The sequence below is a fragment of the Leucoraja erinacea genome, chromosome 6, assembly GCF_028641065.1.
Source record: "Leucoraja erinacea ecotype New England chromosome 6, Leri_hhj_1, whole genome shotgun sequence".
NCBI lineage: Eukaryota > Metazoa > Chordata > Chondrichthyes > Rajiformes > Rajidae > Leucoraja > Leucoraja erinaceus.
Window position 1 is genome coordinate 42515371 of NC_073382.1, and position 70209 is coordinate 42585579.

The following is a 70209-nucleotide window of genomic DNA, read 5'->3' on the forward strand; positions in this document are numbered from 1 at the left end:
TTTCGCATATCAGTAGAAGCTTTTACGTTTTGTTTACTTGCTGAATTACTCTTAAATTCTACTTTTCCTTTCCTTATCAATGTCTTGGTCTTTATTTGCTAAATTGTTAATATATTTTGCTATCCACTTTTGTTGTTTGTTTTTAGTCTGAAAGGGATATATATTTATTGTACAGTTTGGATTAATTCTTTAAATGCCATGATTGCTTGTCTCTTTTCAAAGCCGAAATCGCTTTGCCATCATGCCTCTGTAATTGTGATATTGCATCGTATCCGTTCTTTCACTCGACCAATTTGTTGTCGAACGATCTTTTACCGGCACGCCTGCCTGCATTTATCCAAACCATCATTTCCAGAAAGTATCGCTAGTGATCGAAACATTAAAAATAAAAAAGGACGCAGAGTGCTGGAGTAACTCAGCGGGTCATACAGCATCTCTGGAGAACATGAATAGGAGACGTTTCGGGTAGGGACCCTTCTCAGGAGTCTGAAGAAGGATCCTGACTCGAAACGTCGCCAGACTTTTAAAATGTTCGCCTATTTCTGTTTGTTTCGAGAATGTAGCAATACATCACTGTTAATTTAGCTTGGATGCAGTATTTTGCTGTAATAACAAGCCCTTTGGAATATGTTGTGATTGCTGTTATCCTAGTTTTCTTTCGAGCATTGTTCTAAATTTGTAGATCTCAGGAAGACGAGGTACTCACCATGTTTAAAGGTGTTGAACAGAGGCTGTCTGTGCGATGACGTAAGGTAATTGTCCTGTGCCCAGATTTCAACTTTTCAGCAAATGTTACATTCATTCATTCCTAAAGACACAGGTCCTACCACACGCAGCCTCCTGAGAAGCAAAAGAAAAACAGGTCGATTTTACTATTATTTCCTCTAAGCGTCGAAAATTGAGAGATTCAAATAGAGATAATCGACGGAAAAGGGAACACAAGCGTACAGGTGTTAAACTGTTAAACGGTTTAATAAGCCTAAAAATGACGAAGATGACCATTGAAATCGTTGCCTTCGTGATATCGGTGTCTGGATTTATTTTGATATCTTCCACGTTACCCACGGACTACTGGAAAGTGTCTAGCATCGACGGTACTGTTATCACCACTGCCACATTTTGGGCCAATCTCTGGAAAACCTGTGTGACAGATTCCACCGGCGTCTCCAACTGCAAAGACTTCCCATCCATGCTCGCACTCGATGGTTCGTAATTTTTAATGAATTCTTTCAATCGTCTGTTTTTGTACTTCGAACCCTGCCATTCCCCTCGCTGTACTCGCTGCAAGCATAAAGTATCGGGCACAATCCATTCCTTTACTCTATGTTATTCAGAATGTATTTGTCAAGAATTTACAGCCTCGGTGTGATGATAATACAATGCCAGAGCCTAATTTGGGGGATTTTAGAAATGGACTTTACCTAAAAATTCATGTTTAATCTTTAAAAGCATATTTCCTATTGCCATCTGAATTAAAAAAGATGCTTAATCATTTCAGACTGACCTCTATCCCTTAATTTAGTTCTAGATTTCAAATTTATCACAATTTATATAGTTATTAACAATATAATAATCTGGTTTTATGTACTTTTTATCAGTTATCCTGTTATCCAGCAGGCATCAAGTGTATTTTTTATTCAGAACCATTGTTCTGATGAACATAGACGCTGCCTGGCTTGCTGGGTGTTTTCAGCATTTTCTGTTTTTGTTTCAGATTATTAGGATCTGCATTTTTTGCTTTTCATTCCCTTTCGAGTTTTTTTTCATCATCTCCATTATACTTATCATTTGGTTCATATTTCTGAGGTACAATCTAACAACTGCTGATTGTGGCCATTCCCACAAGTACTGGGTAGAAAAACTAGAAATGCAAAGTTATTTCCTTCTCTGTTGTCGTGCTAAAGATCACTATTTTTCACAGCATGTAATCTCTTGGCCAATATTATATTGCTGAAATACAAGCAATAATGAGAAGATCAATGTGTTTATTGATTTAAAAAATCCATACTACAGTAGAAAAGCTAGTAACGGTTGAGTTCTGCACACCTTCCGTGGGCCACTTCTTGCTCCAAAATTTCATTTGCACCTATCTGAAATTAATTGTGTTTTGGATGCTTTGCCTTTCTCATGGACCTCTATATTAAATGCTAGGACATTCTGTTCAGCCACTCTTGAAGATAGCGGAGTCAGGGGATATGGGGAGAAGGCAGGAACAGGGATGATCAGCCATGATCACATTGAATGTTGGTGCTGGTCCGAAGGGCCGAATGGCTTACTCCAGCACCTATTGTCTATTGTCTATTTTCTATTGTCTATTGGCACTCAACCTGCAGCGACTGTAAATCCTTTCGTGCAGGTGTAAGTACTTTGCAAGAATTAACCTACTTAATCTTTCCTGCTGGGTTTCATGACTGTTGTTCAGCTTTCTATCTAAAGGAAAGGAATCAAAAGAATCATGAATCTTGCCTGGCAGCACAACATTCTATTTCCAAGTAGAACAACATGTGGAATATAGATAGCTTTGTACTTTGAAACAAAATAATTTTGATATCAATACCTAGGTTATTCTAATCCCCACAGAAATAGGAAAATACATTTCCCATGACACATTTGCTGCATGTTGCTTTCCATGTACATGCAACCTCCGGATAACAAATTGGTTGTTTACGAACTTCTATAGTTCGATTTTGTCCTTAAGTCAAAGATTGATTTGAAATTGTAATCATACCCTTCACAGTATTGCAATGAATAGCATAAAAACACATAAAACAAAAACACATAAATTGGGGTCTATTGCTCCAACCCTCGTCGTCACTTTCGACAGCCTGATAATCTGTAGGTGATGCTCCTGCCAGCAAACAGACAGAGATTGAAAAGCAAGGCACAAATTGAAAGCAATACAGCAGTAGTGTGAGGAGACAGAGGGTTTATTTCAACCTAAACTTAAACCTAAACCTACACTTGAATCAATAGGCTTCCACATGTTCAAGACCACTTCAGTTGTCAATGGAAAATAGCTTGACAACTACATTTTGACAATGACAGTTGGGGTCTCTCCTAACCAGAAATGTTGAATGAAAAGGGAGATTCACTGTCTGCTAAAGACCAGATCAAATCAAGAAGAATTATCCCACACTGTACATGATGGCCAAGTATAATCTCCGCAAGGCTTGCAGGGAAGCGTAGAGAAACTTCCAAACAAGCTGGAGGCTCAATTAGAAACATAGATAGAAACATAGAAAATAGGTGCAGGAGGAGGCCATTCGGCCCTTCGAGCCAGCACGCCATTCAATGTGATCATGGCTGATCGACCCCAATCAATAGCCTGTGTCTGCCTTCTCCCCATATCCTTTGATTCCACTAGCTCCTAGAGCTCTATCTAACTCTCTCTTAAATCTATCCAGCGATTGGCCTCCACTGCCCTTGGTGGCAGGGAATTCCACAAATTCACAACTCTCTGGGTGAAAAAGTTTTTTTCTTAAGTGGCCTCCCCTTTATTCTAAGACTGTGGCCCCTGGTTCTGGACTCGCCCAACATTGGGAACATTTTTCCTGCGTCTAGCTGGTCCAGTCCTTTTATAATTTTATATGTTTCTATAAGATACCCCCTCATCCTTCTAAACTCCAGTGAATACAAGCCTATCTTTTCACCTCTTTATCTTGAAATCCTCATAAGCCAACACATTAGTACCTGCACGCTTTCATCCCACCCTGGTCTTGGATCAATCTGCCCCCTTGTTTTTGCGCCAAAGTGGAGAACCTCACTCGCCCACTCACTCAACCTGTCCAAGTCACCCTGTCTAATATTAGTCACCAAATCATTAATATGTATGGTAAACAGTTACGGCCCCAACACCGAGCCTTGCGGCACTCCACTCGCCACTGCCTGTCATTCTGAAAAGGACCCATTCACTCCTACTCTTTGCTTCCTGTCTGTCAACCAATTTTCTATCCATGTCAACTCCCTACCCCCAATACCATGTGCTCTAATATTAGTCACCAGTCTCCCGTGTTAGACCTTATCAAAGGCTTTCTGAAAGTCTAGATACACTACATCCACTGGCTTCCCTTGATCTATTTTACTTGTCACATCATCAAAAAACCCAGAAGATTAGTCAAGCATGATTTCCCTTTCATAAATCCATGCTGACTTGGACTAATCATTTTACTGCTATCCAAATGCCCCATTATTACCTCTTTAATAATTGACTCCAGCATCCTTCCCATCACTTGTCAGGCTAACTGGTCTGTAATTCCCCGTTTTCTTCTCTTGCTCCTTTCTTGAAAAGTGGGATAACATTAGCTATCCTCCAATCCACAGGAACTGGTCCTGAATCTATTGAACATTGGAAAATGATCACCAATGCGTCCACTATTTCCAGAGCCACCTCCTTGAGGATCCTGGGATGCAGACCATCAGGCCCAGGGGATTTATCATCCTTCAGTCCCATTAGCCTACCCAATACTATTTCTCGCCTAATGAAAATTTATTTCAGTTCCTCTACCCCCTTAGATCCTCTGTCCTCCAATACATCTGGGAGATTGTTTGTGTCTTCCTTAGTGAGGACAGATCCGAAGTACCTGTTCAACTCTTCTGCCATTTCCTTGTTGCCCATAATAATTTCACCCGTGTCTGCCTTCAAGGGACCCACATTTGACTTTGCTATTCTTTTTCCCTTAACATATCTAAAGAAGCTTTTACTGTCCTTCTTTATATTCCTGGCCAGCTTCCCCTCGTACTTCATCTTTTCAGCCCTTATTGCCTGTTTTATTTCCTGTTGTCCTATGAAAGTTTCCCAATCCTCTGGCTTCTGGCTACTCTTTGCTGTGTTATACATCTTTTCTTTTAGTTTTATTCTATCCCTAACTTCTCTTGTCAGCCACGGTTGCCTCCTACTCCCCTTAGAATCTTTCTTCCTTTTTGGAATGAAATGATCCTGCGCCTTCCGGATTATGCCCAGAAATTCCCGCCATTGCTGTTCCACCGTCATTCCTGCTAGGATCCCTTTCCAGTCTACCTTGGCCAGCTCCCCTCTCATGCCTTCATAGTCCCCTTTGTTCAACTGCATCACTGGCACTTCCGATTTAACCTTCTCCTTCTCAAATTGCAGATTAAAACTAATCATATTATGATAACTACCTCCAAGCAGTTCCTTTACCTCTAGTTCTCTTATCAAATCTGGTTCATTGGACAACACTAAATCCAGAATTGCTTTTTCTCTTGTCAGCTCCATTACAAGCTGCTCTAAGAATCCATCTCAGAGGCACTCTACAATCTCTCTTTCTTGGGATCATGAACCAACCTGATTTTCCCAGTCTACCTGCATATTGAAATCCCCCATCACCACAGTGGCATTACCTTTGTTGCATGCCAGTTTTAACTCCTGCTGCAACTTACACCCTACATCCGGGCTACTAGTTGGGGGTCTGTAGATAACACCAATTAGTGTCTTCTTGCCTTTGTAATTCCTCAACTCAATCCACAGTGACTCTACCTCGTCAGTCCCTTTGTCTTCCCTCACAAGGGTCTGAATTCCATCCCTCACCACCACCCTCTCCTCTGCCCACCTGCCTGTCCTTTCTATAGGATGTATAACCCTGAATATTAAGTTCCCATCCCCGATCCTCCTGCAGCCATGTCTCAGTAATCCCCACAATGTCATAACTACCAACCTCTAACTGAGCCTCAAGCTCATCTACTTTACTTCTTATACTTCGTGCATTCATATACAATATGTTTTATTCCTTACGCATCTCACCTTTCACATCGATCCCTATTACACTTGGCCATACTCTCCTATCCCTTTGTGAGCTTTCTTTCCGGTTAATTCTGGGGTCATTAATTATCCCTTTACTCCCTTTCCCTTTAACTCCGTCCTTAACTATACCATTTGACAATCATGAATGCCAGGCAACTGTGGCATCTTTATGCATCAATGTCTTTTATGACTATTTTTCACAGACAAACAAAGTTCCATTCCTCCATCCCCTGGTGGCTCTGTGCCATACATCTTGGTGGCAAAAGTCAAATCTGCTTCATAGAAACATAGAAACATAGAAAATAGGTGTAGGACTAGGCCATTCGGCCCTTCGAGCCTGCACCGCCATTCAATATGATTATGGCTGATCATCCAACTCAGTATCATGTACCTGCTTTCTCTCCATACCCCCTGATCCCTTTAGCCACAAGGGCCACATCTAACTCACTCTTAAATATAGCCAATGAACTGGCCTCATCTACCTTCTGTGGCAGAGAATTCCAGAGATTCACCACTCTCTGTGTGAAAAATGTTTTTCTCATCTAGGTCCTAAAGGATTTCCCCTTTATCCTTAAACTGTGATCCCTTGTCCTGGACTTCCCCAACATCAGGAACAATCTTCCTGCATCTAGCCTGTCCAACCCCTTAAGAATTTTGTAAGTTTCTATAAGATCCCCCCTCAATCTTCTAAGTTCTAGCGAGTACAAGCCGAGTCTATCCAGTCTTTCATGAGGGTAAATCCTCAGAAAGTAGCTGGCCCTGTAAGATTCCCTGGAGGCAAAGAGAGACCACTAATGTTGGAATCTGAAGCAAAAAAAAACAAACTTCGAGAGGAACTCAATAGGTCAGGCTGCATCCATGGAGAGAGATGGACAGACAATGTTTCAGGTCAGGTCCAATCTTAAAGACTGATAATTAGTTAGAATTGGTCATAACATTTTCTCCACCCTGACCCTCAACATTGGTGCCTGTCAAGGTTGTTTTCTCAGTTTCTTACTCTACTCCCTGTACAGCCATAATTCTACGGCATGCACAAAGCCTGTTCAATCTGTAACATTGCCGATGCTGCCACTGAAGTCAGCTGGATCAACGACAATGATGAGATGGAGTACAGGAAAGATATTTAGAACCCTGCATCAAGTTGTCATGACAATAACATAGCCCTTAACATCAGCTCGTGAAAGGGTTGGTTGTTGACCTAAGGGAGTGAACGCAACCCTGTGTTCATCTATGAAGCTGTTGTAGAGATGCTAAACAGCATCAGGTTCCTTGGCATACATATCACCAGTAACCTAATGTACTCCCTTCATACTGATGTGGTGATCAAAAATGTGCATTGGTATATTTACTTTCTTAGGTGTCTTAGAAGATTCAACATACCCACAAGGATTCTGTTGAACTTCTACAAGTACACTTTAGAAAGTATTCTGATGGAATGCATCTCATGTAAAGTGACTGCTGTGCTTTTAACCATCTGCATATACAAAGAATGGTGAAAACAGCCCAGACTCACTGCTTCCTTCCCATCCAGTCCATCTTCACAGTATGTTGCATCAGGAAGGCTGGATTTATTGTCCAGGATGTCTGCACTCCTGATCATTCCTGTTTTCATCTTCCACCTTTTGGAAAAGATTCAGTTGCTTGAAAACTCGAATGTCCCAACTTAAGAACAGCTTCTTGTCCATTGATCCTGAAGATTAAGATGCATGGGATCCAAAGTAACTTGGAGAATTGGATTCAGAATGGGCTTACTCGTACAGGACAGAGTGTTATGGTCTAAGAGTGCTATTCTGGCTGGAGATCTATGACCAGTGTTCTTCAGGGATCAGTGCTGGGACTTCTGTTCTTTATTAGATATATACTGTAAGTGACGTGTGTAGATGAGATGGTTAATAATGTCTGCAGACTATGTCAAAATTGGTGGATTTGCAGACAATGATGAAGGCTGTCAAGGCTTACAGTGGAATATAGATCAGCTACTGAACTGGGAGGAGAAATGATGGATGCAGTTTAAACCAAGCAAGTGTGAAGTGTTACACTTAGGGAGGTAGACTACAAGGGGGGAAATTACAGTTAATGGCAAGACCCCAACAGTATTGATGTACAGAGGGATCCTGAGAGCCAAGTCCATAATTTTTGGAAAGTGATAGTACAAGTAGATAGTAAAGAAATAAAGAAGGCACATGTGAAAGACGAAACTGCAGATGCTGATTTCCACCGAAGATAGACACAAAATGCTGGAGTAACTCAGCGGGCCAGGCAGCATCCCTGGAGAAAAGGAATAGCTGATGTTTCAGATTGAGACCCTTCATCAGCCGATGAACATCACCAGAGATGTGTTTTGATATGTGTCTGCATACGATATAGGTAAAACTAACACATATTAGACAGAGAAAGATGGCTCCACACACACTTGTGTTGGGATCAAAAGCAAGAATAATTTATTTCCAGGTCAAAAGTCACTTACCTCATTTACATAATTATATACGCAAGTATGAGCATGCTCGAATATGTGCAGCTCCTATGCTCAAATTACACGGACAATGATACATCCTTTCCCTTTTGACATTTTGGGATTACATTTCCAAAGATCCAAAACAAAGCAAACCTAAACACTTTTTACAATAATACACACTAGTAATATGCTTTAACTTAACTGAATAAAACAACTGTTCTGTCTTATTTCACAATTTTAACCATAGCCAAACTTGTGACTCGTTTCAATAACAAAAAATAATGTTCACATGCTTTCTTCTCATAAGCATGTAGGTACATCACTACAAAACACATTACTTCTTGACCTACTCGCCGTATCTTTCTGACAACTCTTCCTGCCCTAATCTTTATGATGGTGTTTCCTTCAGAAGTGACTGCTGGTCAGGTCAGTCTGTCTACTTCCCAGAAATTAGATAGATAGTCAACTGTGATTAGATAATGTTTTCCCTCAAGTTCGAACAGATCGGTTCCCACTTTCTTCCATTGGCGATCTGTGAGGTCATGGGGCATCAGAGTTTCTTTCTGGTTCTGTTGTTCGTACGTCCTGCAGGCTTCACAGTTTGAAATGAACTGCTTCATATCGGAGTTAATTCCGGGCCATAAAATGCACTCTCTAGCACGTCTGAGGGTTCCTTCTACTCCTAGGTGAGAGGTGTGGAGTGTCTCCTTCATATCTTTGCGTAGAGTGATAGGGATTACAACTATCTCCTCTGAATATCAGGCCATCTTGCACACTCAACTTGTCTCTGACATTGAAGGACGATTGTGCTGCCTCTGGGACTTCTGCTTTGTGATCTGGCCATCCATTTTGGATTACTTTCTTAACGGTCCGTAGTGTTTCATCTTCCCTGGCATGGGCTTGGATGCGTTTGACCTTGTCCTCTCCCATGCTCAAAGACTCAACTACGTTGACATTAATGAATCTGGTCAATCCTGTGGAGGTATGGTCGTGAGAGCATATCTGCTAGATGCATGTCTTTTCCCTTTACCCATTTGACCTCGATGACTTCCAATGGCTTGTGGTCACTCTCAACAATCACTCTATGTCCGATGTAGTGATGAAAGCGCTCGAGGGAAAACGCTATTGCTAGTGCCTCCTTCTCAATCTGAGCATATCTCTGCTCGGTTGGCGTCAATGCTCGACTCACATAGGAGAGTGGTTGCACTTTCTGCATAAGTGTAGCAACCTAGACCGGCCTTGCTTGCATCACATTGCATGGTCAGCTGTTCATCTGGTGTGTAATATTCCAGGATAGGTGCCTTTGTCAACAGCTCCTTGATCTTTGACATGCCGTGTCATGTTCTGATGACCATTCCCACTCTGCTTCCTTGTGGGTCAATCTCCTCAAAGGCTCAAATGTGTCCGACAACATTGGCAGGAATCTTGCCAAGTAGTTTACACTGCCTTGTAATCTTTGGATTTCTGATGCATTGGTTGGGTAGGGCATCTCTAGGATAGCCTGGATCTTCTTCAGATCTGGTTTCAGGCCACGATCTGTAACTACATGTCCTAAAAATGTGGTACAAGTGGTTTTCACTACCGACCTGGTTCAGCTTGGTGCCTTTGTCTCTGCATCGCTGAAGAAGATCTTGCAGTCTTGCATCGTAATTCCTTTCTGCATCTTCTCTGGTGTCCCCTACTCCAAATAGGATGATGTCGTCTGCAACACATTCTACTCCCTCTAATCCTTCTAGGGCTTGTTGCAGCTTCTTCTGGAAGATCTCTACACTTACTTTCAGTCCAAATGGCAACCTCTTCCAGCGATATCTCCCAAAATGGGTGATCGTGGTTGTTAGGAATTTGCTCACCTCATCTGGTTCACAGTTGAGGTATCCTGATTTCAGATCGAATTTGGAGAAAATCTTTGCCTTAGACTGCTTAGACAGGGAGTACGTCCTCTATTAGTGGTAGTCTGTGGATCTCTCTTTTCAGGACTTTGTTGAGGGGTCTAGGATCTATGCAGAACCTCAACTCTGTGCTGTCCTTTTTCTCCATAATGACCAGACTGCTACACCACGAGTCAAGATGTCCTGCTCGACCAGCTTCATGAGACCATTCTTGACCTTCCCTTTCATGGCTACAGGTACCGGCTTTGCAGAACACTGTGATGTGGTCACACCCTCTGTCTGCATTACCAACTTGACCTTGCCTGTTAGTCTCCCTGGTCTTTTGTCATCAAAGACATCATTGTAGATCTTGAGTCTGCCTCGCTAGCAGCATTGAGGCTCTTGAAATTCTCGTAGTGAACCCTGATAAGTTTCATCTGTTGTGCAGCTTTGCCGCTCAGGAGCAATGTGAGCCAGCCTTCCTCTACCACTATGAAATGAACATGGTACCTCTTGTTCATCTTATTCCAGAGTATGACTTTCATCCTACCTTCCGCCTGCAGGTTGGATCTGTTGTACATCTTTAAGACGATTTTCTCCCGTCTAATGTCTTCTTTGTTAGGTACACGATCGTTGGGAATCGCATTAACACTGGCACCAGAGTCAATCTGAAACTTGATGGCTTCTGTGCCGACCTGCATCTCAGCGAATAGGCCTGAAGAGGAATTGTTTCTGGCTACATTGACCTTAATGCAACTCACAGACTGCGTCGGAAATGGACGTTGTGTCAGATGTCTCTATGACCTTGTGCAGACCCCGTTTCTGCGAGCTCTCCTTCCTCTGCTTGCAGCAGCAGGTGAAGTGGTTTTATTGTCTTTCCCATACGCTGGGCATTCCACCTTCCTGCGCTTGTGCGTCCTCGCACAGAACTTGCATTTGAACGAAGTGCGAAGGAAAATCAACTATCTTTTCCCTCGGTTTGAATCGTTCCATCTTGTGTATTGTCAGTTCTTTGCCGGTGACCTACATTCTTGTCTCTGTTACCTCCAAGGATCTACATATGTCCACAGTCTCCTGCAGTGTCAGATTCCTCTTCTGAAGGAGTGTCTTCCTAGTTGACTGGACTGCAATACCAATGACGATGAGATCTCGAATTAGGCTTTCTTTCAGATAATCACAGAAGTTGCATGTCTTAGCAAGCTCCTTCAGCTCTGCAACATATGATCCAATGCTTTCTTGCTTTCATGATCAGAAATCATTGGTTTCTGGTCTCGTTTATTGAAAATCAATCGTTCATACATTTCATTCGTCTCTCCTATGATGATGATCGACATCTTGTCGATGATGACTTTCGCATCCGTCTCATCTGCTACCGTTTTGGACGTCAGGGTATTGAAGATTCACAGTCCTTCTGGTTCAACAGTATGCAGGAATACTGCTTTTTGATACTGTTTCTCCTTCTTATTCAGTTCTGTTATCACTGCATAATTTTTGTACATCTGTTTAAATATTTTCCACTCTTCCACTCTTTGAGCTTTAGATTGGGTGGTGGAGCCACGTGGAAAGATGGACTGGCCCGCGCCATTTTTAAATGTTAGGGTATCCCCTCGCTCTTAATAGCTTATGTATCATTAGCAATAAGCACAATGTGCGACTGCGTAATTTGCGTAATATTCACTAATATCTTCTACTACTATCGAAAATATTTTCAAAACAAAACAATATTTTCTATTTCCATACAGAGTGTGCGATCTTTAAGCAGTCTCCCACAGCACATCATTTCAACTCTCGACTGCCACAGCACTGATTTACACACTTTACACACTCCATCTTAGCCTTGTGCGCACACTGACCTGCATACCGTTCCTCTCATGCATGCAGCTAGTCCGGTCACTGAGCGTTGAAACACTGATTCCTGAAAGCTTTTCAAAGCATTTTTACTAATCATCATAGCGTCCATTTGATCCACACATTTTCACTTTCAATTTCCTCTGCCACCATGTTTTAATATGTGTCTGCTTCTGATATAGGTAAACATAGCACATAATAGACAGAGAAAGATGGTTCCACACACACTCGTGTTGGGATCAAAAGCAGGAATTATTTATTTTCAGGTCAAAAGTCACTGACCTCAGTTACTTACTTATATAAGTATGAGCATGCTCGAGTATGAGTACAGCTCCTTTGCTCAAATTACACGGACATTGATACAAGATGTTGCTCCAGAGATGCTGCTTGACCTGCTGAGTTATGGGCCTGTCCCACTTAGGCAATTTTTCAAGCGACTGTGAAGTCGTCAGCAACTGGAACGGCGACTGTCAGAGTTGAACACACAAACACACACACACACATTGCTTCCTTCACCAGCACATTATGCAGGCGGGGGACAGGGCAAGCAGGGGGAGCGCTGTCTGAGTGAAATTCACACAGTGCAAAGCCACATGCAGACACACACCGCGATGAACACATTGTTCGCACTGTAATCAAGACAGTGCACAGTTATAGCCCAGGCGGGGGACAGGGGGGGAGGGCATGGAGACAACATTTAAGGGCAGAGATACGCTGTGAAGTCTGGCGGACATTCACACAGTACAAAGCCAAGGTGATGCAAACTACACACACCGCAATGAAACACTGGGCACCAGGTTCGCGCTTTGTAATTAAGACTAGTGAAAGCACAGTGCTACTGGTTAGCCCCTTTGAAAAAGAGGTAATGAGGGGGTTCCCAGAAAGCGGGAACTCCTCATGACCATGAAGTCGACTACATGGCAATGGCCCGCGAACAAGTGGCGACCATATGGCGCCTGCATAATCTCCTGCAGTCGCCTAAAAAGTCGTCTAAGTGGATCAGGCCCATTACTCTAACATTCTGTGCCTATCTAAAGAAGGAATATGACATGCCTTCATTGGCCAGGGCATTGAGTACAAGAGTCAGGAAGACATGGTGCAGCTTACAGGCCCCATTTGGATTATTGTGTGCAATTCTAAATGCCCCATTGCAGGATGTGGAGGTTTTGGAGAGAGTGCAGAAGGTGTTTACCAGATGCTGCCTGGATTTGAGGGTCTTGGCTATAAAGAGAGGCTGAACAAACTTAGATTGCTCTCTCTGGAGCATCAGAGGCTGACGGGACACCTGATAAAAGTATATAAAATTATGATAGGATAGAGAGTCAAAACCTTTATCCCAGGGTAGAGATGTCAACGGCTAGAGGGCATAACTTTAAGATGAGAGGGGCAAAGTTTAAAGGACATGTGCGGGGCATATTTGTTTACACAAAGAGTGTTGGGTGTCTGGATCATGCTCCCAGGGATGGCGGAGGAGGCAAATACAAAAAGAAGCATTTGTGACTTTTAGATAGGCACATGGATATGCAGGGAATAGAGGAATATGGATCACGGGGAGGCAGAGAAAATTTGTTTAGTTTGCCATCATATTCTGCATGGACATTGTGGTACAAAGGGCCTGGCTCTGTGCTGCATTGTTCTATATGTGTGTTTTTACAACACTGGGTATATAAAGTGTGACATCGTACATAAAACTGAAGTTCACAATTAAATTATTTCAACATGATTCAGATTAATCAAAAACCCTCACAGCGGCAGTACATGACAAGGAGAGATAGTTCATGAAGTTTGAGAAAATCTAATTAATGAACAAAATTAACATGTCCTATGCGTTTTTTTTACACTTTATGTTTGGTGTCCACCATAACAACCGTTACATGAAATTTAGAAAGTCGTTTTTCTAAAGCATGATAACTGACTTCTTCACTTTTGCAGTTTTTCAACATAAAATGTACTTTCTTGCTGTAAACATGGAGTATGTGACAAAATGAACAATATCCCTGTTATCTACTGAAACGTGCATTACGTACGTTACACAGTGTCCAAGGGTGAACACCAAAATGAAAGTAGCTCCTGTTTCTTCCAATATTTCTTTTTTTGTAATTTCTTTCTCATGTTTTGAATAAACTTTATGGAGTAATTGTCCATACATAATAAGAGACTGCAGGCACATAATTTGATGGAAATATAGCTACTGGTGTTAAGCATGTGACAGTGGACACCAAAAGTATTCATTAATTTTGGCATGCAGCAGCTTTTACAGAATCCTGATATTAAGGTAACTTTCTTCTCATAATTTCATTATCTATTAAGTTCTTCAAACTACAACATTTTCAATCTCCTTGGGAAGTTCTTTGGCCTCAATTTACTGTTGTGGTGTAACTGTGGTTTCTCTAAAATAGGGTGGACACCAAGAGTAACCACCATTACACTCTTTGAAATATGGCCATACAGAGCACTTAATGCCAAATTCATCAAACATTTTGCTTATTACTGTGAAACTGCATGGGTTTTCTCTGGATGTTCCAGTTTCTTCCCACATTCCAAAGATGTGCAGGTTTGTAGGTTAATTGTGTGGGACGCTAAAGTGAGATAACATGGAACTAGTGTATGTGATCAATGGTTGCGTTGACTCGGTGGGCCAAAGAGCCTGTTTCCACATTGTATCTCTAAACTAAACTAAACTAAACTAAGCTAAGCCAATCTAAACTAAACTAAACTAAACTAAGTCCGTTGACCGTTGAGTTATGAGTGCATAGGGAATATAGTAGGTGACTGGGAACACATCTTTGCGGGGTACCGGTGTTGAGATTTATTATGGTAGAGACAATATACAATAGACAATAGGTGCAGGAGTAAGACATTTGACCCTTCGAGCCAGCACCACCATTCAATGTGATCATGGCTGATCATCCACAATCAGTACCCTGTTCCTGCCTTCTCCCCATACCCTCTGACTCTGCTATCTTGAAGAGCCTTATCTAGCTCTCTCTTGAAAGTATCCAGAGAACCGGCCTGAGGCAGAGAAAGGATACATTTATTGGTGTATGTGACATTTATTAGCACATACGACAATTGATGTAGTGAAATTTGACTTGCCATTGCAGCACACGAATAAAGATAAGACACAACATTAAAGAATTTAACAATCAACATAAAAACATCCCCCCACAACTTTGGGGGAAGGCAGCAAAGTCCAGTTCCGTGGTCTTGCATGCATCTCAGCAAAACAACAAACTTGAAAATGTTTTGAATTATAATGAAATTAATGCAGAAATTGCCTCTTTATTGTGTCAAAGCATGTCACATTTTTGGTGTCCTAAAAATTTATATTTTTGAGATATAAACTGGTTGAATTAGTTGATTTTATCTCTACTATCTTTTGCACATTTGAGTAACAATCCCTGAAAGATTAACACCATATTGCTTGAAACAGTGATGATATTGACATTTTGAATGTTCTGTGCTGAAATCTCTCCAGTATTGTAAAAATACATATGTTCAATGTTTTATGCTATTAGACTCCTGAACTAATCACCACTTTCATAGTCCCTTCCCAGAAGTGTTGTCATGTATTCTTATGCCGAGCTCCACCTCATTCAGCTATTCCATTATTGTTCTTAAATATATATTTTGTGCAGTACTTAGATTACACTAAAATCTTGCACCATCCTGCTGTTGCGTGTCATTGTATGTATATAGTTTACTCTTTGTGCATCATGTGAACAAAAAATGTTGTTGCACCCCAATGTATGTGTATGACAATACAACCAGCGGGAATCGACTCTCCTCTCTGCAGTTGGATCCTCAACTTTCTGACTCTCTTACCTCAATGGTGAGGATAGACGACAACATATTCTGGGTTTGTATACTCTGGAATTTAGGATGAGAGGGGATCTTATTGAAACATATAAGATGATTAAGAGTTTGGACCCGCTAGAGGCAGGAAACATGTTCCCGATGTTGGGGGAGTCCAGAACCAGGGGCCACAGTTTAAGAATAAGAGGTAAGCCATTTAGAACAGAGATGAGGAAACACTTTTTCACACAGAGAGTTGCGAGTCTGTGGAATTCTCTGCCTCGGGTCGGTTCGCTGGATACTTTCAAGAGAGAGCTAGATAAGGCTCTTCAAGATAGCAGAGTCAGAGGATATGGGGAGAAGGCAGGAACAGGGAACTGATTGTGGATGATCAGCCATGATCACATTGAATGGTGGTGCTGGCTCGAAGGGTCAAATGTCTTACTCCTGCACCTATTGTCTATTGTATATTGTCTCTACCATAATAAATCTCAACACCGGTACCCCGCAAAGATGTGTTCCCAGTCACCTACTATATTCCCTATGCACTCATAACTCAACGGTTAACGGACTTAGTTTAGTTTAGTTTAGTTTAGATTGGCTTAGCTTAGTTTAGTTTAGTTTAGATTAGATTAGATTGGCATAGCTTAGCTTAGTTTAGTTTAGTTTAGAGATACAATGTGGAAACAGGCTCTTTAGCCCACCGAGTCAACGCAACCATTGATCACATACACTAGTTCCATGTTATCTCACTTTAGCGTCCCACACAATTAACCTACAAACCTGCACATCTTTGGAATGTGGGAAGAAACTGGAACATCCAGAGAAAACCCATGCAGTCACAGTGAGTACATGCAAATTCCGTGCAGTGCCCATAGTCAGGATCGAACCTGGGACTTTGGCGCTGTGAGGCAGAAGCTCCACCTCTGCGCCACCGTGCCACCCTCATATTCAGCTCTAATTCCATTTACAGGTTTGCAGGCAGCACCACTGAGGTGGGCTGAATCCCAAACAATGGCAAGATGGTGTACAAGAAGGGGATAGAAAACTTAGTGACATGGTGTCAGGACAATAACCTCTTCCTCCATGTTAGCAAGATGAAGGAGTGGTTATTGACTTCAGGAAACAAGGTGGAGTACATGCTCCAATCAGTATCAATGGTGCAGAAATGGTCGAGACCTTCAAGTTCCTTGGTTACAATGATCTGTCGTGAACTAACCACATTGATGCGACAGCCAAGAAGAAACACCACCAACTCAATTTCCTGAGGATACTGAATAAAAATGTTGCCTGTCTACAGTGACTCTTTCAAACTTCTACAGATGCACAATAGAAAGCATACTATCAGGTTGCATCATATAAGAAACTAGTGTGAATTAGAAAGAATAATTACTAAAAGTGGAGATAGAGAAGAAACAAGATCTGCCATTCATAAGAATTCACGTATCTTTGTGCATTGAACTTTTGAATTTCATAATATTATGGGAACTCATTGGTATTTAGGTATGTACATAAATTACGTGTTCTTAACCTTGGGCGACCTGTATAATGTCAACTAATAACTCATTTCTTTCCTTGCCTTGAATTCACATGGAAATAGTGATTAATTGTATTCTTAATTTTTGAAATTGATAGCAAGATGGGCAAAGTTAAACCATTGTGAACAATGTTTAAATTGTAAGATTTGCTCTGCTTGATTGCCAGAGCCCAGTGGAGTGTTATGGAACAGTAAGATGTTGGCGTACCAGATATAGTTCCATGTAAGTGGTGACCCATATGCTGAAGAAGGTGTACAGTACCTTCTTTACCTTCTTTTGACCGGGCATTGAGTATTGGAGTTGACATGTTGGTTACAGTAGTACAAATTATTGGTTAGGCTGAACTTTAAATCATAGCATCATAAAGCGCTGAAACAGGCCCTTCGGCCCAACATTTACGTCGACCAAGATGCTCTTTCCAAGCTAGTCCCATTTGTCTGCAATACCTTTAAACCTTTCCAAGCCATGTATCAGTCCAAAAGTTGTTATAGTGCCTGTCTCAACCTATTTCCTCTGGCAGCCCGTTCCATATAACCACTACACTCTAGTGATAAAACTATCCTCGGGTTCCAATCAAATCTTTTCCTCCTCACCTAAACCTATGCCTTCTACTTCTTCATTCCCCTACCCTGGGAAAAAAAACAGTATATTCACCTTATCTATTTGTTTGCTTTAGATCGTCTCCTCAAGATTTTATACACCTCGATATACACCACGTCAGCCGACTGTGCTCTAAAGAATAAAGCCCTAGCTTGCCCAACGCTTAAATATTTTATCCTCAAATCCTTCCTCATGCTTTCAAAGTTAGTAGCATCTTTCCTCTAGCAGAGTTTTGGTTTAGGTTTAAGTTTATTAATGTCACATGTACAGAGCTACAGTGAGAAGCCATTTTGACTGCTATCCAAACTGATCAGATATACAGAAATACGCAGTGCTGGAGAAACTCAAAGGGTCAGGCAGCATCTCTGGAGAAAATGGATAGATGATGTTTTGGGTCAGGAATCTTTTTCAGACTGATTCTAAGGAGGTGGGGGAGAAATATGGAAGAGAGGAGTGGCACAAAATCCCTGCTGGTATACGTGGATACAGGTGAGGTTTTTTTTAAATTATAGACAGATGATCAGATACCATACATTGATACAATCAGTTCAAACTCAAGTCCAATAGATGGGGAGCACAGGGGAGAATACAGAGTGTACAGAGTGCAGAATATACAGCCGTTCTCAGCATTGTGGTGTATTGTGGTGCATTAGTTCCTTAGACAAAGCCCAATGTCCTCAATGGGGCAGAGATGAATCAAACAATACCCGAGCTTATGGAAGGACCATTGAGAATCATGATAACAAAGGGAAGAAGCTGTTCCTGAGTCTGGTGGTGCATGATTTAAATCTTCAATACCTTGTGCTGAACGAGAAAAGGGAGAAGAAGGAATGGTTGGGGTGGGACAAGTCTTGGATTATGTTAGCTGCTTTCCAAGGCAGCATGAATGTTGATTGAATTTTGGGAATTCTGGACTATGTGATTGGCTAGGCTAGAGTTAATTGGGGTGGTTGGGTCTGCGTAAGACCCCTCTTGACTGCCTCCCGGTGGTGAGCTGTGGAACACGCTTTGTGGATAAATCAGGAAGTCATGCTTTTCGGGTCTTCTCATCCCGGACTCCTATGATCAATGTTTGGGTAAACATAGCTTCTTCAACTTAGTTTGGAGCAATGTCTTTGTACTTACCTCAGATTCAGATTCAGATAGATTCTAGGACTGCCAGAGGTAATCTTGTAATGAGTCATCCACATCCTCTTTGTGGGCCTGTTGCTGTTGTGAGAACTGGCTGCGTGCTATGAAGACATTGTCTCGAGTCCCCCACATGTTGTCCAACCACGCAATGGACAATTCTGATTCATTGTGTAGGTGCAGGGTGTCTAAATATTTCTGTCTGAACTCTCCCCAGGGCATGCAGAGCATGTTGAGTTTCACTGCTTCCTCCAGTCTTGACGTTGGTGTTAACATCAGTAGAAGCTCAACATAGTCCTGGAAGGTCTTCTTCCATTGCAGTCAGGCCTCAGATGTTGGTCTCGCCATAGCAATGGGCCAAAATGGATTGGGTGCTAGATGTGGATAGGCTATTTGTGTTTTTTTTCACATCGTTGACAATTACATAATGCATGGTGCAATAACGACCACAGAGTAAAGGCCCTGTCCCACTTTCCCCAGTTACTCATGAACTCTCCCGAGTTTTCCCCTTGATTCGAACTCGGGGAATTTCGGGGAATGTCGGTAGTGAGCTCGTAGGAGGCCATAGGAGTCTGTAGATTTTTCGTAGCGGCTCGTAATGCCAGCCATAGGAACTCGGGGCATCATGTAAGTTGGGACACAAAATTGCTGGAGAAACTCAGCGGGTGCAGCAGCATCTATGGAGCGAAGGAAATAGGCAACGTTTTGGGCCGAAACCCTCAGTCTGAAGAAGGGTTTCGGGCCGAAACATCGCCTATTTCCTTCGCTCCATAGATGCTGCTGCACCCGCTGAGTTTCTCCAGCAATTTTGTGTACCTTCGATCTTCCATCATCTGCAGTTCCTTCTTGAACATATAAGTCGGGACGTTTTTTCAACATGTTGAAAAATGTCCACGAGTTAAAAAAAATAGCCCTGCGTACCTACGAATGGCTATTACCGTAATTCTCTGAGTTCAAATCAAGGGGAAAACTCGGGAGAGTTCGTGAGTAACTCGAGAAAGTGCGACAGGGCCTTAAGTATTTAAACACTAGTTTACTAAACAACTTTGAACATTTTCATCTCAGCAACTTACATAAATGGCAGTTGCAAAATGAACTGTGCCCTGGCTGGTCCTGGGCAACTCATGGGTCATGGTCCCTGGCTGGGCCGGGGCAAGTCATGGGGCATGGTCCCTGGCTGATCCTGGGCAAGTCATGAGTCATGGTCCCTGGCTGGGCCGGGGCAAGTCATGGGGCATGGTCCCTGGCTGGGCCGGGGCAAGTCATGGGGCATAGTCCCTGGCTGATCCTGGGCAAGTCATGAGTCATGGTCCTTCGATTGGACGGTATTCCAAATCTACTGTGCATGCACGTACCCGTGAGGTTCCCACCCTGCAGGGGATCAGCGCGCTTGAGCATATTGACTGTTCGGAACTGGTCCGGATCCTGTTCCCTGACCAATGAGTAGCAATTACAAACCTCCCTGCCAGGATATTGGTTCCCTTCCAGATCAGATGCATTGCATCCTTCTTCTGCCTCAGAGGAGATCGTAGTGGTCCAAACTTCTGAATCCTTGCCCTCTTTATCTTGAACTGTACATTCGTCTGTCTGTCTTCCTATTCCTACCCTCACTAGCACATAGCACTGTGATTGGAGTGGGTAACGGGTGTAGAGAAGTCAAGACGGTTGATGTCTCACTGGTGTTTAGAAAGAAAAAGGTCCAGAAAAGTCTGGCAGGAAGAGTTCAAGAGGACGATGTATTTTTGAGATGGGAGAAAGGGCCATCACTAGACAGTGAAGTCTCCCTCCCATATAATGCGGAGGAGATAAGAAAAGCTCTGCACCGTGGCTCAAACTTGTTGAGGTGGGGATGGTGGGGTACAATGGTAAGGTTGATGACTGACTGCTTTGTATCGGATAGAGCGAGTTCAGGGGGGATGAGGAAAACATGACAGTGATGAAGGTCAGGGTTTGAAAGTGGAAGGAAACTTGGGCGATGTACTGTGGGCTGCCTGACCCGCTGAGGCACGTTGTGTCATTTTTTGGTATTATCCAGCATCTGCAGTTATTTGTTTCTACATTCTCCCTACTACAATTTCAGAATAAACCTTATTTTATTACTTTGATTCTAAATTTGTCTTGCCATGATGTATTGTATATAATAGTATTTCAAATGATATTTTATAGAAAATGCTAGGACATAGAGAGGACATGTATCTGGTTGGCCATTTAGTGTAAGTGACAGGGACCATAGGAGTATTGATTTACAGAGAGAAATTGGCATGCCTGTACTGCCCCTTCAAAGTGGTGAAACAGATGGATGGGGTACAGAAAAAAGGCATTTAGTATGCCTGCCTTCATAAGTTAAAGCAATGAGTATAAAAGTTGATGTCATGTTGGAGTTGTACAAAACATTGGCTAGTCTGTACTTGGAGTATCATGTGCAGTCTTGGTCACCACACTATAGGAAGGATGTGGTAGCAATTGAGTGAGTACAGAAGAGTGCAACCAGCATGTTGCCTGAAACAGAGGGCTGTAATTATAAGGAGAGATTGGGCATGCTTGTTTTTTTGTAGGAGGCCGAGGGGTGACTTTGTAATTGTTTATAAAAAGGGGCAGAGATGGCATGGATATTCAGAATTCTTTTCTCAGGTCAGGTGTGTCTAGTACTACAGCTCACAGATTTAAGCGGAGAGAGGAGAAATTTAAAGAAAGTCAGAGGGTGGTGAATATCTGGAATGAGTGGCCAGGGTATGATGGAGGCAAATAGAATTGCAATATTTAAAAGACATTTGAACATGTACTTGGAGAGGGAAGGCATAGAAGGATACAGACCTAGTGACCTAGGAAAATGGAACAAACATAAATAAACATCAAGCTCAGCATAAACGAGGTGGGCTGAGGGGGCCCACCTTACCCTTTAACCTCCTATATCAACAGCAATCTGATAGGAAACACAAGTCTTTGAGTTGAACATATCATCTATAGCAGGGAAACCTGGACAACATATGCAAGGAATGGGAAGAGGTTTAACAGCTTTCGGTTTTGCTGCCTCAGACATAATGCTATTCCTGATGATATATAATGGTAGCAAATGTTGAGGTTATGGTCCATATTAATTCCATTAGCATGTATAAATTTCTAAATGACATTTGCAGTAGTGTAGTCACAAACAAAAGTACTGCCATGTAGTCAGATGGATGGCAGTTGTATTGCCAATGACATTTTGTACACAGGTATCCCATTTAACATTGACACAGAAGTGCTGGTTTGTTTTAATGCTCTTGGTCTGGGAATCTGAACACAAACAGGTACATTCCCCAATACTAAGAAACCCATTTACCTAGGCTGCACACTTCTGTGCTGTGAACCTGGCATGAACCCCAGTCTCCTGTGGCCCTCCTGCAAGAAGCAAACAGTAATCACATTGTTGTAAAACTCACTGGAGTGAACAACTGAAACAATGTGCAGAGGCTGCCTTTGAGGGCTGGTATTTGATGTACCAGGGTGAGCCAATTGTGTCCTCAGTACTGAAGTATGGGGATGGGGACTACATCCCGGCTGGCACTGTTAGTGTGGGCATTACTGGCTACTTATAGCGGCTGCTCCACATGTTGACAGATTGCCGGGATCCTGCTACCTCCCTCTCCTTTTGAAGGAAACTGCTACCTCCCTCTCCTATTGTTTGCACAGCTCTTCCTCGCCCAGAGATTTCCCTTCAGTAACAAAACCAATGGCTAGTGACTACCATGGAACTGGATATTGTCTGAGTTACTTGTGTTTTCCATGATGATTATCCTCAGTGAATCCTGAGCGCTCTTGGTAGGATTTGTCGAATTGAGATGAAGATGTTCAAAGATAGCATTAGGTACAAATGAAAGATTACATTTCTGTCGAAGCACCATCTCTCTTCAAAAGTGACAACATCACTGGTAATCAGCACCAACTCACATACAAAAAGTGCCTTTCTGGTTCTGAGGGGATACTTATAATGTATTCAGCTGGCAACAAAGACTTCTTTCTTATAGGAAAGCTGCAAAATGCATCCGTTTCATTTACAGTGTAGATTTCTGTCAAGTGGAATAAGTTGAAATTCATTGTTTGTCCTGCTTTAACAATAGAAACCCATTAACAAAATTAGGAAGATAAGAAGTAGGAGCAGAAATAGTCCATGCCCCATGGGCATGCTCTGCCATTCATTAAGATCTTTGCTGATCTGATTTTTGCTTCAGTTCCATTTTCCTGCCTGTTCCCATGACTCTAGTCTTTTCTTCCCAGAACAAGGACATTTTGCATTTAACCATTTTTTTAAAGCTCTCGGGAATTGGCCATTGGGACCAAAGGACTTTAGTCCCATTTATTTGCCAAGTACCTTTCCTTAAGTGATTATGAATCCTTTAAGGGGCAGAGCAAAGAAATCCAGAGATTCACTTTGAGAGAGGAAGGTTGTACGAACTTCAGTTTTAAATGACTGGTCCCTTGTTTTGTAGTTACATTCCCTTGTTTATGGCTGTCCCACCAGCAGAAACGTCTCAGAATCTACCCTGTGACGTTTCCTTGGGATCTTAAATGTTTGAATGGGGTCATCTCTAATTCCTTTAAACTCCAAGCTATTCAAACTCAGTCTAGCCTCTCATGAAAGGACAACCCTCTTATCCCAGGAATTAGCCAGGTGAATCTCCTTTCCAATCCAAACCTACTATATCTGTTTTAGGCAAGGGGCCCAAGATTGGGCGCAATATTTGTGATGTGGCCTCACCAATACCTTGTACAACCATAATAAAAACCTCCCTATTCTTAAACTCCAATCACTTTGCAATGAAGGCTAACATACAATATGCTGTATGCTATGAGGCAGCATCGGTGTAAAGAGAAACAGTCAATGTTTTGGGTCTGCAACCCTCCATCTGAAATAGGAAAAGGAGAGATGCAAGTAGATTAACAGTAGGAGGGAAGATGGGGGTGGGGTGTTGAACAAAGGGAACGCCTGTGATAGAACAAGTTGAAATGACTTAATAGGGCAGATATCAGTACTTTAGAACATAGAAAAGTATAACACAGCAACCAGATCTTCTGCCCACAATATCTGTGCCAAAGATATTGCCATGATCCATAGCCCTTCATTCCCTGCATATGCACGTGCTTATCTAAAAGGCTCATAAATGCCATTATTATATTGCCTTTGCCACCACCCCTGGCAGCATGTTCCAAGTATCCATTACACTTTGCGTAAAAAAACTTGCCACACAATCTCCTTTAAACGTTGCCGCTCTCACCATCACCCTCTAGTCTTTAACATTTCCATCCTTGTAAAATGGTTTTGACTTCAACCCTATCTAAGCCTCACATCATTTTACGTACTTCCATCAGGTCTACCCCCAAACTCTAGTGTTCGAGAGAAAATAAAACCATGTTTTTCCAACCTCTCCTTGTAGCTAATACTCAGAGGCCAGGCAGCATTCTGGTAAACCTCTTGTGCACCCTATCCAAAGCCTCCACATCCTTGCTGTAATAGGGAGACCTAAACTACATACAATACTCCAAATGCAGCCTAACCAATGTCTTATAGAAAACATCTGGCAGCTCATTTCACGTATGCATTATCCTCTGTTTTAAATAGATGCCCCTCAGATCTCTTTTAATTCTTTGCCCTCTCAGCTTTGACCTCTGCATTCTGTTTTCTGACCCCCTAACTCTGGAGAAATGATTGGCTGTTCACTTTGTTTATGCCGCTCTTGATTTTATATACCTCTGGTATATGGTATACCTTCAGCCTCCTACACTCTGGGGAAAAGAGACTCAGCCTATCTAGCCTCTCCTTATAATTCAACCCTCCAAGACCCAGTAATAAGGTCATAAGGTCATGTGGTAGGAGTAGAATTAGGCCATTCAGCCCATCAATTCTACTCCACCATTCAATCATGGTTGATCTACCTAACCCCATTCTCCTGCCTTCTCCCCATAACCTCCATTTGTCAACAATATATTTGTTAACAAAACACAAAGTGCTGGAAGACCTTGGCATTGAAAGTTCTGCACTCAGCTGGCTCCGTTCCTACCTTTCCAACCGATCCCACTTCTTCTCTCTCCATAACCACACCTCTGCTACAGCCACTGTCACTCAAGGCGTTCCCCAAGGCTCTGTTCTCGGTCCCCTCCTCTTCATCATCTACATCCTCCCCCTTGGTCATATACTCCGTCACTTCAAACTGGACTTCCATTGCTATGCTGATGACACCCAGATCTATCTCAGCACCAAGTCCCCCCACCACCCCCCTCTCTCCCATATCAACTCCTGCCTGTCAGCCATAAAATCTTGGATGCAACTCAACTTCCTTAAATTAAACAGTAACAAAACAGAATTTCTCCTCATTGGCTCCAACTCAACACTTACCAAAATTAACAACCCCACTCTCACTATTGATGGCACCACTGTCTTCCCATCTCCTCAGGCTCACAACCTTGGCGTGATCTGTGATTCCACCCTCTCCCTTGAGCCTCACATCCGCCATGTTGTCAAAACATCATTTTTTCACCTCCGCAACATTGCCAAAATCAGACCCTCTCTCACACCCCCCGCTGCTGAAAGACTCATCCATGCCTTCACCTCCTCCCGACTGGACTACTGTAACTCTCTTCTCTTTGGCATTAATTCCAGCAACATCAACGGACTCCAACTGGTCCAGAATGCAGCCGCCCGACTCATTACCCACACCAAATCTTGGCACCACATCACCCCAGTCCTCAAAGAACTTCACTGGCTTCCCATTTCCCACCGGATCATCTACAAAATCCTGGTCCTCACTTACAAAGCCCTCAACCACTTGGCCCCCCCCTTATCTCACTGGCCTCCTCTCCCCCTACCAACCCTCACGGTCCCTCAGATCCATTTCAGCCGGTCTCCTCTCCATTCTGAAATCCAACCTCTGCACTTTCGGAGACAGAGCCTTCTCCAGGCCGGCTCCCAGGCTCTGGAACACCCTCCCACAATTGACCCGAACTTCTGAGTCCCTCACCATCTTCCAGTCCTGCCTCAAGACCCATCTCTTCACCTCTGCATACCCTTAGTCCCATGTCCCCCTCCCCTTTGCATCACTGTCTTACTGCTCTAATTTGTTTTGTTCTTGACTCACCATGTAAAGCGACTGTGAGTCCTTGAAAAGCGCTATACAAATAAAATGTATTATTATTATTAGGACCCACAGCATCTGTGGAGGCATGTTTTGGGTCTGGAATCTTCTTCAGACTGATGGAATGGGGGGGGGCGAAAACAGGAAAATAGGTGGATTAGGGCAAAGCCTGGCAAGATGAGGCCATTACAGAGAATGACGTGCCGAATGGCCTAATTCTTCTCCTATCCCTTATGACCTTATGAGGGGTTTGATTGGCATATGGGTGGACTAGGTGACAAAGGCTAGAGGTGAAAAGGAGACAAAAGACTATCAGATAAGGAGAAAAGAGGAGGAGTGAAATGTAATCTGAGGGAAGTATTTAGGTGGAAAGGGACAGGGGAGTAAAAGAGAAGGTAAAAGAGAAATGGGAGACTGGGGTCAGAGATGAGCATATGGAGTAGGGGAGAGCAGCAGCAGGAGATGGTGGGGGAAATTATGTGGTTCTGTGTGTGTGTGTGTGGGGGGGGGGGGGGGGGGGGGGCAGGCAAGAGAGAGGAGGATTTGAGGGGATATTACTTGAAATCTCATCTCCACCAAAGACGCAGCCCTCCACTCACTCGGTATGAATCCCAAATTTATCATAAAACCAACTTACAAGACAAGTGCTGCTGTAGACTGGCAGGCTGATGTCTACCGTGCTGAGGCCAGGTATAAGCTCTCAGGAACCTCCTTATAGCTACCCCTTGACCATGATCCCATGGACAAATACCTGGCCGCCCTTTCTCGAAAAGTCACGGATCTCAATGCCTCCGGCAATCTCGCCTCCACAGTCTCAAATCTCATAGATCCCCAACTTCTCCACTGTTTATCTCCATCCAGAGGAGACCATTGCAGATAGCAGCGAGAAGTGTTGAGCTATTATCTACCTCATCGGACTATCTTTAATCGGACTTTATTGGAATTACACTAAACATTATTCACGTTACTTTCTTCATCATGTTTCTGTACAAGCAGGACTGCCCTGTAGACACATTGTTTCTGCCTGTTCCAGCCCTACCAAACTCCTCTCCAAATGCCTCGTTTCAATCTTGTCTCCCCCCCCCCCCCCCTTGTCCAGCCCCTTCTGACCTATATCCAGTACACCTCGCGCGCTCATTATCTCATTAACTTTCAATTCCTTAGTCGCATTTTCTCGCCATCACCACGGGTGTCCAGTCTCTACACTTCTATTCCGCACAAGGCCCTTTGCTTCTTCCATGAGCAGAAACCTAATCAGTTCTCAATTAAAATTCTCTTCCACCTGGCAGAACTTTTTCTACACTTAGTAACTTCTCTTTTGCCTCCTCTCACTTTCTTCAAGTTGAAGGTGTAGCCATGGGCACTTCTGTGGGCTCCAGCTATGCCAGTTTTTTTGTTTGTTATTTTGAACACTCCTTGTTCCAAACATACCCTAGTACACCATTTCCCTACACTTTCTCTGTTATATCAAGGACGGCATCGGGCTACATCCTGCATCGTGCAAAACTCACTGATTTAATCAACTTTACTGCTAATTTCCACGCTGGCCTCAAATTAACTTGGAATATCTCTGACACTTCTCTCCACTTTCTCAATCTCCCCGTCTCCAACACTGGGGACAAACTATATTCTGATGTCTCCTACAAACCTACTCATTCCCACAGTTACTTGACTATTAAAAAAATGACACAAAGTGCCGCAGTAACAACGGGTCAGGCAGCATCTTTGGAGAACGTGGATTGTTGACGCTGAGTTTCGACCCTTATTCAGACTATCCAAAGTCTGAAGAATAGTCCCATCCCAAAGCATCATCTATCCATATTCTCTAGAGATTCTACCTGACCCATTGAGTTACTCCAGCACTTTGTTTTGGTTTTTTTAACCCAGCATCTGCAGTTTCTTGTTTCTACCTAGATTATACCAACCTGTCTCTTACAAGGGATGCAATCCCTTCCTTTCAATTTTGTCTCTGTTGCATCTTATCCCAAGATAATTTGAACCATTCTAGTACATCCAAGATGTTCTTCTTCGAAGAAAGTTGTAGATGGATTCCTTACCCACAGGGAGCACTCTGAAGGGACCACTCCTTCTGCAACTCCTAGGTTCGCTCATCCCTCCCCATCGAACCCACCCGCTGCCCAGGTACTTTCCCCAACAACTGCAGGAGATGTAACAGCTGTCCCTGCACCTTCTCTCTCATTTCCATCCTGGGACCTCATCCAGGTGAGACAGGGGTTCACATGCATCTCTTCTACTGCATGTGGTGCTCCTAATGTGGCCTCCTTTGTATCGGCGAGACCAAGCATAGAGTATGCGGCCACTTCGTTATACAACTGCGCTCTGCCAGCGAGGTCTGCTGGATCAACCGGTTTCTAACCTTTTTAACTTCCCTTCTCATTGCCAGATCGACTTTCTATCCTTGGCCTCCTCCATTGCAAGTGAGGCTACACGCAAACTTGAGGAACAGCACCTCATTTTTTTGGGGTAGTTTACAGCCCAATGGTAGGAATATCGAATTCTCCGACTTCAAATAATATCCTCCGTGGCCCACCCACCCCTGTGTGCGCACATTTCTCCCAGCATCCACCAGCAACCCCGCTACTTTCCTCTCTGTGCACTTATCTCATATCCCAGAGTTACCCATTTCCCTTCGCCTTTTTCCTCACACCTGCCCCCTTCCATCCATATCCCTACCTGCAGCTGTGCATTTCACTCTTCTCTCCCTAATGAGTTTTAGTTTTAGAGGAATACAGCTTGGATACGGGCCCTTCAGCCCATCGAATTCATGCTGACCATCGATCGTTCTGCATTATCCCACTTTTGCATCCATTCCCTGCACATGAGGAGAATTTTACAGAGGCTAATTAATCTTCAAACCCACATGTCTGTGGGATGTGGGAGGTAATTGGAACGCCCAGAGAAAACCCACGTAGTCACAGGGTGAACGTGAAGGGTGAAGGTTCTGTCTGTCCATACAGACAGAACCCGAGGTCAGGATTGAACCCAGGTCTCTGGTGCTGTGAGATAGCAGCCCTACTGTGCTTCTCTTTCCTGACAAATTTTGTCTAATTTCCCCCTCTCGTTTTTGTCCCTTTCTTCACCCATCTGTCAATTAAACCATCCTATAATCTGCCAGCCTTTGTTCCACCCCCAACTACTCTTTTCCAGTTTTCTCCCCTCCCAATTCCATCTGAAGAAGGATCCTGAATGTTGTCTGTCCTTTCTCTCCACAAATGTTGCCTGACCTGCTGAGTCCCTCCGACACTTGGTTTTGTTCAATATTTCAGCTTCTGCAGTTCCTTGTGTCATCATCTTCGTAAACCTTTTTGCATCCCTTTATATTTTATGACATCCTTCCTATAGCAGGGTAACCAAAACCGTACATAGTATTCTAAAAGTGGCCTTAGCAATGTCGTATACAGTTGTAACATGACATCCCAACTCCTGTACTCAATGACCTGACAAATGAAGACAAGTGTGACAAATGTTTGTGTCACCACCTTCATGTAACAATGTACCTGCACCCCTAGGTCTCTGTTCTACATCACTCTCCAAGGCCCTACCCTTTACTACATATTCCTGCCCTGGTTTAACTTTGAAAATGCAATGCACCACATTGATCTGAATTAAATTCCATCTGCCGTTGGCCCACTATAGACCCTGATTGCCATAAGCCATGCTGACCATCCCTAATCAGTCCTGCATTTTCAAATGCTATTCCTAACCAGTCCTTGCTGTATCACGTTATAAATTTGTGAATCCTAGTTTGTGATGTAATAAATATATTTTTGAAATTTCACGTTACATTCATGTTTGATTTTCTTTCTTATCCAGCTTATATCCAGGTCTGCAGAGGTCTCACGATTGCTGCCGTTTGTCTGGGATTTTTTGGTTGCATATTTTCACTGGTGGGGATGAAATGCACAAAGGTTGGAGGCTCAGAAAGTATTAAAGGAAAAATTACCTTTTTTGCAGGAATGCTGTTCATTCTTTCTGGTAAGTCATAAAGACATACAACACAGAAACAAGCCATATCCATGCTGACCATCAATTACCAATTTACACTTATTCCAGTGTTTTATCTGTTGCTTTCTATGTTTCACATTGTGTAGAATTGGGGAACGGGGAAAGGGGAACGAGGAATGAAGTAAATTTGCAATTTTTTGGCAATAGAAAATTTACCAGTTACTTTAATTGGCATCAAGCTTTATTTTCAGACATTAAAAAACTGATTGCAAATTCTCAAACACTTGCATTAGGGTGCGAACCCACTTTCTCTTGATTATTTCTTCAGGGATCTGATAACTAACCCAGTAAAAGCATGTCAACGGTATCAATCTAATTCATAACAGTAAGGTTGTGGCAGTATGTTCTCTATCTGCCAAGCATACTAGATCCCATAATTGTGTTCTTATCAACCAAATTCCAATACCCAGTGACTGCTGTCTGATTTTATCAATGTAAATGATTGCTTTCACTGGACAAGCAGTTCAACTTTCAAGTTGCTGCTAAAAATGACAAAAATCACAATTAAAAATCACAGAAAGTCTGTGGTTGAGTTTAAAGTGGAAAAAGCTTCTAACTTCTTTGCCATATCTTGGCCAATATTTTGTCACTGTTTACCAATTGAAATGAAGAATCCTTAATGAGGCATGCTGTATTTACTCCAGAAATTGCCTACACCATTAACACAAAAATACTTACGTTCAAACGAAGAAGCTCAAAATCCATGTTCTTTGTTATATGCATTTAAGAAACTGTTTCTTGGTTCAAACAGCAAGTAGTTCAAATGGATTCATCTCCAATTCCTGACAGTCCTACGTCTTTTGCATTAGGTTGGCTTATACCTGCTGCGTTTCCTAAGCTGCTACTTTGAATATTGGCCAAAAAGATGTTCCTACATATCTTACAAATTCCCTTATTTATTTAGAGAACATTCGATTGGTGACCATCTTGCTTTCCATTATTTGGAATATTGTGCTTCAAGATACCGCTTCTTACTCAACATGATGTTGCAGTCTTGTACTGAAATAGCTGTTGACAGTGGACAGTAAACAAATAATGACAACATCGTTTTGGTTGTAGCTTGACTGTAAGGGGGGAGGGGGAATTTATATCCGAGATTAAGCTAGAAGCTTTGTTAGCTTTGTGATTTGAATGTTTAGTTGTCATTAGTAATAGGATGAGACTAAAACTTCAGCATTTCACCTGCTGCAGAGGAGTGTGCATAGATTCTTGCCTAGGAAGCCCTGGGGCAAATTAAATCAAATTACGGTTCTGGTTTGGAATTTTACAATACAAATTGGTAGATTGCTATTGTTATAATGATTAATATTTATTAGACTTACTTATTTTGAAAGTCAGTGATAGATGCTGTTTAGATTAAAGCTCAGGCTATTATGAGCTTCTAGCACAGATACAAGTTTTTAAATCATTTCAATCAAAAACGGCTTTGAACTACATATGTTAATTCTCGTGTTCTTTTTCATGCATGTGACAAAAAATGATATTGTTAAAACAATGCATGTTTCCTATGAATGCCATTCAGATGTGATTTGATTTGACAACCTTGCCCTTCGCAGAAACAAAAATATTTTTTTTAAGAAGGAATATAGATATTCCAGGAAATTAAAGGCTGATGAGCTTCACAGGAAACTAATGGAGAGGATTCTTAGGGATATGGCATTTGGAAGAGAATTGGCTAATTAGCCACAGTCAGGATGATTTTATGTTGGGCAATCATGTCTGACAAACTTGATTGAGTTTTTTTGAAGAGGTGATTGATGAGAGAGGACATTGGATGTTGTCCATATGCACTTTAGTAAGGCATTTTATACAGCATTCATAGTAGTTTGATCTAGAAGATTAAGATGCATGGGTGACCTTGTAGTTTTGATTCAGAACTGGCTTATCCATAGAAGACAGAGGGCAGTGGTGGAAGGGTGTTATTCTGATGGGAGTGTTTTTTCTGAAATGGTCAGTGCTGTTGACCTCTGTTATTTGTGATATATATAAATGACATGGACAAAAATATATATGGGTCAGTTATAAGTTTGCCGATGATATAAAAATTGGTGGAGATACGAACAGCGAATATGCCTATCAAAGAATACAGTAGAATATAGATCAGTTACAGATCTAGGCAGAGAAAATGGCAGATGAAGTTTGATCTGAGCAAGTGTGAGGTGATGCATTTTTGGAGATAAAATGTAAGGGGAATGAATATTGCTAATGGCAGAGCTCTTAACAGCATTGATGTAAAGAGGATCTTGAGGTCCAGGTCTATTGCTACCTGAAAATAGCAAAATAAGTAGACATCAGGGTAAGGAAGGCATATGGTATTGTTGCCTTCATTGGCAGTGACATTAATTATAAGAGTCTAACATAATCTAAACCTAAAAAAAATAAACTAAACAGGAAAGAGTCAGTAAGTCGTGTTGCAACTTTATGAAATCTTTGGTTGTCACATTTGAGTATTGTGTGCATTTCTGCTGACTACATTGCAGAAAGGATGTGGAGGCTTTGGAGAGGATGCAGAAAAGATTTACCACAATATTGCCTGGATTTGAGGATATTTATTATAAGGAGAGGTTGGACAAACTTGCATTAATTTCTCTGGAGAGTGGAAGGTCCGATTTATAGAAGTTTATTAAATTATAAGCCTAGAAAGGGTAGACTGTCAGAATCTTTTTCCCAGGCTGGAAATGATAAATAGCAGAGGGCATGGCTTTAAGGTGAGAATAGGAGATGTATGGTGCGTCTTTTTAACACAAAGTTGTCGGTCCCTGGAACGCACTGCCAGGGGTGGTGGCAAAAGCAGGAATGATAGTGGCAGTTATGAAGCTTTAAGATAGGCACATAGATATGTAGGGAACAGTGGGATATGAATCATGTACAGACAGAAGTGATTAGTTTAATTTGGCATGATGTTGGCACAGAGATTGGGGCTGAATGATCTATTCCGTTTACTCTGCTTTGTGTGCACCACTGAAATTTATTATGTGAATGAGCGACTGATGAGGTAAATTTAACCTATTTATAAGAGATTTACCTTTTTGTAATTCATTATTAAGCTTGGATTAACGGAAATTTATTCTCTATAGGTTTGTCATCTATAATTGCTTTTTCGTGGTATGCAAATCGAATTACTGCACAATTCTTTGACCCTATGATAGTGGAACAAAAGTAAGTTTGCACTAATGATACTGGTTTAATTTCTCTTCTATCAAAGTGATCAGCAAAATCATCCAGATTCAACTATTGCATTATTTTTCAAAGTTAATTTTTTAAAGATTTTTAGTATTGTAATTTAAAGCATTATTATTTATAATGATAACCAAACTGCAACAATGTTGATGATATTATTGTAAACTGGTTTGCAAAGGAATAAAGGAAGGAGAGTCATCAGAAATGGAATGGAATTGCATGGGATGCTGATTCATGAAATAACGGTAGGTCCAATTGTCGAGTCAATCTGACAAAGAGGCCTCCTTCTTAACTTTCACCAGTGTTCTGATCAAGAGTATCATACCATGCACACTGAATTTGTTCATTGAGAATGGTTTAATCTTCTCACTACATTCAAGGTTCAATGAGATAACTGCAAAAATAAGCCTGACTATTATGCATGTATCCCACACTCATTTATTCATTTTTAGGCAGCGTATTTAATTTGTGGATTAAGTGCAGAGATATGCAGATATGCAGATAATTGAGGGATATAGATGATGTGCAGGCAGATGAAAGTAGTTTATCTTGGCACCATGTTTGGCACAGTTATAGTAAGTTGAATGGACTGTTCCCGTGCTGTACATTTCAATGTCCTGTATTCTATGTGGTGCCCACTCTATTATGTAATTTCTACATGCAGCAAAATTAGCCACTGTCTTGGGGTGGAAGATTGCAACCGTCACATGATCCGCCCTGTTTCAACGAATGCAATCAACCCGGCATGCACAATCAAATAAGATCAAATGGAACAAGTTGTCCTACAACTTTAGGCTGTGCACGCCATACACAAGCAAGAAGAAGAAGAAGAAGAAGAAAAAGATACGGTCTTCAGGAGGGTGCATGACATTGCAGATGGCTGTGCTGTATAACACATATCCAGATTGGTTTAAGGGGCTGAGTTGAGGCTGCAAGAAATGTTTTGGCTATTTGTGATCTGAATAATTGCTCAAATATATTAAAGAATGGCTGAAAATAGAATAGAACATGCATTAAGGTATTTTGATAATGCAGTTTAGTTTAGTTTAGAGATACAGTGCGGAAGCAGGCCTTTCGACACACCGGGTCCGTGCTGACCAGCGATCCCCGCAAATTAGCACTATCTTACACACACTAGGCACAATTCACACTTATACCAAACCAATTAACATACATACCTGTACGTCTTTGGAATGTGGGAGGAAACCAAAGATCTCTGAGAAAACACACATGGTCACAGGGAGAATGTACAAACTCCGTCCAGACAGCACCTATAGTCGGGATCAAACCCGGGTCTCTGGCACTATAAGAATCGTAAGGCAGCAACTCTTCCGCTACACCACCGTGCCACAGGTATGATAGCGTTTCCAAAGGTTGTAGCAGAAATAAAGCTTCAACAACATGCAGAAAAATATTTGTTGATCAAACATGTGATAAAATGCGTTCAGTCTCTAAACAGCATGTATTACCAACTGCACCACCAGTTTATCTCTGCTCAATTCTCAACAATTCCAAAATTTGCCTACTAATAAGTCCAATTAATTGGAAATAAATCTTTCAAAGTACATTGGTTACCACAATCTGTTAAAACCCTGTACCAATGCAGCCTGAGCTGGTGATGTATATCATTAGTCAGCAGTAACAAAGTGGAGGAGAACGGGTTTTTCTCCTATGGTGTTGGGAATTGGTACTGAGAGACGAATGAAGAAGTTCTCTCAATACATAATAATTCTCCTTCCCTGTTCCTCTATCACCCTAAACATTTCTGATTCACAATTTTGATTCATGTGGTAGAAATACATAGAACAGTACAGCAAAGAAACAGGCATTTTGACCTCCAATGTCGATGTGGAGCAGCGGTGGAGTTGCTGCCTTACAGTGATTGCAACGCCGGTGACCCGGGTTCGATCCTGACTATGGGTGCTGTCTGTATGGAGTTTGTACGTTCTCCCTGTGACCTGCATGGGTTTTCTCTGAGATCCTCTTTCCTCCCACACTCCAAAGACGTACAGGTTTGTAGGTTAATTGGCTTGGTAAATGTAAAAAAAATGTCCCTAGTGGGTATCGGATAATGTTAATGTGCGCGGATCGCTGGTTGGCACGGACCCGGTGGGCCGAAAGGGCCCTTTTCCGCGCTGTGTCTCTAAACTTTAAAAAAACACTTCTGCCTGTATGTGATGCATATCCCTCCATATCCATGTGCCTATCTCAAAGCCTCTTAAATGCCACTGTTGCATCTGCTTCCACCAGAATCTGGGACCACTCACTGCATAATCCTTGTCTTGCACATCTCCTTTAAACTTTCGACATAAATTATTCTATGTCTTTCTTTACCATAATCCATACTTTCCCCTTATCTTCTTGAGTATGGCGTGCGCAGCCTAAAGTTGTAGGACAACATGTTCTATTTGATCTTATTTGATTGTGCACGCCAGGTTGATTGTATTCGTAGAAACAGGGCGGACCACGTGAAGGTTGCAATCTCCCACCCCTCCCCTTTTCTAAATCAGATACTCACAATGAAAAATAAAGCTTGCCAGGTAGAGGAGGAGATTAAAGCTAGAAAACCACAAGCATTCATTCTTTCACTTGCTTCCACTAGCTGAATTAATTACACATTGTATACTTCAGAGTTTGGGACTCAAGAGGAACATGTACATTAAAATCACAGGAATGTAAGAATACCAATCAAGTGTACAACTGAGTGGCAAAGTACCACAGTAATGCTCTACCTCACAACTCCTGTGACCCAGCAGCCCCATCCTCCAATGCTGTCTGTGTAAAGTTCCCACGTTCTCCCTCTGTACATAGGTTTCCTTCAGATCTTCTGCTTTCCTTCCACATCTTAATGACATTTAGGTTTAATTTTATTATTGTCAAGTGTACCGTGCTACAGTGAAAAGCAATGTGTTGCCTGCTATCCAATTAGATCAGATAATACAAGTAAAATTCAAGTACATTAATAGATCAAGATACAGAGTACAGAATATAGTTCACAGCATTGTAGCACATTCATAGACAAAGTCCAAATTCCACCATGGGGTAGAGGTGAATCCCTAGCTTGTGGGAGGACTGTTCAGAAGCCTGACCACAGAATGGAAGAAGTTGTTTCTGAGCCTGGTGCTTCTGTATTTTCTGCCAGATGGGAGCTGGGTGAATGTTGGAAAGTCTGGTCTGAGTGATGGACTGGGCTACATGTACAACTCCCTGCAATTTCTTGCAGCCTTGGGCAGAACCTTTTCCAAACCAAGCCTGTGGTGCAATCTGACAGTATGTTTTCTATGGTACATCTATAGATGCATGTATCCACCATGCTTCCTGAAGTCAATAACTAGCTCTTTTGTCTTGTTGACATCAAGGGAGAGGCTATTGTCCTGATTAATAAATATTAATAAATTCTCTATCTCCAATGTGCTCCATATCATCATTGTTTGTGATCTGTGGTGTCAGTCGTGAATTTATAGGGAGCATAGTAGGGGATTGAGAACAGGTCCATGCAATGCACTGGTGCTGAGAATTATTGTGGAGACCTGTAAGTTTGTTAATTAATTAAATACCTTAAATTGCCTTTAGAGTGTAGGTGTGGAAGAACTGAGGGGAGTTTCTAGGGATATTGGAAGAACATAAAGAGTCGGGGTAGATTTGTGCCAAAATGAGTTCTTGACAGTAGATGCTGTCTCGGTGGGCAGAGGGTCTATTTCCATGATGTATGATTCTAGAACGACATATCCTAAGGAGAAATGCCTTGAGAAAAGGATTGCGCAGGGGCCAACCTAATGAAGGATTAATTAAAACAAAATTGTTCCACTGTAAATGGGTCTGATAAGGATTTCAGAAGTTCAGTCTAGAAAAGGGAACCAGTAGACACAATGCACTGCAGATGATGGGTTACAAAATATGCAAAATACAAAGTGCTGAAGTAACTCAGCAAGTCAGGCAGCATCTCTGGAAGACAGAGAAGGGTGATGTTTCAGGTCAGGACCTTTCCAAAGATTCAAGAATTCGCTAGAAAAGGGAACTATTGGATATATCTGGTCAAAAGTTTGGTGTATCATAATTCGTATTAGGATGTTGATGGCCACTATCAAGAACCATGGAGATGTACAACTGGAACTAGTCCCAGAGATTTAGGCAGATCATGGAGTTCATTCTTTCAAACATGGAGTAGGTCATCATCACCACAAACATTAATGTGGAACCTATTAGGATGCTGATAATCAATATCACAATTTCAATTAAACACAAAAGGCCTCCATACAAGTTCTTATTGGTACATTAGAATCTCATATTGGTGCCTTTGTTTAATTTATAATGTTTTATTGTGCATTGATAAGACAGGTACAGTGGTTGAGGTGCAAGTGTTCAAAGTGGCAGTGATGACTTCTAGTCACCGGTACATAATGATTTGCATCATTATCTTTCTGTTCTTTTGAAACATTGCAGATGCATCTAGGGATTAATTAGTTATTTATCGGTTCCATTGAATTTAAAAAATGGACATAACATGGCTCATCCAACTTTCCAAAATTTAAATATCTGTTTCAGGTTAATATTGTATGGTTAGTTAGTGGCTGGGACAAACTTTGATACAAATTAATGTAAATTGCAAATAACTTGGAAATACGTCTCAATATGGAGCCAAGCAAAATCGATAACATTATAGTTTTTCCCTTGTTTAGATGTTGTTAAAAATGTGTCAGCAGAAAGGTTGGAAATGGTCTATGGGAGAGATAAAATATTGGGTAGAAATATAGTGATGAAGACAATTATTACAAAGCTGCTTCTGTTTGCTTTTTTCACATTTTCTCATTAGAAACATAGAAACATAGAAATTAGGTGCAGGAGTAGGCCATTCGGCCCTTCGAGCCTGCACCGCCATTCAATATGATCATGGCTGATCATCCAACTCAGTATCCCATACCTGCCTTCTCTCCATACCCCCTGATCCCCTTAGCCACAAGGGCCACATCTAACTCCCTCTTAAATATAGCCAATGAACTGGCCTCAACTACCCTCTGTGGCAGAGAGTTCCAGAGATTCACCACTCTCTGTGAAAAAAGTTCTTCTCATCTCGGTTTTAAAGGATTTCCCCTTTATCCTTAAGCTGTGACCCCTTGTCCTGGACTTCCCCAACATCGGGAGCAATCTTCCTGCATCTAGCCTGTCCAACCCCTTAAGAATTTTGTAAGTTTCTATAAGACCCCCTCTCAATCTCCTAAATTCTAGAGAGTATAAACCAAGTCTATCCAGTCTTTCTTCATAAGACAGTCCTGATATCCCAGGAATCAGTCTGGTGAACCATCTCTGCACTCCCTCTATGGCAATAATGTCCTTCCTCAGATTTGGAGACCAAAACTGTACGCAATACTCCAGGTGTGGTCTCACCAAGACCCTGTACAACTGCAGTAGAACCTCCCTGCTCCTATACTCAAATCCTTTTGCAATGAAAGCTAACATTAACCTCCATGTCTGCTGGTTGGTCATCATTGTTAACCTGATTACTGAAACAGAGAAGAATCTCAGAAGGTGGTAGCTTTCAAGATCTGTTCCTTGTTTCTTCTCATAAAAAGCTATGTAATTATAATATTTCATAATGCCTAGTGAAACTGATAAACTTGAAACACATGAACAGACAGAATAGAGGTTTTACAGAATAAATAAATAATTATTTATTATTTGTTGCATAACAAAATGTGGATGTGGAACTTTTCCATTCCTCTCGACAAAACTTTGAACTTGCATTTCCTTTGTTACTGTTCCTGTGCATCAATTAGATTGCATGTGGTGTAAGTTCACCTTGTGAACCAAGATATAGATAAGGACAGTCCACTAATCATTTCCTGAATGTCGTAGTATTGAGAACTGTTCAAACCGTCAAGTTACCTACTTTGAATAAAATGAATCTCTGGTTTACCCAAACCTTCCCTTTATTGATTCAGACATTTTGTCAAAATAATGAGAAAATATTAAGAGACAACCGTACCAATATTCAAAAGTGAAAATCTGCATGGTATCCCATTAATGTCAACAATACAATGACAAGGTTTTGAACTGCCATTATCTCCATCCTTAACATTTGGATTGGGACTATGTGTTGTTAAAAACACTTACTTTATAGTCATGGCATCAACCAGCATGAAAACAGGTTAATAGGCACAGTGTATCCTTGCAGACAAGTAGGAACCTATTTATATTAAACCATTGCCCAGCAGTGGCCCTTGACAAAGTGTTCATTGGCAAAGTGAATGAAGAGCTCATCCAGACATCTAAAATGCTGTAATTAAATGTGCATCTATCACTCTCAACAGCAATGCATTGCAGGTGCTCATCACTCTCTTAGCGCAATAGGTCAATTTCAGGTCCCCCCTCAATCTCTTACTTCTAAATCTAAGTCCTCTTGTATTATTCATCTTTTTATTCAGCATTTTTACGCTTGACTTTCTCATCTTTAATTCTCTATATTTGCCATATGTTTCCAATTTTTTCTCTTCTTCCAAAACTTGAAATTCCTTGACATCCAGGATGGTTGAAGTTGTTAACATTTTTTATTATTTTTTTTTAATTCTTACAGTAAAATAGCTCTGACCTTGTTATTTTCCTTTGTATACTTCCCACCAAATGTCAACTTACTTGCTCCCAGTATATCTTTGCCAGGTCCAACATAAATTTAATGAAATTGGCCTTCCCTCTGACACTCCAGATAAGACAATCCAAGTTTGTCATATCTTTCTTGATAGCAGAATACTTTCTAATCTAGGCCATATCTTGATGAACTTTTTCTGTATTCTTGCCAAAGCCTCCACATCCTTCCTGTAATGCGGTGCCCAGATATGCACACAATAATCCAAACGTGCTGTATACGCATGCAAAACATCTTATCAACATTTATATTCAATACCATGAGTGATAAAGCAAGCATGCATATACTTTCTTTACCATGCCTTTCTTCTTTCTCTTCTTCCTTCCCATCACAAAGTGCAACACCTCTCACTTGTCCAGATTAAACTCAAATTGCCATTCCTCTGCTCATATCTCCAACTGATCTAAGATCTTTATTCAATTGTTTTAGACCTAGGATGATCCTAATCCTTTTTCACTTCAACTTTGAAACATGCTATCTCCAGTATCTCCGCCATTACCATTCCCTCCATCTGACCAGCTATATTCCCCAAGAGAAGATCAAGTCATAGAACATATAAAATGGAACATAATACAGTACAGGAACACAGTGCACATGCCAAACATGATGCCAAGTTAAATTGATTTAATCTGCTGTACATAATCCACATTCCTCCAATCCCTGCATATTCATAAGCCTATTTAAAAACCTCTTAAACTCCATTATTGTATCTGACTCTACCACTACCCCTGGCAATGCATTTCAGGCGCCCACCATTCTGTGTGAATAAACTTGCCCTGCACACCTCCATTAAACATTCCCCCTCTCATAGGATACCTATGCCCTCGAGCGTTGGACATTCCCACCCTGGGAAATAGGTTCTGACTGTCAACCCTACCCATGCCTCTCATAACATTACATTCCTCTATCGTCTCCCTTCGCCCTCCCTTGTTCAAGAGAAAACAATTCAAGTATATCCAACCTCTCCTTGTAGTTGTAATTCTCTAATCCAGGCAGCATTCTGGTGAACTTTTTATGCATCCTATCCAAAGGCACCACATCCTTCCTCTGAGCCTTTTACGCTAAGGCGTAATATTCTGAAAATTGAAAATCTGAATTGACGACCTTATTTTTATTTGCTCTTTTTGCTATTTCCCTACGTATCTGTTCCTCTATCTCCTAGTGACTGAGATCTGTATTGCAACCCCAGCAAAGAGGTAACACCCTTTTTGGTCATAATCACAAGCTACATATCCTCACTTGAGCGCCTTTTGGGATATTCTCCCTCAATACTGAAATAATACATTCCTTGACCATAGTGGAATATCACGTATTTTACATTCTCTTTTTCCACTATAAATTTCATAGCCCAAGATACAGAGTGGCCAATCATGCCCATATTTCTCAATGATGACAACAATATTGTGCTGCAAGGCAAACCTTTGAGTTAATTTATCTTACTAGTTAAATAAATGCAGTTAAGCTTTATATCACCCTCTTCTTCATTTACTATCCTGCCCTGCCTACGTAATATTCGCTAATTGCCCTCATCTTCCCATCTGAATATTTACCTGAGCCACTTTCCTGTGCCAACTCAGTTTCAGGGAAATATTCAAATACTATCTAATTATATACCAAAGCAGTCTCTCCTATAACTGGCTGATCAAAACTGAACACAACGTCAAATGTGGCCTCACCAGTGTCTTGTACAACTGTAACATAACATCCCAACCTCTATACTCAATACTCTGACTGATGAAGGCCAATGTGCCAAAATCCTTCTTGACCATCCTATCCACCTGCGATATCATTTTCAAGGGAAAATGTACCTGCATTCCTCAATCACTCTGCCCTACAACACTCCCCAGAGCCCTGCCATTCACTGTGGAGGCCCCAGCCTGGTATGACTTCCAAATATGCAACACCTTGCACTTATCTGTATTAAACTTCATTAACCTAAATTATCTCTAAAGTCCAAAGTATTGCTAAAATAATTTCTCAGCTCACTTCATCTACTGATCAAGATCATGCCGCATTTTGTGATAACCATCTTCACTATCTACATTGCAGATGACACAAAAAACAGGTGGCAAACTTTCTAACAATGCCTTGTACTTTATTATCCATATTGATGAAATTAAACACAAACTGCAATTGGCCCAACACCAATCCCTGAGCCACGCCTCTAGTCACAGGCCTCCAGTCTGAAAAACAACCTTCAACCATCACCCTCTGCTTTCTTTCGTGATGCAAATTCTGTTTCTAGGCGACTAGCTCTACCTTGATCCCATGCAATCTAACCTCCCATAACAGCGTTCCCTGCATACTATCAGTTATTCCTCCAAATTATTTCAAGTATTTCAGTCAACATGTTACATTGAAATCTATTCCAAAAATCAAGATTGAGTGGAGGAACCCTGCTCGCTAACCCAAACTGTGAGCTTAAACTTTCTACCTCTAATTAACAGTCCAATCGAATAGCACCTGATTGTTAATACAATCCATTCCTCTGTTTATTCCAGTGGAAATGGAAACAAATTGTGACATTTATTTGGATTTTGTTATTGGATACTATATATCAATTTTATCATTAAACATTTTCAATTACACTTCACACCTTTGCAGCCCTTATTTATGTTTAAAAACTTTGTTTTTGGTTTGTCATTTTAGTTTTAATACTAGTTTGAACACATTAAACTACACATTTTAGAGGGATTAATCACTGTTTTTTAAAAAAAAATGGATATGTGACATTTGATAGAATTCAACATTTTAATGATGCGCTGAGCCTTATTTCTGATTTTTATTGCCATCACCAAAGTTTGCTATTGGTAACGCTAATTCTTAAGATTGACCCAATTTTCCACTGTAAGAACATTGATTTAAATACATAGACTACCTGTTAGGGAAAAGCATTAACATATATTTACTTTGCTTCTGCAGATTTGAATTAGGAGCTGCTTTGTTTATTGGCTGGGCTGGTTCTTCGCTTTCTTTATTGGGAGGCATGATATTTTGTTTCTCCTTATCTAATGATGAAGTTTCTCCAAGGTAAGATATAGGTAAATAACATATTTTATGGAATTACGAGGCATATTTTGATCTCAGAGAGATAAACAAACTGTTGGAGGAACTCAGTGCCTCAAGCCCCTTTCGTGGAGACAGATGGATATGACATTTCTAGTGCTTATTAAAACTTATAATGATAATATTATGGTTGGCATAGGCAGTGAAACTAGCTCTATACCTTTTACTATTGCAGTCCTGGTGGATGATCATGACCTGAAATGTTGAGCATCCCTCTTCCTCCAGGGATACAGCTTTGCCTGTTACGTTCCTCCAGCAGTTTGTTTTGCACTGTGCCCATATGTTCTGATTTTGTTAATGAATACTTTCATGGATTGTCAAACCATAATTTCAATGCTGTTCAGAAAATTGGATTGTATACAAAAGCACATACTTGCTAGGAATAACAGGTAAGCATTTGCAATAGTAATCATTATGCAATGTTGTTTTGATATCTGCCCTGGAAAATTGGAGAAGTAACAACCTACACTTTTATTAATCTGGCACATGACTATATCATCGCGTTGCTGTTTCGTAGTAAATAAAGCTTCCTTACTTGTACAATTTAAAGCAATTCTCAATAACTTGAAGAGAACAATGTTCAAGAGAACAATGTTCACTGTTTTGTTTAGTGATTAAGTAGGGAATCTTTAGTTATCCCTTGGGTTGGAAGAAAAATAATGCAGGTGCTGGAAATTTGAAATAAAACTGCAAATGTTGTAGATATGCTAGAGGTTGGACAGCACAAATATGAGGCTGCTGATGTAGAAAACCAGATATTGGATCAGGTTGTGCAACATTGCAGGTCACACAAGCTCAGGAGAAGGCTGCTAGAAAAAGGGGGTGAGTTAAACCTTAATAATGCTTTGTCGATTGCAGCAGCACGGGAAGCTGTTGAGGGACAATAAATAGCATGAAATTGAAAGATTCCAAGACTGGGCAAGTTAACCAGCTGTCCTACAGTAGACCAAGAAGTATGCCTGAACGTGTGATCGAATGTGACGGGTGTGGCAACAAGGGTCACATAAGGAAAGATGCATGTTGTCCAGTAAAAGGTAGAGCATGTAGGAAATGTGGAGACAAAGATTATTTTGCAAAGAAATGTAAAAGTAAGGCCAGGGACAAGACAAGTGATTACAACAAGAAAGGGGAAGTCCAGTGAAAAGAAAGACAGACCTTGGCAGAAAAAGGGTCATGTCCGCCAAATGGAAGGCGATTTCGGAAGTGAAGATGACAGTGATGAAGCTGGTGTGCATGCTGTTAAAAGGAATTATTAGTTTGCATTGAATTATAGCCATCACGAGCAAGTTGCAGTGACCATCGGAGGTGTTACAGTGCCAGTGATTTCAGATTCTGGTAGCGACAGATCCCTTTGGGAATGCTTGAAACAGCAGAAAATCAAGTGCACGTCAATGAGGTGTAGTTGGAAGTTTTTTCCACACACCGCAACTAAACCATTGCGGACCATTGGATGTTTCATGGCTAAGTAGAAGTCGGAGATAGTAAAACTGAAGCAGAATTTGTGGTGATAGAGGAGAAAGGAGAACCTCTGCTGAGTAGAAATACAGCTCGAGAGCTGGCAGTGCTTCACATCGGAGTGCATGTCAATTCAGTGCAGTCATATGATGACATGAGGCAGGAATTCCACTCAGTATTCCAAGGGGTTGGAAAATTGAAGCTAGCCATTGATGAAAATGTCAAGCCGATAGCTGATTGTGCCGAAACCCAATGATGACATCAGACTGTGCGTTGACATGAGGAGAGCCAATGGGGCAATAATCAGAGAAAGGCACCCAATTCCTATGGTCGATGAGGCACTACAAGGGTTATCAATCAGTAAAGTGTTCTCCAAAATTGATCTCATGTGAGGATATCATCAATTGGAATTACATCCAGAGTCAAGAGAGGTGACAACATTCGTCACTCACTGCGGATTATACCAGTACAAAAGACTGATGTTCAGAATCAATGCTGCCCCCGAGATCTATCAGTACAAAATCCACAGAGTGATTCAAGGTGTACCAGGAGCAGCAACATATCAGACTCACAAGTGAAAGGCTGAACCCAGCCAAGGCTAAAGTTAAATCTGTTGCAGATGCATGTGAACCTCAGAATGCAACCGAGATGAGGAGCTTTCCAGGACTGGTCAATTACTGTGCAAAATTTATTCCAACTTTGCTACACTGGCAGATCCGCTGAGAAAGTTGACCAGGAAAGAAGTACCGTTCCAGTTTGGTGGTGAACATAGACAGGCATTCAAAGCACTGAAACAGTGTCTAATGAGTGCAGAAACCCTTGGCTATTATGATCCAGCTGCATCAACAAAAGTCATAGCAGATGATAGTCCAGTAAGCTTGGGAGCAGTGTTGGTAGACACATGCAGATGGACCCAGAATCATAGCATATGCCAGTCGATCTTTAACCAGCTTGGAGAGAAGGTTTTCCCAAACAGAGAAACAAGTACTGGGACTAGTGTGGGCCTGTGAAATGTTCCATGCATATTTGTATGGCATTGAATTCAAGCTCGTTACAGATCACAAGCTGCTGGAAGTGATCTATTCGACAAGGTCTAAGCCATGTGCCAGAATAGAATGTTGGGTGCTGAGACTCCAACAGTACAAGTACAATAGTTCACATTGCTGGGAAAGCAAATATCGCAGACCCGCTGACGAGACTGTTGAAGGGTGAACAGCTGGGAGCAACATCCACGCTGGAGATGGAAGCTGAGAACTTTGTGCGCTTCGTCGCAATTCAGTCAACGCCAAGAGCCATGACAATGAAGGATTTTGAAAGGGAATCAGAACATGATCCTGAACTCAAAGATATCAGAGAGCGTATTCACAGTGGGCAATGGGATCAATGCCCTTACAAAGCATATGTTCCCATAAAAGATGAATTTTGTGTAATTGGTCAGTGTGTGCTGAGAGGTAGCAGATTGGTGATCTGGCAGGCACTACGACCAAGGATCGTGTCATTGGCTCATCAAGAACATTTAGGCATCGTCGGTACCAAATAGAATTTGTAGAGCAAAGTGTGGTGGCCACGTTGTGAGAAAGATGCCGAAAAATTTGTTAAGACATGTCACAGATGCCAAATCACTAGCAGAAGTAACCCACCAGAACCAATTAGAAGTACAAAGTTGCCAGCAGGACCATGGGTTAACGTAGCTGTTGCCGATGTTGCCAGATGAAAAACAGAGACTCTGATTCTGGCGGCGGAGGAGAGCGTCCAGCGACCAGCGCCGCTGTGAGTCCTCAGCTCAACATCAGCTACAGCCCTTCCCCTCTGGTCCTCCTCGCTGGCTCCTGCCCACCTCCCCCATGATACCCCCCTCTGCCCCATCTTTTCTCCAAGCTCCCCGCCCCCCCCCCGCCCCCACAACCCCCCCCTGCCCCCACAACCCCCCATACCCGCCTCCACCCCCGCCCCCTGCTCGCTGCCCCACAATCCCCCCCCCCTCACCCCGCCCCATATCCCCCCCCCCCGCCTCCACCCGCCCCCCCCCCCCGGCTCCACAACGCTCGCTGCCCCATCCCCACAACCCATCCACCCCTGCCCCCCCCCTGCCCCCACAACCCCCTCGCGCCCCGCCCCACACATCCCTCCTCCCACACCTCCCCCCCCCCCCTCGCCCACACACCCTCCCCCCCCCACAACCCACCCCCCCCCCACACACACTCCCCCACCCCCCTCCGGCTCCAAAAACTGCTCGCGCCCCTAACGCTATGTTTTCTTTATAATTGCATCAGTGTGCTGGGTCCAGAAAAGATCTTCGGAAATAAGCACGCCCAGGAATGTGAAGTTTTTGACTCTCTCCACCATCATCCCATTGATATAAACAGGATTGTGGGTTCTCATCCTTCCTCTTCCAAAGTCCCTAATCAGTTCTTTGGCTTTGTTGATATTGAGAACCAGGTTGTTGTGCTGGCAGCATATGGTCAGTCGGTCGATTTCACTTCAATACTCTGACTCATCACCATCTGTAATTCGTCCGACAATGGTGGTGTCATCGGCGAACTTGAAGATGGAGTTCACACTGTGTCCGGCTACACAGTCATGAGTATAGAGTAAACAGAGCAGGGGGCTGAGCACGCGGTCTTGAGGTGCTCCTGGACTGATTGTTACTCAGGTTGAAGTTTTTTTGCCAATTTGAACTGACTGTAGTCTGTGGATGAGGAAGTCGAGGATGCAATTGCAGAGGGATGCGCAGAAACTCAGTTCCGTGAGCTTGGTAACCAGCTTTTTTTTTTCTTTTTTTTTTATTACAACAAAATTTATTCAATTATTAAAAATAATATTTACACTACAATAAAACAAGCCAGAACCCACCACCATAATACAATACAAACATGTTTCCATAATAAACTACTATACAACTATGATACAATCATTATTGAGGATACATTCAACACCCTGCGGAGCCCAGCGGTCCCGGAACTCCCTCAGGGTGCCCACAGACAGGGCGTATTCCCTTTCTAATCCCACCCGGGCACGGACGTAACCTGGTAACCAGCTTGGAGGGGATAATGGTATTGAACACCAAGCTGTAGTCTATATACAGCATGACGTAAGTGTTTTCATTGTCCAAGTGGTCCAGTGCAAAGTGGAGAGCCAGTGAGATCGCATCCTCTGTGGACCTATTGTGACAGTATTGTGTGGTGGGTCGAGGCAACAAACCCAACATTATCATCAAACCGAACGACAAGTGAGGTGCAGTTGTAGTCGGGCGGGCTGACCTCTACCGGGCTGAGGCAGGTGCCAGCTCTCGGACACCTCATACGTACCCCTGGACCATGACCTCACAGATGCGCAACAGACCATTATCTCTCTGACCATCTCTGATTTCATCACTTTTGGCTGTGGTCCTCCACAGCCTCCAACCATATAGGGCAAGGCATTGAGTGTAAGAGTCAGAAAGTCATGATGCAGCTTTATAGGACTTTGGTTCGGCAGCATTTGGAGTATTACCTGCAGTTCTGGTCGCCCCATTACAGGAAGGATGTGAGGGTTTGGAAAGGGTGCAGAGGAGGTTTACCAAAATGAAATCTGGATTGGGAAGCACTAGCACCAGGGACAACAGAGCTCACTTTCTGCGAGCTATGGACTCTGACCCTGAGATCCCTGTTCAGCAGTTCTCTATGCCTAAGTGATACGTGTTCATTTGTACATTTCGTAAATGCTGTCAGCAAACCAGCTTCAACCAGTCTCCCAGATATTTCACTTGCTTATCAGTTTCCAGGTGATGAATGTCCCCCCTCAAATCCTCTCTAAATCTTTTCCCATGTCTCTTTGGTCATCATCTGCCTCTAATATAGGGAAAGTTCCCTTCAGATCCCCACCTACATTCCCCATCCAGACTTCAGATGGGGCAATCACTTCATTTGGTTTAGGTTAGAGATACAACGCAGAATAAGTGCCTTGCGGTCCACCGAGTCCGCGGTGACTAGCGATCCCCGCACACTAACACTATAGTACACCCACTGCAATGCCACGTTCAGTGAATTACATATATGTATGCCTAGACTCGTCTGTTTTACAACATGCCCTAGAGCACTACAGTTCACTGTGAAGGACCTGCTATGGTTTGCCCTCCCAAACTGAAATATTAACTCTGTTTCTCTTTCCACAGATGTTCTCTCTGTGTACAGTTCCTATTTGACCCGATTTTGGAAAAGATCTTTGGATCTCTAAATTTGCCAACACCATATCTGACAGTCCAATGGCCAACATTATTTCTCCTCAGTCTTATTTTTGACTGTTGCTCATTGGCTTTTACATATTACAATTCCATCTGTGGTAGCAATTCCCAAAGAGTTCTTTTATTTTATTTCCACCAATTCCTATCGGGTCCAGCGTTTGTGTTCGTTTGCTTATTGATTAGTTCAGTTATTTGTTCCTGTGCTTCAGAGAAAAGATTGTGAGAATCTGATATTAAAATAGCTGCACACAAGTATTTTCTGTAGTTTCTTTTAGAGTGCTTATTGAGAAGTTCCAAGGAAAGATCTACAATCTGGGCAAAATGACAGGCAGAATGAATGTAACCAGGAATGTTCCTTAATAAGAACAGAGATTTACAACACAAGGAAATAATTATGACTTTCACCGCATTCTGCAGCTCGCACAGAATATCGAGTAGGTGAAGGACAAGCACGATTGCTTTTACATAGAACTGGCACAACCACAATGGGCTGAATAACCTCTTTTGTGCTACAACCAAGCTGTGATTCAGTCAATCTGTGACTCTTTATTGTAATGTTCTGTCAGCCATGCACTTTCCCCTTTACAAAGCACTTCTGCAAACAAAAGCATTTCCATGAATGTAAAATGTGATATCCTTGAGATTCCAGTGGTCTTTAGTCTATTAAAGTCTGAAAGAGTATCCCTTTTGTTTCTTTCCTTTCCTAAAGAATTTAATTGACTTATTAGACTTTGTTCCCTTATCTCCTCACCAACCTTCTCTGAGCATTTTAGGGCTGCACAGTGGTAGAGTTGCTGCCTTATAGCACCAGAGAGCGGGGTTTGAATCTGACTGTGGGTGCTGTCTGTACAGAGTTTGTATGTTCTCTCTGTGACCGCATGGGTTTTTCTCTGGATGCACTCGTTTCCTCCAAAGACGTACACATTTGTCAGTTATTTGGCTTCCATAAAATTATCCCTCGTGTAGTACAGTGGTAGTGCATGGGTTGATCACTAGTTGGAGCAGATTCGTTGGGGAGAAGGTGTATCTGTAAAGTCTGTAGTTTAAGGAATCAGCTCGCTTCCCAGAACTAATTGTTCAGTATTTCTGTTAAGATCAGTTGTTTTTTTAAATGTAGAACTAGTGTGTTTCTGGCTTAATTTCTCCAATTGACCAGATAATCCTTTAGCATACTTTTAAATATATTAAATCAAGTATTTGAAATGATAAAAACAATTAATTGATATTTAAGATAATATAAACTCAATATGCCAATATAAACCAACGCAATGTATTCATTCAGGTTTGAAACAAACAAAAGTAAAACATACAAAAAAAAGATTGTCTTTTTCTAAAAATCTCCAATATTTTCATGAAACGTGATCTCCCATGCATAACATCATGCAAACTATCCCTAATTTGCTCGTGTATATCCAAATGCATATATAATCTTATTCCTGAGATTCTTCTGATTACTTAATTATCACATGTTAAGCAGACAAGTCTATAAACATGGAACAGTACAGCACAGGAATGGGCCCTTCAGCCCACAATGTTTGTGCCAAACATGATTCCGTTAAACTGATCCATATCCCTCCATTCCTTGCACTTCAAAGTGGCTATCGAAAAGCCTCTTAAATGCCACTATCGTATGTGCCTCCATCACCACTCCTGGCAATGTGTTTCAGGCCCCTCACCACTCTGTATATAAATCATGCCCCGCATATCTCAATAAAAATGTTCCCCCTGGTAGCTGGTCACTAGGCCTTCTAGTGTTGAACATTTCCAGCCTGGGAATAAGGTTCCGACTGTCTACCCAATCTATGCCTCATGATTTTATATATTTCTATCGTCTCCCCTCAACTTCTGACATTCCAGAGAAAAGAATTCAAGTTTATCCAAACTCTCCTTGTAGCTGAAACCCTCCAAACCAGGCAAACCTTGTCTGCAGCCTTTCCCAAGCCACCACATCCTTCCTGTAATGGGGTGGCCAGAACTGCACGTAATGCCCAAATGCAGTGCAACCAAAGTCTTATAGAGTTGCATTATAACTTCTTAATTCTTGTACTCAGTCTATAGCAATGAAGGCAAGCATTCAGTGAACTATGAACTTGGATCACTATGCACATCAATCATTTCCTCTCCCCTTATGCAGTGCGGCACCTCACACTTGCTCAGATTAAACTCCATCTTCCATTTCTGCAGCTAGTCTATATCCCACTGTATTTTCTAATGGCCTCCCTCATTGTCTGCTATTCTAATGTTGATGTTGTCAGCAAACTTACTCAATAACCCATTTACATTTACGTCTAACTCACATACATACATATATACATACACATACATACACACACATACACACACACACATATATATATACATATATATATATATATATATATATTATATATATTTTTTTTTAATATATATATATACTAGACTAAGTGGGACCTGTTGGGTCCCAGCTTCACATGGGAGGGCTGGTCCCCCAACGCAATATTCCACCTCTCCACCAATTCCAATATGGCCAGTGGGAGGGGGGAACTTTCTGGAGTGCTAGCATGGAGTTGTGGGCCGAAGGGACTGGTTTCCAGAGGGCTAGTATGGACATTGTGGGCCAAATGGATTCTTGGGCTGGCAGCTCAGTCACTGAGACCACACACACACATGCACGCACGCACATGCACACGTACACGCACACATGCACACACGCACACACACACAATAGCGGCACTTCCGCAATCAGCTTGCCCTCTGCACTCACCAGAAATTACGCAATCAGCGTGACCTGTCCACTAAGCGGAAGTCACAAAATGAGCAGGACTTTTGAACCAAACACAGTCGGACCTAATAAAGTATTTATTCCTTCCAAACACAGCCGGACCTAATAAAGCATTGCAGTTTCAAGCACAGGCAGGGCAGCAGGCCAAACAACTCATGGCATTGTCATTAAGGGCTAACAAATCATTTATTGCAAGTACATTGCAGACTCATAGTTTAGTTGATTCACAGCTCAGAACGAGAGTCGTGAGCTCTCCCTCGCGATCTTGCAGAGTGACTGAGTCACGTCCAGGCATCCAGGGTTTATAGTCCCCCCCCCCCCTTCCCAATATAAAATGGGAAGAACAACATCTCACACCCCACTTGAATCGCATACACCACAAAAGAGTGAATGTTCAATTTTCCATTCTCAGTTAATCCACATTGCCAGTGCTCTCACAATAGACAATAGATGCAGGAGTAGGCCATTCGGCCCTTCGAGCCAGCACTGGCATTCAATGTGATCATGGCTGATCATCCCCAATCAATACCCTGTTCCTGTCTTCTCCCCATATCCCCTGACTTCGCTATTTTTAGGAGCCCTATCTAGCTCTCTCTTAAAAGTATCCATAGAACTGGCCTCCACCACCCTCTGAGGCAGAGAATTCCACAGACTCACAACTGTGTGAAAAAGTGTTTCCTCATCTCCGTTTTAAATGGCTTATGCCTTATTGTTAAACAGTGGCCCCTGTTTCTGGAATCCCCCAGCTTCGGGACCATGTTTCCTGCCTCTAGCATGTCCAAACCCTTAATAATCTTATGTTTCCACAAGATGCCCTCTCATCCTTCTAAAGTCCACTGGACAAGCCCAGTGTAGACTAGTGTAGTGTAGTGTAAACTAGTGTAGTCGGTTCTTGGTCGGTGTGGGCAAGTAGGATCAGATCAATCCCCAGCTGCTGTGGGAAACCAGGGAAGCAATCTGCAGACATCGGACAGGAATATTTAATTGCCTCTGGCAACAGAAAACATCCCAGACGACTGGAAGAAATAAAATATGATATTTTGTTCAAGGGCCCTCAGGGACAAGCCATTGTCTAATATTAGCAGTAAAGAGATTATTTTAATTGTGAAGGGCAGGATTAATTTGCACTTGGCAAGGGAGGGATTAATCAACGATAAACAGCATGGGCTTTTTTAAAGAGATTCGGTTTGCCTAATTTGACTGAACTTTCTGAAAAGTTAACGAAATGTCTTGATGGGGATTGTGTAGTTGATGGATTGTATATACACATGTATTTCAGTAAGGGCTTTGATACGGATCCACATGGCAAATTTGAACTGCAGATGCTGGAAAAATCGAAGGTAGACAAAAAGCTGGAGAAACTCACCGGGTGATGGGGCAGCATCTATGGAGCGAAGGAATGGATGATGTTTCGGGTCGAAACCCTTCTTCAGACTAATGTGGGGTGGGGGGGGGGGGGGAAGAAGAAAGGAAGAGGTGAAGACAGTAGGAGGTGGGAGAGCTGGGAAGGGGAGGGGAAAGAGGGAGAAAGCAAGGACTACCTGAAATTGGAGAAGTCAATGTTCATACTGCTGGGGTGTAAACTACCCAAGCAAAATTATGAGGTGCTGCTCCTCCAATTTGCGGTGGGACTCACTCTGGCCATGGAGGCGGCCCAGGACAGAAAGGTCGGATTCGGAATGGGGGGGGTGAGTTGAAGTGCTGAGCCACCGGGAGATTAGTTGGTTAATGCGAACTGAGCGGAGGTGTTGGGCAAAGCGATCGCCAAGCCTGGTCTCACTGATGTAGAGCAGTTGACACATAGAACAGCGGATGCAATAGATGAGATTGGAGGAGGTGCAGGTGAAACTCTACCTCACCTGGGTCCTTGGATGAAGTCAAGGACAGAGGTAAAGCGACAAGTGTAGCATTTCCTGCGGTCGCAAGGGAAAGTACCAGAGGAGGGGGTGGTTTGGGTGGGAAGGGACGAATTCACAAAGGAGTTATGGAGGGAATGGTCTCTAAGGAGAGCTGAAAGGGGAGGAGATGGGAACATGTGGCCAGTGGTGGGATCCAGTTGGAGGTTGTGAAAATGTCGGAGGATTATCTGTTGTATGTGATGGAAGGTGGGGACAAGGGGGACTCCGACCTTGTTACGAGTGGGGGTTGATGGGGAGTGAGAGCAGAGCTACAGGATATAGAGGAGATCTATAGTCGAAGAGGGGAACCCCCATTCCCTAAAGAATGAGGACATCTCCGATGCCCTGGTTTGGAACACCTCATCCTGGGTGCAGATGCGGTGTAGACGGAGGAATTGAGAGTATTGGATAGAGTCCATACAGGAAGCAGGGTGGGGACAAGTGTAGTCCAGATACACTTGGAGTCAATGGGTTTGTAGTAGATGTCGGTCAGTAGTCTGTTACCTGCGATGGAGATAGTAAGGTCTAGAAACGGTAGGGAGATGTCGGAAATGGTCCAGGTGAATTTGAGTGCCGGATGGAAGGTAGTGGTGAAATGGATGAAGTCAGTGATTTCTGCATGGGTGCAGGAGGTGGCACTAATGAGGTTATCAATGTAGCAGAGGTAGATTTAGTAAAGGCAATACCCCATGTGATTGAGCAATTTGGAAAATTGGATTAAAATGGTGTTTGGTGATAGAAAGTGGACGGTAAAATTTTTCAATTACTACATTGTTTACAGTGGTTTACGAAGTTAGCCAATATTAATCTGGTGATTGATGTTAACATTGACCTCAGTGCTATTTATAGATGTATAATCCAGAGTTCCAACCCAATAGTTCTGATGTTACTACACACATCTACCTGTTGGTCAATTATAGATCTTGCCTTGGATCTAACCTGCATCAATCACAACAGTAAAAACTAAACAATGTCTCCGAGGATCCTACAGTGCTTCTACGCAGCGGCGGTGGAAAGCATCTTGTCCGGGAACATTACCATCTGGTTCGGGAATTGCTCTGCTGTTGGTCAATTACAGATCTTGCCTTGGATCTAACCTGCATCAATCACAACAGTAAAAACTAAACAATGAACAATGAAGATGCTGCCTGCCTCGCCGAGTTAGTTCAGCATTGTGGCTGTAAGAATAAAGTATCTGAGTTTATGAAAAAGGACTCTCTAGCAATTATACTGCAGCATGTTAATACCTTCAGAAAGACATAGGATACTGGATGAAATAAAACAAAATTTAGAACTATTGTATTCAGATTGAGAGATTTGTTAACTGTAATAAGGCAACATTGGAAACATTTTACTATTACCTGTCTGGTTGATGTAACAAAATCAATGTGCTAAGATAGTAGGAATGAACGTTTGTGGGTTAAATTATTTCAGATGCTTAATATGGAATCAGATTGATTGCTGCAGGTACCAATTTTATGTTTTTTTTCTTTCAGAGTATGTTATGGCTACAATACTGCAGCATCTGTTTATTCTCCTGCAGTGAAGGCACACATTGTTGCAGAAGAAATGGCATCAGCTGGGAATGTAGAAATAATGCCAAAGCAATTTGATAAGAATGCATATGTTTAATAAAAACACAATAGTAAATTAAAGATATGTAGGAGGGAATTGCTATACCCATGTGCTATACCCATACCCTATATCTGGCTTTGCTCAGATAGGCACACAAACACAAAATGAAACAACTTATAGATCAGTGGCGAGTCTATCCAACAAGTAGGATTATTGAAGGCCTTAACAGTGCGCACTGAAAAAACACTTGAGAACCCAAAGTGTTTCAAAGATTCACAGTACCTCCAGCATTTTATATTCTTATGGCGATGGTTATTTGTGGATTTGAAGTGGCTTCATTGATCAATGTCTCTGTAATCTTTCATCTTTGTCTTTCCCCAGAGTTATCTTTAACCCTATGCTTCCTGTTATCTTGAAAACTCTCTCCCATACATCTAACAAATAGATACCATCAATGTCAATATCCCTGTAGGTAGAATTGATGGGGTCTACTTATCAAAAATGCCATTTGTTAACTTATTGGAGACTTGCCTTCCAAACACAGTGACAAAGGGCAGCTGTAATCTCAGGGATACAACAGATAAGAATTTAGACAGAACTGCGGACAACTATCCCCTCAATAGATAAGGAAGCCTGCTACTCAGCAGAGTGTGTTACTTTTATTAACCTTAGATATTTACAACCCCCCAATGTTTAATTTAACTAAGCTAATTAAAGTTTCCTGTGCTGTGAAAACTAAATACATTGGCACATCCATTCAGCACAAAAATTGTCTCTTTGGCCCAACCCGTCCACGTCCGTCAATATGCCCCATCAAAGCTAATCCCATTTGGCTGTTTTTTTACTCATAGCACTCCAAACCTTGCCTATCCATGTACCAGCTCAGTGTCTTTTAAAAGCTGTTATAATACCTGCCTCAACCACCTCCTCTGTCAACTCATTCCATATACCCACCAACCTCAGTGAAAAAGTTGCCCCTTAGGTTCCTATTAAACCTTGGTCCTCACACTTTAAATCTACAGTATGACCTTTGGTTCTTCATTTTCCTACCCTGTGTAAGAGATTCTCTGCATTCACTCTGTCCATTTCACTCATGATGTTACACACCTCTATACACCTTTACAAGACCCCTCAGTCTCCTGCATTCCAAGAATAAAGTCCCAGCCTGCCCAACCTCACCCTATAGCTTAGGCATCGACTCCAGGCAACATCCTGGTTAATCGTCCCTGCACTCTTTCTAGCTTAATGACATCTATCATACAGTAGGGTGACCAAAACTGAACACAGTACTCCAAATGTGGTGGCTCAAAGTCTTCTAGATATGCAACATTACATCCCAACTTCTTTAGTTTTTTTATAGATGCAGTGTGGAAAAGTTCACCTGTACATCGATCACCCATGCACTAGTTCCATGTGATCCCACTTTTGCAATCTACACATTAGGGGGAATTTACAGCAGCCAATTAACTGACAAACTTGCACGTCTTTGAAATGTGGGAGGAATCTAGAGCACCTGGAGAAAACTCATGTGGTCACAGCAGGAATGTACAAACTCCATACAGACAGCCCTCATCGTCAGGATTGAACCTGGGTCACTGGTGCTGTGAGGCAGTGGATTTACCGCTATGCCACTATGAGACCCAATACTCTGACTGATGAATGGCAATATAACAAAAGCCATCCATCTATCTTTGACACAGTTTCAGAGAACTATGTAAGATCTCCAAGATCCTTCTTTTCTACAACACTCCCAAGGGCCTTCAGTGTGAAAGTCCTGCCCAAGTTCTCTTCCATAAATGCAGTACCCCACACTCATCTGCACTAAACTCCATTACCACCTACTTTAATGCATCTGCAAACTTATTAATTATGCCTTGTACATCCTCATCCAAATCTTTGTTATGCATCTCAAATAGAAACAGGCACAGCACCTATCCCTGAGGCACGCCACTACTTAAAGGCCTCCAGTCTGAAAAGCACCCATCCACCACCACCACCACTCTCTCCCTTCCATGCAGCTAATTCTACATCCAGTCAGCTAGCTCTCCCTGGAACCCACACGATCAAACCTTGCAGAGCAGCCTACCATGTGGACCCTTATCAAAAGCCTTGCTGAAGACCATATAGACAACACTCTATATAGCCTGGGCCTTGCCTTCATCAATCTTTTTAGTTACTTCTTAAAAAAAGCCATGACCACCCTTTTAGGTTTGAGTTGTCTGCAATCTCCTGGCAATTTTTTCAAAATTCACATTAACTATTTAGCATTATGCAGTTCATCCCTTTTAATTTCACAGCTCCACCCATATAGCCTCACTGACAAATCATCAATAATGTCATGTCAGACTAGCCATAAAGCATCTTCGTAGCTTTCATAACTCCACCTCTATCTCATCTTTTTTTCACACAATAAACACATTGTATTAAATTGCTGTTTTTGTCTATAAAAAGAAGACACTATTGCAAACTAATTTCTTTGTTGTTATAGCGGGTGTCCAGCCAAAAACTAAGCGGACACAAGTTGTGTGCTCGAGACGCGTTTTATTCTGTATGACACAACTACCTACTCCTCAAATGGGCACGGGCATTGCCCGACCTTAAATACGCCTATGGGTCAACCCCGTGACCTGCGCCTCCCACATCAAAACACCTAACTCCTCCCTCCAGAGCCGAGGGTTCACTCTGCCCGTGGTCTACCACCAGGTGCGGCCACATGACCCCCCCCCCAGAACCAGAGGCACGGAAACGGACGGGACGCCGAACGAGGCGGCCAGATCGCGTAGATACGTTCCCTCGCACAGGGGACTTGCCCTGTCCGGAATAATTCAAGCGGACCCAGGACGGCGGGCGCCCGCGACGGGGAGGTTGCGCCACCTGTACTGGCTCGCTCAGGTCCAGATGTGCTGGCTTTAAACGAGCCACGGATACAGTTTCCTGCCGGCCCCCCAGTCCAAGACGAATGTCGTGCGCCCGTGTTGCAGCACCCGAAAGGGACCGTCATAAGGGTGCTGCAAGGGCGACCAGGTGCCGCCACATTGTTACATTTATCACACTTCATGGTTAACGTGCAAAGTTGGATACTGCATCAATGTCTGAATTGCTCTTGAGAAATAAATTGTGCGTTTGAGATGCTTATTTGATCAAAATTCATCCTGTTTTCTTGCCACCTAAAAAATAAGTGGAAGTCATCCAATGTTTAACAATTGATTAAATGTATTTAAGAAAATTCCTTGCATTTATTTCTTATAAAAAACTTGCCAAACTTTGTGCTAGCAAATCATGCCTCTGTAATACCATATTGAATTTTTGTTACACTTTATGAGTGTTATGTTACCTTAGTTCAGTATAGATTTCTAATCCCATTTATCAATTCTACATCTGGAGCTCTCAGTCTGATTGGTTGCTGCAAAATATAACCTTTATAGGTCTCTCTTTAAAAAAACCCAATACATTTCGTAAGATATGATCTCCCACGCACACTGGAGAGGATTCCGTGGGACAGGATTTATTAGCTGGCTTCCAAAAAGTGCTGGGGTAACTCAGCGGGTCATGTTGCCCGAAGGACTATTTAAGGATGGTCAGCATGGTTTTGTGTGTCAGTCGGCAAGGGCAGTGAATCTTGACATAATGAACTTCAGCAAGACCTTTGACAAGATGCTGCAAGGTAGACTAGGCTGAAAGGTCATAAAGTCCTCGGAGAGCTTATTATTTGGATAGGAAGCAGGTGGTGATGGTGGAAGGTTGTTTTTTTGGATGTTGAGGAATATGATCAGTGGTGATCAGTCAGGCCCTTGGTTGTTCACTATTTACATTCATAAAGTCATAGTTGCTATATTCCGGACAGCAGAATGAATAACAACTTTACACGCAGGCTGGCTGGATCACAAGACAGATTTATTTCCCAACATTCCCTACTTATATACAACACCAACTCATTAGCATAGACATGAATATGCATGAATACATTACACTGCTCTCCTTTTTTTAAGTATTAAATCTAAGTACACAGTTACAATTTTCTTGTTGTGATACTTGATTTAAACCTGTGTTCATTAAATCTTAAATGATAACATAATATATTTATTTTACATATTTACACATTTTCATTCTACCTAGACAGTGAGTTATTTAATTTAAAAACTGACTCCGGAGAGGAGGTTGTGAAACTGTCTCCTAATCTGACTAGCAGCCCCTCTCCCCCCCAACGACACCTCGGGTTACGACACGGGAAACCCAACCTGTTGATGAGGCCGGGTACCTGAGCCCAGGAAAGGTGCGCCAATTCACTGAAGCGGTGAGCATGAGGGAACGCAAAAAATTTGTATTGTACTTCCGGTGGCGCTGTTGCAAGCAGCCTCCACCTACAGCCCGGTATCTTTTTGTTTTTTTGTTTATTTAGTTATGTAAAAGTGTATTTTTTGGTGTTTTTTTGGTGTTTTTATGTGGGGGAAGAGGGCACGGTGCGGGGGATACCGTACTTCAGCCGCTTCCTGGTGAGGACGCGACTCGAATAATAGTCTTTGGTGTGAAGAGCACTGCGCGATGTGTAAATGCCTTACAGTACCTGGCCAAGGTCAAGGCAGATGTGACTTTTCTCCACGAGTGCGGGTTGCCACACCTCCGCTGCTATCGGAGGTGGTCGCGATGGTGGCCCCACGGACTGTCGGTGTGGTCGGAGGGCAATGACTGTCGTGCTTCCGGCCTGGGGATCTTGCTGTGGGGAGGGAACTTCGCCATCACTGAGGTCAGGGAGGTGGTTGCGGGGCGTCTCCTCGTAGTGGATGTTATGTACCATGGTTCTCCGTTCCGGCTGATTAATGTGTATGCCCCACCCGTGCGGAGCGAGCGGCTGGCCGTTCTCCAGCAGCTCCCAGTGCTGTTGGCCACATCCCAGCAGCTCGTTCTGGCCGGTGACTTCAACTGCATCATTGATGCGGTTGGACGATCCGGCAGTGCCAACAACAGACTGGACATCACGTCCAAGTTCCTGATGGAAATGGTAAAAGACGCAAAGCTGCACGACGCCTTCAGCGACCCTGCAGGCGGGTCCCAGCTGCGGTTCACCTGGTCGAGATCGGACGGTTCAGCCCGATCCCGGATAGACGAAGGCCGTCACGGTGAGACACACCGACCTCGCGGTGTTCTTCTCTGACCACTGCCTCCTTCAGGCTTCCTGTCACCTACAGGAAGACCGGAAGGCAGGCAGAGGAACGTGGAAGTTAAACGTGAAGCTGTTGACCCCAGAGAACATTGAGGAGCTAAAGAGGGACTACGCATGTTGGAGAACGGTGAGGCCCCTCTTTGACTCCCCGACACTCTGGTGGGAAGCAACCAAGGAGAACATTAAGAGGTTCTTCATAGCCAAAGGGGTTCAGGGAGCAAGACAGAGGGAATTGTGCCAACTCCAGACAGATTTGCAACAACTGCTCCTTCTGCAGTCGAGGGGGGTGGATGTGAGGGAGGAACTTAGAGAGGTGAAGGACGGCAAGCTCGGCTCTTTACCTCTGAATCCTCTAAGATCATCTTCCGATCTAGGGTCCGCCATGTGGAGCAGGATGAGACGTGCTCACGTTTCTTCTTCCATAAGGTTCACAGGGGGAGCTCTGTGATCAACAGCCTTAGGGAGGAGGACGGCTCGGTAGCATCCTCGCAGACAGACATGCAGAGTGTCTGCAAATCCTTTCACACGGAATTGTATGACAGAAAGGCCACAGACAGCACCGCCTCCCAGAACTTCCTGTCCTCTATCACGGAGGTCTTGGAGGACAGCAAGCGGGAGAGTCTGGATCAACCACTGACCCTAGAGGAGCTGACTGGCTCCATCCGCTCCTTTGACTCGAGTAAAACTCCCGGAAGCGATGGCTTACCGGCCGAGTTGTATTCGGCTCTGTGGGACTGGGTGGGCCCGGACCTGCTGGAAGTGTACAACGACATGCTTCTAGCCGGCAGCATGTCAGACTCCATGAGGAAGGGCAGCATCACCCTAATCTACAAGCAGAAGGGGGAGAGGAAGGATATAAAGAATTGGAGACCCATAACATTGTTGAATGTAGATTACAAGATCCTGTCTAAGGCCATCGCCAACCGGGTCAAGTCTGCTCTGGGACAGGTGATCCACCCGGACCAAACCTGTGCTGTACCTGGCAGGAAAATCTCAGACAGCCTAGCGCTGCTGAGAGATACCATCGCCTACGTGCAGGACAGACGGGTGGATGCCTGCCTAGTCAGCTTGGACCAGGAGAAGGCCTTCGACAGGATATCGCACACGTACATGAGGGACGTGCTCTCCAAAATGGGTTTTGGGGAGGGAATCCGAAATTGGATCAAACTGCTCTACACCAATATCCGTAGTGCAGTCCAAATCAATGGGTGGGAATCAGACAGTTTCCCCGTCAGGTCTGGAATCAGGCAGGGTTTGCCCTCTCTCTCCTGTCTTGTTTGTCTGCTATATTGAACCTTTTGCCGAGTCCATCAGGAAGGATGCGAGCATAAGAGGAGTGACATTGCCAGGCAGTGGGGGCATTCAAGTAAAAACCTCCCTGTACATGGACGATGTCGCCGTCTTCTGCTCGGATCCAAGGTCGGTCCGCAGATTGATCAGCATCTGCGACCAGTTTGAGTCGGCCACAGGAGCCAGGGTGAACCGCAGGAAGAGCGAGGCCATGCTCTTTGGCAACTGACCCGACCGATCTTCCATCCCCTTCACCATCAAGCCTGACTTCTTGAAGGTGCTGGGGATCTGGTTCGGGGGGGCTGAGGCGAGTAACAAGAATTGGCTGGAGCGGATAGCCAAGGTGGGGAGGAAGCTGGAGCTGTGGAGGCAACGCTCCCTCTCCATAACCGGGAAAAATTGGGTCATCAGGTGTGAGGTGCTCTCGGGGCTGCTGTACTTGGCACAAGTGTGGCCTGTCCCTCCCTCCTACGCCACGGGGATCACCCGGGCCGTCTTCCAGTTCATCTGGGGGTCGAGGATGGACCGGGTGCGACGGGTCACAATGTACAAGTCGGCGGACAACGGGGGTAAAAGCGTGCCCAACGTCGCCCTCATCCTGATGGCCACCTTTGTGTGTGGCTGCATCAGGCGGAGTGTAGAGCCAAGGCACGTGGGCACCAAGTGTCACTACCTGCTGAGGTTCTATCTGTCTCCGGTGTTGCGAAGGATGGGCCTGGCGCAGATGCCACGCAATGTGCCAGTCAGCTGGACATTGCCGCCCCATCTGTCATCTGTGGAAAGGTTTTATTATTTTCTGTCTATGTTTTTATGTAGTTTTTGTTTTTTTTTGTTGGGGTGGGTGTGGGGGGGGGTGGGAGGGAGGGGGAAACTTTTTAAATCTCTCCCTGCACGGGAGACCCGACCTTTTCTCGTCGGGTCTCCGTTATCGTTGGGGCTGCAATGAGGAGCGGCCTCCAACAGGAAGAGACCGGGCTGGCCGAGTCCGGAGCGGGTGGAGCGGTGGAGGAGTGCTGCTGCTGCTGCTGCTGCGGCCCGACCGGAGAATCGGAGGCTTCAACTGCAGGTCTGTGGACGGCGGCACCGGGAGCCCGCGGGTCCCTGGAGGTGAGCGCTTTTCAGGGCTCTCGCAACGCGACTTCTCCCGCCCGAGTTGCGGGGTCGAAGAGCTCCTGGAGCGGGGCCTGACAGCACCGCCCTGCGCGGCTTGGAATGGCCGCGGGACTCTGCGAGCGCACGCCGGGGGGCTCTAACACCAAGACCCGGTGTGCGACCTCGCACCACCCGGCGTGGCTTTAATGGCCGCGGGACAATCACCATCGCCAGCCGGGGGCTTTGACTTTGACTCTGACATCGGGGGGGGGAGAGTGCAGTGGAGAGATAAGTTTATTTGGCCTTCCATCACAGCGATGTGATGGATGTTTATGTAAATTATGTTGTGTCTTGGGTCTATTTGTTTGTAATGTATGGCTGCAGAAACGGCATTTCGTTTGGACCTCAAGGGGTCCAAATGACAATTAAATGTATCTTGTATCTTGTCTTGTATCTTCTGGACCAACACCTTTGACCACAAGTCCATCGGGCAGTGGTCAGCACAGAATGTCCTGCAGGCACTGCAGGGAAAGGACTCGATGGATCCGGTGGCGTGGTTCCCAGAGCAGACTGCCCAGCTTGTCTGGCAAAATGCCTCATCGCCAGAACTGACCAACAAGCACCAAGACCTGGCTTGGCTGGCGGTGAGGGGAGCCCTCTCAGTTAGATCCTTTCTGCACCGTCGGAACCTCACTACCAGCGCACGCTGCCCCCGGGACGGTTGCTATGGAGAGGAGACGGTTGCCCACCTCTTTGCAGAGTGTGGTTTTGCAAAAAGAGTCTGGAGAAGTATGAAAGGGTCCCTGGAACGATTTATCCCGAACAGCTCCGTCATAGAGGACTCTGTGATTTACAGACTGTTCCCAGGGACACATTCAGAGACTGACATCGAGTGCTGCTGGAGGGTCATCAATTCGGTGAAAGACGCTCTTTGGTCTGCCCGAGCGTTGCTCACCACCCAGCAGAGCGAGATGTCCGTCAGGGAATGTTGCCGACTGGCCCACTGCAGACTGCAGGAGTACGTGCTAAGGGACTCGCTGAAGCTTGGTGCAGCCAACGCCAAGGCTCGGTGGGAGAGGGCCACAGTCTAGGGTCCTTCCGCTGCTGGACATGGGGGGCACGGTATGGTGGAGACGCCCCTCAAATTAAATTAAGGGAAAGTATCCCACGCCGGGGGCCACATGAGTGGCACGGATGGGGACATTTTTGTGGAACTTAAAAGACTTATAAACGGTATTGAAAAATCTCTATAGCCGACGAAAAATGTCAGATGAAATTTTCGCACTGTGTACACATTGTATATATTTATTACTTGGACAGGGGCCACAGTGGCACGGGTGGGGGACTGTTTGGTGAAATTTGACAAATGTAAAAAATTGTACTGAACAATTTGTATAGTCTCTGAAAATGTCGGATTAATTTTGTTTGTTCGAATGGTTCATGAATTAAATAAAGTCTATTTTGAAATAAAAAAATTAAAAAAAAGATCCTGCCTGATCATCTAACAGGAGCAGGTGTAACAGGTTTAGGCGTTGACTCAACTGTAGGCTTGTTTGGACTGTTTTAGTACTCTGACTTTTACCAGAGGAATCTGTTTCTTTGTCTGTACTGACTGAACTTTGTGTTTCAATCACAATTGGCTCTTCCAACTCACTTTCAGATAAAGACTCAGGGATTAGGACTTCATGCTCAGTTTTTGGTTCATCTTTGGCTGGAATAATTTGATCAACATGAACACTTTTGTTCCTATCTCCAACTTCAACTAAGTATCTTTTTATTCCACCCACTTCCACTATTTTCCCAACATCCCATTTGTCTCGACTGGATTTGTTGGGAGGACTGAGCACACAAACCTGTTCATCTGGCTTGAAGTACCTCGCCTTTTTGTGGGAGTCAAAATGACGTTTCTGACTTAATTGTTTTTGTTCAACTCTCAAAGCCAAATTGGGTTGAACTAGACTTAGGCATATTCTTAGCCTTCTCTTCATCAACTGTTCTGCTGGTGAGTAACCTGTTGTTGTTTGTGGTGTGGTTCTGTACTTCAGCAAGAAACTAGCCAAACGATGTTTCATGCTGAGCTTTGAACTACCCTGCAAAACCTGTTTCTTGAGAGCATCTTTGACAACTCTAACAGACCTTGCAGCCGCCCCGTTGGAGGCTGGATGGTATGGAGGAACAAGTGTGTGTTTTACACCAATCCGCTGCATGAACTCTTTGAACTGGGAAGGGAGGGAGAGGGAAGGGAGGGAGAGGGAAGGGACGGAGAGAGGGAAGGGAGGGAGAGAGGGAAGGGAGGGAGAGAGGGAAGGGAGGGAAGGGAGGGAGAGAGGGAGATCGAGAGAAGAGGGAGAGAGAGAGAGATCGAGAGAAGAGAGGGGAGAGAGAGGGAGATCGAGGGAAGGGAGAAGGGGGAGAGGGAGAAGAGGGAGAGGGAGAAGGGGGGAGAGGGAGGGGAAGGGGGGGAGAGGGAGAAGGGATGGAGAGGGAGAAGGGGAGAGGGAGAAGAGGGAGGGAGGGAGGGAGAAGGGGAGAGGGAGAAAGGTGAGAGGGAGAGGGAGAGAGGGAGAGGGAGAAGGGGAGAGGGGAAGGGGGGGAGGGGAGAGAGGGGAGGGAGGGAGGGGAGAGGGGAGGGGGAGAGGGAGAAGGGGAGGGGGAGAAGGGGGGAGAGAGAGGAGAGAGGGGGAGAAGAGGGAGGGGAGAGGGAGAAGGGGGAGAGAAGGGAGAGGGAGAAGGGGAGAGGGAGAAGGGGGAAGAGGGAGAGGGAGAGTGGAACGATAGCACATTATAACGTGCAGCCGTCCCATTACGACCAAAGATTATAGAGCAGAGCTCCACTAGTATCTTTGATTGCGACCATCGCCGCCGCTGCTGCCGAACTCCCCGACCCACCATTGCACCCAAAGATGATAGAACAGAGTTCTATAATCTTTGATTGCACCCTTCTTCACGGCGGGCTTGTGATCTTTGCTTGTGATGTCTCGACAATTCGAGGGACATAGCTGGTAACAGCCGCCGCGTTCTCGGACTTGAATCTGAGGTCGAAAAATCTCCTGGTCACTGGACCTAATGTGTCCCGCGGGCCATATTTTGGAGACCAATCCCTTACAGGAACAAAACCAAAAACGTGCAGAAGTGTTAAAATTGTCTTTATTATCATAAGTAAAGATCTATTCAAAATAAGTCTAATAACTTTCTAATGTACAGACAAACCTAGTTTCCCAATGGCCGTTGATGGGAGAACAGAAAATAAAATTTTCACGACAGAATATCGACTGAAAATAATAATAATATTTTCTCACCTTTCTTTTTTATTGGGGAATCTAAAGAATGACAGGTCAGGTCGTTTAGATTTACGATTAGAACAATTGATAGCAGAGGAGTGAGATGAAGATTTAGATGAGGACGGCATGACAGTGTGTGGGCAGCCCAATAAAATGCCCTATAAAATGGCGTTGACAATCACACACGTCATACTATGCTTTTTTCGAGGAGTGGTCTATCTTGCTCCTCTATAATCTTTGGTTTCTAGTGCCAAATTTATAGCTTTCTGCAATTTCCAGAGGCTTTGGGTTGCAGTGCTCCTCCAACTTATTTATAACGTCATTGAATGTCTTTTGCCTTTAAGGGCGCAAGGAGATTCACGAGTTTGCCATACACTTCAGGACCGATCTCCGTGAGCAGAATCGCTTTCATGCGTTCGCAAATGGCCTTATTTGTTTCAGTCACTATCTCTCCTTCACCACTAATCTCCAATATATTGTTTGTGTGAAAAGCATGCTCGCTCTCTCCATATAGGAGCTGAACGGCTCTCTACTCTTGTCAAAAGTGCCAAGGTTTCCGATGTAGCCCGTGGACGCTGCCATCGTGTCATTCTCTCTAAAAAATAAAAGGTCTGTTCAAAAACCCCGAATTCCTGTCTGTTCTGGTGCAACAATTCACCTAAAACGTAGCTGTACAAAGACTATTCAGCTTGAGGAATTCGACAAAAAAAACTCAGTCTAAAATGTTATACACTCCCAAGGACGACATCTTGCCACGTAGACACAACATAGAGATAGCCTGACAAACTCTCGCCGATTTATCCAGCTGCTGTTTTAAACTACAGTCCCCTGCATAGAAGGATCTGCAGGTCTCTCATGTCCAGCTCACAAACAACTGCGACACAACTCCGTATTTACTGTTTTAAACTGTTAAACAATACTGCGTGTGGCAAATCAGTCCTGCACTGTATTTAAAGGATGAGTTCACAAACTCTATCCCATCCTTGTTGCCAATTTTGTTATATTCAGGACGGCAGAATGAATAACAACTTACACGCAGGTTGGCTGGATCACAAGAAAGATTTATTACCCAACATTCCCTACTTATATACAACACCAACATTTATACATGAATATGCATGAATACATTACAATAATCATACAGTACGGAAACAGGTACTTGACCATCTGCATTTGGGCCATCTTTCCATTCCTTTCCTATCCATGTACGCATCTGAGTATCTTTTAAATGCTGTTACAGTGCCTGCCAGAACTACCTCCTCCGGCAAATCATTCTATATACCAACCACCCTCAAAGTTTAAAAAAAATGCCCCTCAGATTTGTATTAACTCTTGTCCCTCTCATCTTAATTTTACATTCACTGGTTGTTGACGACCCTACGCTGGACAACAGGATTGGTGCATTCACCCTATCTATTACTCTTATGATTTTATACATCTCTACAAGATCACACCTCAGCCCCCTGCACTCCAAAGAATAAAGTTCTGGTCAGTTCAACTTTTCTTTTTTTTCCTTCAAACCTTGAGTTCTGTAAATCCTTACTTTACTTTAGATATACAGCATGGAAACAGGCCCTTCGGCCCATCACGAGCATTATCCTACACATTAGGGATAATTTACATCAGCAACTCTACTACTGCACCACTTTGCTGCCCTTCAGTGCACTCTTTCCAACTTGATGAAATCCGTGCTTTTTAGTTTGGGCTAGTTTAGAGATACAGCGTGGAAACGAGCCCTCTGCCACCGGGTCTGCAGTGGCCAGCAATCACCCATTCACTGGTCCTGTCCAACATACTAGGGACAATTTACCGATGCCAATAAATCAATAAACCTGCACATCTTTGAAATGTTGGAGGAAACTGGAGCACCAGGAGAAAACCCACATGGTTACAGGGAGAAAGTACAAACCCCGTACAAACAGCATTGGTAGTCCAGATCGAACCTGGGACTCTGGTGTGGTAAGGCAGGAACTCTACCACTGTGCCACTGTGCTGCCTTTCTAAAGCAGAGCGACTGAAACAGAACACAGTACAGGTGCACAACCTTTTATCCGAAAGCCTTGGGACCAGACACTTGTCGGATTTCGGACATTTTCGGATTTCCGAATGGAAGATTTTTAGCGTAGATTAGGTAGGTAGCGCGGGCGGCTTGAAAAGTCTGGAGCGACTGCCTCCTCCCCGGAGACCGGGGAATCATTGTAAATCATTGCATAAATGTTAGTCAGTTAGTTTGGAGGGATTTTATGTGGTGGTGGGTGGGTGAAGGGGGAAACTTTAATTCTTAGTCCCCTACCTGGTCGGCGACTCCCAACATCGCGGAGCTGGGGGCTCTGTCCGGCCGCGGGCGGCGCCGGTTGTAGCTCCGACCCCGGCAACTCTACCCCTGGCTGCGAGGCGCTCCAAATCCAGCGCCGCCCGCGGTCGGACGCCCCCCACCCCAGCTCCGCGAATGTTGGGAGAAGGCGGCCTCCGCATCCTGGAGCTTACCGCACAGCGACCCGGTAAGGCATTGCCCGCTTCCCGCTGGTATCCCAGCGCTGCGACGCCGCCGACTCCCAACATTTGCGGAGCTGGGGTGGGGGGCGTCCGGCCGCGGGCGGCGCTGGATTTGGAGCGCCTCGCAGCCAGGGGTAGAGTTGCCGGGGTCGGAGCTACAACCGGCGCCGCCTGCAGCCCCACCGGCCACAGCGCTGCGGAGCTTACTGCACGGCGACCCGGTAAGGCATTGACCGCTCCCCATCTCTCCGACCAGGTAGGGGACTAAGAATGAAAGTTTACACCTTCAACCCCCCCCCACCCCTTCACATAAAAGCCCTCCAAACTAACTGACTAACATTTAAGCAATGATTTATAGATGTTTAAGTGTCTCCCCGGTCTCCGGGGAGGAGGCAGCCGCTACAGTAGTACAGACCTGGGTTGACCGTGGGTCGTTTCGGGTCATGTTTGGCGCCAAACGCGAGCTTTGGTGTGCAGACGACATCCTGGAAAAAATGGCCGGTTTTCGGAGTTTTTCGGTTTCTGGAACACCGGATAAAAGGTTGTGCACCTGTACTTCAAATGCAGCCTCTCTGACATCTTGTACAACTGTAACATAACATCCCAACTTCTATACTCAATGCCAGGATTGATGAACACCTATGTACCATAAACTTTCTTTACTAACATATCTAACTGTGAGGTCAGAGCTTCAGAATTAAAGCACATTCCTTCAGGAAGGAGATGAGGAGGAGTTTCTTTAGAGGGTGGTGAATCTGTGTAATTCTTTGCCACAGAAGGCTGTGGTGGTCATGTCAGTGGATATTATGAGGGCAGATAGATTCTTGATTAATACGGGTGTCAGGGGTTATGGGAAGAATGCAAGAGAATGGGTTAGGAGGGAGAGATAGATCAGCCATGATTGAATGGCAGAGTGGACTTGATAGGCCGAATGGTCTAATTCTGCTCCTATCACTTATGACATTATCCCTTTAAATTTATCCTATCCATGAACCTGTCCAAATGTTTTTTTAAATGTTGTGATAATACCTGTGCCAACTAACATCCCTGGTAACTCTTTCCATATACCTACCACCCTCTGTATAAAAAAAAGTTGCCCCTCAGATTTCCATCTTTCCTCCCTCACCTTATACCCATGTCCTCCGGTTCTTGATTCCCCTATTCTGGGCAAAAGACATGCATTTATCCAATTCTTCTCATGATCTTATTCATCTCTATAAGGTACCTGCAGCACTCCCTCCCGTACCACCCTTTAACCACACATTAAACCACTATCTTTCCATTTCCTGCTGCCCCAGTTTGTGGCTTCTAAGATTACAACCCCTCTGGGCTTGTTTAAGTTCCTACCCAACTCTAAATTCTCTTTGCAGTACCTTATCTCTCTTCCTTCCTATGTGGTTGGTACCAATATGGACCATGATGCCATCCTGTTCACCCTCTCCTTTCAGGATTTGATCAGGGCATCCTTGAACCTGGCACCAATGAGGCAAAACACCATCAATGAAACCCACTTCTAACCACAGAAACATCTTTCTTTGCTCTTGACCAATCTAGGTTTAGGTTTTATGCATATTATGTGTACTGAGATACAGTGAAAACATTTTGGTTGCATACTATTCAATCAAAACAAATAATACAGATAATATTAAGTAAAGATTGACACTGTACACAGTAGATACTGTTCATTTAAAGTATCTGCGGAATGTAATGAGGTTGGCGAAATGTACAATCCGGAGCTCTGGCCAGAAGGAGCATTTGTCCGGCGCTATTACGAGCCGCGCAGGGTTGGAGTTATCGGATCAAGCACTACGCCTGCCGCGGGGGGAATGAGTGGGCCTGCTGATGCTAGGGGCACTCACTAGTCTCACTAAATGACCATTCAGGTTTTATCGTACAACTGTCGTGGCCTGCGTTTGGGTCAGAGCACAGGGGATAAAGCTCGCCGCACAGTTGTTGACAACCTCCTG

The 70209-nt window shown here is 43.5% G+C and overlaps 1 protein-coding gene across 1 annotated transcript; it reads left to right on the plus strand.

Annotated features, from left to right (window-relative positions):
• Positions 1 to 450: 450 nt before the first annotated feature.
• On the plus strand, positions 451 to 58138 carry LOC129698010 (claudin-10-like). Its single transcript, XM_055636821.1, has 5 exons — positions 451 to 1205; positions 29934 to 30095; positions 33203 to 33284; positions 42868 to 42975; positions 54844 to 58138. Exons 1-5 carry the CDS (start codon positions 986 to 988, stop codon positions 54977 to 54979), a joined length of 708 nt encoding a protein of 235 aa, XP_055492796.1. The 5' UTR covers positions 451 to 985; the 3' UTR covers positions 54980 to 58138.
• Positions 58139 to 70209: the final 12071 nt, after the last annotated feature.

Coding starts and splice junctions, on each gene's coding strand:
- LOC129698010 (XM_055636821.1), top strand. CDS start 986: ATGACGAAGATGACCATTGAAATCGTTGCCTTCGTGATATCGGTGTCT. Junction 33,285..42,867: donor CCTATGATAGTGGAACAAAA/GTAAGTTTGCAC, acceptor TTGCTTCTGCAG/ATTTGAATTAGGAGCTGCTT. Junction 42,976..54,843: donor AATGATGAAGTTTCTCCAAG/GTAAGATATAGG, acceptor TTTTTCTTTCAG/AGTATGTTATGGCTACAATA.